At 24.9% G+C, this 62304-nt stretch overlaps 8 protein-coding genes across 8 annotated transcripts; 1 reads left to right on the top strand and 7 right to left on the bottom strand.

The window, feature by feature from the left end:
* Positions 1–11222: 11222 nt before the first annotated feature.
* On the bottom strand, positions 11223–13092 carry LOC128963245 (acetylcholinesterase-1-like). Its single transcript, XM_054309745.1, has 3 exons — positions 12755–13092; positions 11456–12696; positions 11223–11361 (listed from the first exon to the last, which is right to left on the bottom strand). The coding sequence occupies exons 1-3, from the start codon at positions 12992–12994 to the stop codon at positions 11223–11225; spliced, it is 1620 nt and encodes a 539-aa protein (XP_054165720.1). The 5' UTR covers positions 12995–13092.
* A 1222-nt stretch (positions 13093–14314) lies between these two features.
* LOC128963244 (acetylcholinesterase-like) lies at positions 14315–16291 on the bottom strand (the record flags this gene model as incomplete). Its single annotated transcript, XM_054309744.1, has 5 exons — positions 14315–14465; positions 14638–15139; positions 15246–15624; positions 15698–16051; positions 16115–16291. Coding segments are annotated over 5 exons (1563 nt in total), but the record flags the coding sequence as incomplete, so codon positions are not given.
* Positions 16292–16689: 398 nt separating this feature from the next.
* Positions 16690–24071, bottom strand: LOC128963243 (acetylcholinesterase-like; the record flags this gene model as incomplete). Its single annotated transcript, XM_054309743.1, has 10 exons — positions 16690–16840; positions 17019–17520; positions 17626–18001; positions 18075–18425; positions 19531–19731; positions 22464–22731; positions 22843–22933; positions 23022–23397; positions 23471–23815; positions 23907–24071. Coding segments are annotated over 10 exons (2826 nt in total), but the record flags the coding sequence as incomplete, so codon positions are not given.
* Positions 24072–25491: 1420 nt separating this feature from the next.
* On the bottom strand, positions 25492–35609 carry LOC128963241 (cholinesterase-like). Its single transcript, XM_054309742.1, has 6 exons — positions 35578–35609; positions 27168–27321; positions 26765–27106; positions 26258–26636; positions 25703–26207; positions 25492–25627 (listed from the first exon to the last, which is right to left on the bottom strand). Exons 1-6 carry the CDS (start codon positions 35607–35609, stop codon positions 25492–25494), a joined length of 1548 nt encoding a protein of 515 aa, XP_054165717.1.
* Positions 35610–37414: 1805 nt separating this feature from the next.
* LOC128963240 (cytochrome P450 3A2-like) lies at positions 37415–39389 on the top strand. The gene is made up of 4 exons (XM_054309741.1): positions 37415–37518; positions 37585–37734; positions 37813–39166; positions 39282–39389. The coding sequence occupies exons 1-4, from the start codon at positions 37415–37417 to the stop codon at positions 39387–39389; spliced, it is 1716 nt and encodes a 571-aa protein (XP_054165716.1).
* A 769-nt stretch (positions 39390–40158) lies between these two features.
* Positions 40159–40701, bottom strand: LOC128963239 (TATA box-binding protein-like 2). Its single transcript, XM_054309740.1, has one exon. The coding sequence runs from the start codon at positions 40699–40701 to the stop codon at positions 40159–40161; it is 543 nt and encodes a 180-aa protein (XP_054165715.1).
* A 2030-nt stretch (positions 40702–42731) lies between these two features.
* On the bottom strand, positions 42732–43766 carry LOC128963238 (uncharacterized protein F54H12.2-like). The gene has a single exon (XM_054309739.1). It carries the CDS (start codon positions 43764–43766, stop codon positions 42732–42734), a length of 1035 nt encoding a protein of 344 aa, XP_054165714.1.
* Positions 43767–45625: 1859 nt separating this feature from the next.
* On the bottom strand, positions 45626–47070 carry LOC128963237 (uncharacterized). The gene is made up of 4 exons (XM_054309738.1): positions 46989–47070; positions 46276–46572; positions 46051–46179; positions 45626–45963 (listed from the first exon to the last, which is right to left on the bottom strand). Exons 1-4 carry the CDS (start codon positions 47068–47070, stop codon positions 45626–45628), a joined length of 846 nt encoding a protein of 281 aa, XP_054165713.1.
* Positions 47071–62304: the final 15234 nt, after the last annotated feature.

The raw sequence follows: 62304 nt of genomic DNA, 5'->3' as shown, positions 1-62304 counted from the left end.
TTGATTTGCGGATCTGTTGGTCAATCAGTACTTAATTTGAATGCAGTTTTGGAGTCAATAGCCGCTACCGGTCTGTCCACTGATAATAGTGTTAGCAATGAATGGCATATATTTAGAAATTTAACGACTAATACATTGACAAACATTGGCTTTACTATCGCTGGTTTTGCAACACTTAATAAACACACACTCATTGCGGTATTATTTTATATAAAAAAATTAATTTTAACATATAATTAATTTGTTATAATTTATATTTTAACAGATATTTACATTTATATTAAACTACACCGTTATTATAATGCAAAGTCAATTTAATTATACACCATTTAATAATTCTACAAAATCTAATTAATTCAATCATATATTTATATATTGATACATACAGTATATCTCTATAATAATAATGAAGTATTATTTCACATTTCTTAAAACATTTTAATCTTATAATAATTACTAGTGTTATTCATACCTCATGTACTTTAAGATTATTAATAATAAATAGTTTCTAACAATAATTTCTAGCCTATTATTATTACTATCCTATTTTTACCACATTTTAAAATCCTGAAGTTATTATTATATTATAATTAACTTATTATATATCTATATATAAATACTGGATATATATGATCTCTTAATGTTTAATATTAATCGATTGCAAAAATTTTAATATAATCAAAATACTATTATATATTTTTTATTAATATTCTATAATACAGTATAATATATATTTAATATATAAGATTAATAAACATTTAATAATATACAGTATATATATTATTCTAAAATGTTTAATATTTGTATATAAAGAATATATTTATTAATTAATTGTTTACTAATTTTATATTTTGGTTTTACTATATTACTTGTATTAATATTATTATTTTATTTGTACTGTTTTTATAATTTTTTTGTTTGTTTGTTTGGTTACTGTAATTTTTATGATTTGTTTTTTATTTGCATTATTAGTTTATTTTATATTACATCTATATTATTTATTAAGAAAATATTAATACTATTTTTATCTAACATTTTTATTTATTAAATTTATTATAAAAACAAAGTGTAAATATTAGTTTTATATAAATATTATTTATATAATGTAAATTAATTAAATTTAACTATTTTCTATTACATCAAAATAAATTCACATAATATTTAATATTATATTAAAATATATCATCAAGATTGTATTATATTTAAATTATATTTATATGAGGAATATATTAATATATTTTTATGCACTAAATATGCACTAAATATTATGTATTGAACTTAAGTTTTTATTTATATCTATAAACAACATTTTCAAACTTAAATTTTTCTAGTTTTAAATAACAATTATACAAAATATTTATTAACTATTAATCAATGGATAAACAAAATTATTTTTATACGAAAACAATTTTGGATACATTGCCTACAAATGCAAAAACCAAACCAAACCATTGGCTCAATGCACTCATCCAACTGTTTCTATACTTTCATCGTCTAAGTGGTGCTACATTTGGTGGTCTAACCGTATCGTTGGTCTATCCAAACAAATTGATTGTATCGTCAAACAGATTTTGGCGATACTATGGCTATATGTGTACAATAATTGTTGTGGTGACTGGTATAACAATTTTGTATCTAACATTCAATGGCAATACTGAATTTAATACAATTTTATTTAGTAATTTTGGTTATATAGTATGTCTAATGCAATTCCTACAACAAATAGTAACATTAATAGTTATTTATGTTATTAATTTCAAATTGTACTCAATGTTTGAAATATTTGCCGATTTTTACAACAACAACAACAATAATAATAATAAAGTCAATAATAAATTTATTTATAATAAACAAAAAATTATTATTAGTATACTGGCAATGATAATTCACAAAATAATATTATTTACTATTATGATAACATTTTATATTAAAAATCGAGATTTCTTTATGAACTTTTTTATTATCTATTATTTAATTGGTTTTATATATAGTTGGACAATCCCTTTTATAAACTGGATCATATCTTGTCTGGTTTGTAATACTATTGATAGTATTGCTATAGAACTATGTGAAAATATAAAATATTATCAAGGTATTTAATTGCTAATTAAATTTAAAAATAAAAATTATAATATAATATTATTATGTTTATAGAAAAAAGAGTTTCCAAAAAAGAGTTTCCAGTTATTTGGCAATTAAATTGAAATTTTATATAAAATTATTTATGAATACTAAAATGACAATAACAAAAATTGCTAATTGTGTTAATTGTATTATTATGTTTAATACAATTTTAACAATTATTATGTCAATGTATGGCATTTATTTTATGTCAAAAGCAAATGAAGTTCAGTTCATTAAAGATAATATCAATACTATTGGCTTTACATGTATTAATAGTATCATAGAGTTTATCATTTCGTGTTTGATTTGCGGATCTGTTGGTCAATCAGTACTTAATTTGAATGCAGTTTTGGAGTCAATAGCCGCTACCGGTCTGTCCACTGATAATAGTGTTAGCAATGAATGGCATATATTTAGAAATTTAACGACTAATACATTGACAAACATTGGCTTTACTATCGCTGGTTTTGCAACACTTAATAAACACACACTCATTGCGGTATTATTTTATATAAAAAAATTAATTTTAACATATAATTAATTTGCCCCCCCCCCCCCCCCCCCCCCCCCCCCCCCCCCCCCCCCCCCCCCCCCCCCCCCCCCCCCCCCCCCCCCCCCCCCCCCCCCCCCCCCCCCCCCCCCCCCCCCCCCCCCCCCCTATAATTTATATTTTAACAGATATTTACATTTATATTAAACTACACCGTTATTATAATGCAAAGTCAATTTAATTATACACCATTTAATAATTCTACAAAATCTAATTAATTCAATCATATATTTATATATTGATACATACAGTATATCTCTATAATAATAATGAAGTATTATTTCACATTTCTTAAAACATTTTAATCTTATAATAATTACTAGTGTTATTCATACCTCATGTACTTTAAGATTATTAATAATAAATAGTTTCTAACAATAATTTCTAGCCTATTATTATTACTATCCTATTTTTACCACATTTTAAAATCCTGAAGTTATTATTATATTATAATTAACTTATTATATATCTATATATAAATACTGGATATATATGATCTCTTAATGTTTAATATTAATCGATTGCAAAAATTTTAATATAATCAAAATACTATTATATATTTTTTATTAATATTCTATAATACAGTATAATATATATTTAATATATAAGATTAATAAACATTTAATAATATACAGTATATATATTATTCTAAAATGTTTAATATTTGTATATAAAGAATATATTTATTAATTAATTGTTTACTAATTTTATATTTTGGTTTTACTATATTACTTGTATTAATATTATTATTTTATTTGTACTGTTTTTATAATTTTTTTGTTTGTTTGTTTGGTTACTGTAATTTTTATGATTTGTTTTTTATTTGCATTATTAGTTTATTTTATATTACATCTATATTATTTATTAAGAAAATATTAATACTATTTTTATCTAACATTTTTATTTATTAAATTTATTATAAAAACAAAGTGTAAATATTAGTTTTATATAAATATTATTTATATAATGTAAATTAATTAAATTTAACTATTTTCTATTACATCAAAATAAATTCACATAATATTTAATATTATATTAAAATATATCATCAAGATTGTATTATATTTAAATTATATTTATATGAGGAATATATTAATATATTTTTATGCACTAAATATGCACTAAATATTATGTATTGAACTTAAGTTTTTATTTATATCTATAAACAACATTTTCAAACTTAAATTTTTCTAGTTTTAAATAACAATTATACAAAATATTTATTAACTATTAATCAATGGATAAACAAAATTATTTTTATACGAAAACAATTTTGGATACATTGCCTACAAATGCAAAAACCAAACCAAACCATTGGCTCAATGCACTCATCCAACTGTTTCTATACTTTCATCGTCTAAGTGGTGCTACATTTGGTGGTCTAACCGTATCGTTGGTCTATCCAAACAAATTGATTGTATCGTCAAACAGATTTTGGCGATACTATGGCTATATTTGTTCAATGATTTTATTGATGGCTGGCATAACAATTTTGTATCTATCATTCATGGGTTATACGGAATTTAATGCAATTTTATTTAGTAATTTTGGTTATATAGTAGTTATAATTATATCCATTCATGAAATGATAACATTTGTAATTATTTATTTTATCAATTTTAAAGTGTACTTAATATTTGAAACGTTTGCGGATTTTTATAACAACAATAATAATAATTTTAAAGTCAATAATAAATCTATTTATAATAAACAAAAAATTATAATATGTATAATGGCATCGATAATACACAAAATAATATTATTTACTATTATGATAACATTTTATATTAATAATCGAGAATTTTATTTGAATTTTTTTATTATATATAATTTAATTAGTTTTGTATATAGTTGGACAATCCCATTTATTACCTGGATCATTTCTTGTCTTGTTTGTAATACTATTAATAGTATTGCTCTAGAATTATGTGAAAATATTAAATATTATCAAGGTAATAATTAAATTTAAAAATCAAAATTATAATATAATATTTCTTAATATTTTATAGAAAAAAGAGTTTCCAATTATTTGGCAATTAAACTAAAATTTTATATAAAATTATTTATGAATACTAAAATGACAATAACAAAAATAGATAATTGTGTTAATTGTATTATTATGTTTAATACAATTTTAACAATTATTATGTCAATGTATGGCATTTATTTTATGTCAAAAGCAAATGAAGTTCAGTTTATTAAAGACAATATCAATACTATTGGCTTTACATGTATTAATAGTATCATAGAGTTTATCATTTCGTGTTTGATTTGCGGATCTGTTGGTCAATCAGTACTTAATTTGAATGCAGTTTTGGAGTCAATAGCCGCTACCGGTCTGTCCACTGATAATAGTGTTATCAATGAATGGCATATATTTAGAAATTTAACGACTAATACATTGACAAACATTGGCTTTACTATCGCTGGTTTTGCAACACTTAATAAACACACACTCATTGCGGTATTATTTTATATAAAAAAATTAATTTTAACATATAATAAATTTGTTATAATTTATATTTTAACAGATATTTACATTTATATTAAACTACACCGTTATTATAATGCAAAGTCAATTTAATTATACACCATTTAATAATTCTACAAAATCTAATTAATTAATTCAATTATATATTTATATATAATAATGAAAAATCATTGAAACATATAATGTTAATATTTTTTTGTAATTATTTTTATATAGAATATTAGTTATTATTAGTTTTAATTATTAAGTAAATTATATTTTCAAAATTGTATATCTATTTTTAATAATTTTGTTATTAACATTATTAACTTTGTATTTTTATTGATTACAAATAATACAAAATTGTAATTTATCTAATATTCAATAAAAATATTACAGCTAATAATCATTATTATAATTAATATTTGATTTATCTATATATAGAATTCTATATAGTATCTAAATTTTAATATATAATATAACAAAATTATGTATACATTTGTTTATTATTTCTGCAACAATTTTTTCAAATGATTTATTTTTTACTAACAATTTAATTTGCAAATTTGACTCAAATAATGTAAATATTTTAATAATAATATAAAATAAAAAATGGCTTTTTAGTATATTTAATACAATATATTATTTCTTTAAATATGTGTTAAATATTGATTTATTTATTATGATTTTTTTTAGATATTACTACTAAAATGTTATTTTATTTTTTATTTATTTTAATAACAGACTGAACAGGTTAAAATATTTTTCTAATGGTTTGAATGAAAATATTAATAATAATAATTAATTAAAATATTTATAATATATTGATAATAATAGAGAATAATGTATATCATAAGATTATATTTTACACTATCATAATATTGTATAAATTTTGACTTACGTAATAATCTATATATATATATATATATATTACTATTTCTAGAATATATACACATTTATATATATTATATATATTAATATATTATATATAAGTAATAATAAATTGTAAGTATATTTTTATTTATTATTATTCACTAAATATTATTATTGTTTTTAAATATGTATAAAAATAAGCTATTTTCAATTATATATATATAATACTTGAAAACAAAATAGATAGCTATTTAATTTAAATTAATGAAGTATTTCAATATTAGAAAATCAATGTCAGATACAATGCATACAAATAGAAAATCAATAAACAGTTAGCATTTCCAACTAATTCAACTGTTTCTATACTTTCATCATTTATGTCGGTCAACATTAGGTGGTCTGACCGTTACAATAGTCAAACTAAACAAGTTGTTAATATGATTACACATTTTTAGCGTTACTGTCCACTGATAGTTAGCAATGAATGGCATATATTTAGAAATATAACGATTAATACATTGACAAACATTGGCTTTACTATCGCTGGCTTTGCGACACAATTAATAAATACACTCTCATTGCGGTATTATTTTATATTAAAAAATAATAATTTATAATTAATTAGTCACAGTTTTTATTTGAAAATATATTTGTGTTAAACTATACGGTTATTATAATGCAAAGTCAAGTCAAATAATTTAAACATTAATATATAATAACATTTGTACATTTATTATCAGATAAATTATATTATACAATATTAATAACAATTACAGCTAAATGTTAACAAATATTATACTGTAAGCTATTTATAATGTATAATAATACTGTATTATTGATGAATTATTTTGTGATCTCAATAAGTTCAACAAATATGACAAATCCCAACCAAAACAACTAAATAAATAAAAAAATATATTTAATATATTTATAATAAATTTGTAAATAAATTAAAACATTTTATAACTAGTGTCATACTTCATGTATTTTAAGACTATTAATAATAAATAGTTGCCAACAATAAAAAGCAATCCTATTTTTGCCACATTTTTCAATCATTGACATTAACTAAATATTTTACATAAAATATTAATATAATTTTAATAATAATTAACTTATTATATACTTATTATATTTGAATATTTGTATTATACAGACCTTAAGTTTATTTGAAATAAATACTTTGTGGTTAATAGTGACTGATATTAATGAGTTTAATATATAATATGTACGGTTGGTCTCATTGTAGACCAGTGTCGCCGATCGGGTGACCAAAAAGCTAATAAAACACGACGAACTGACCATTGATATAAAAAATGCTTTAATTACTGTCTGATTGCTATACATTGACTGATATAACTGTAAAACAATTACTGACGATACGACCGACCATATTATCAATAGATATTGAGACCAAAATTGTGTCAATTGTGTGAATCGTTTGTGTTTAGCATTAATTGTTTGCATAAATCGTGTAACAATTATATGAAACTTTATTTTAAACACTTGTTTGATATTTATAATATCGGGTTTATTGCAATACCATATAAATCTATTTAATTTTTCATTGAGTATCAAAATTTCATACATAAAATATCGACACATGTATATAAAATAGAGGAATTGGTAGTAATATATATTGGATTCATAGACACATTCAATAGTGAATAGCAATGAACCCATTGTTCCGTATAGTAGGGCATCGGCTAGCGGTACACTCATGAGGAACTGTAGAAAAGTAATCGACATAAAAGCTATTGGTGTTATACATGAAATATAAATACGTGTACTTTTCAATATATATCTAGATTTGCGATCCAATGTCTCTATACTAATATTTTCATCCGTATTGATAGTTTCATCATTAATTAAATAGTCGGTCGACTTTAGTGTAACGCTATAATAATAGTTAAGTAATTTGACAAACAATGCATTTGAAAAAAATATAATCGCCATAACATTGTACTCAACACGATATTGCCATTTGAAGGCAATGTTGCCCAACATTAGTGAATAGTTTTCATTGTTTAATATCAGTGACAATAGGTTTTGTATGAGTGATAGGATATTTGTCGCTAACATTAAATATGGATTTAAAAATAATGACTTTCTTTTTGATCCATACCTAACATGAATAATACCGAAACGATATAATAATTGATTCATATATAATAAGTTTGTTTTATAAATGTTTTGCTTAATTTGCAATGATTTTAGTAATAGTTTTGCCATAATTTATCGCAAAAATTTTAGAAAAGAAAACATAATATTTAGAATAGAAATGTAGAAATAGTGTAAAACTAAAACAATTGTTTTGAAATAATTTTATTTAAATTAATAAATAAAATTTTTAGTTGTATTTATAGCTTTTACAATGTTTATGACCTAAAATATAATTGTATATTGTATTTAATAATTAATGATTATTAATATAAATAAAATTTTTGTTACCAAAAATATAAGTAAGAATAATATTATTATTATTGTAAATCATAAATCATAAATTATTTTTAATTAGTATCGTACAAGTATTTTTTGTAAATATTGTGTTTTACTTGTATATATAATTTTTTAATTAATTTATATAAAAACAAAAAATATATTGTAATTATTTGTATTAAAACAAAAAAAAAACAATGTCAAAACAATGTAAAATTAACGATACTAAACCTTAATCAATTATATGAAAAAACATAAATATTTTTGAAAATATTACACAAAAAAAAATAATATAAATTACATTTTTATTTGGAACAATAGAAAGTTTAATTTATGATTTTATATTTACAAAATTAATTAACTTCAAGGTTAATAAACAAAAAAAACAAAATATTAAAAGACAAATTTTGATACCAAATTGTAACAAATATTTTTTTAATCAATTTAATTAAAATTAACATTAAATAGTTTAATTTAACAGTTAATAGTTAAACATTTTAATATTTTAAACATTATTACATTAGTTAAAATTAGATAAAACTTTACTATTAATATATGAACATATATATCAAAATTTATATTTTAATTTTACATGCATTACAATACAGTAAATATAGACATTTTTAATATACATATAAAATAAATTCTATAAAATATAATAATTTTTAAAAAATTATGAGACATAATAATAATAAAATTAAAGTAATACTATTGTTCAAAAAAATTAAATACTATATATAAAATAATACAGAATATTATATTTAATAAATAAATTATAATAATATATAACAGACGCCAGCACTTTGTTTAATACATTTATTTACTTCAATTGATTTCATCACTTAATGTCACAACTAATGTAAATATTAAATGTTTGAACAGTTTTATAATTTGTAACAAAATATTTCTATTAAAAACTGTAAACTAAATATCATGTATGAAAAAAATGAAATAATTTTAAGCATTTTTTTGTCGTAAGATTTTTTATTTTTTGATTAAGTTTTTCAAATAAAGTGATCAAAAAGTTTTCATCTGAGAGTTGGTTCAAAAAAAATGTTTCGACAATCGTTTGATCGTTTCGGCGATGATTTGGCCGAACTATTGCTGCGATATTTGCCTCTTGAAGACCGACTACTACTCGAATCGGTGAACAATCAGTGGCGTCGAGTCCTGTGTCGCGGACTCGTCGATCTGGTCATTGATTTTTTAATAGACGACAACAATATCTACGCCAATGATAAACCGTTCGCAGAGCTGATCGCCAAATGTCCGAACTTGACGTCCGTATACTTTCGGCACCCGTTTGTTGTGACCGACAAAATGATCGGCGCTTTAGTCGCAAATAGCCGTCATTTGAGACATTTTTCTATGACTTTCGGTGATCACAACAGACTCGACGTCAGCGACGAAATGTTTGACCGCTTTTTTCGTTTAATTGGTCCACAACTCTGGACACTATCGCTGACAGGCGTAGACTGTGTGGACATCGAACCAGTGATTACCAGAAATGTCAAGTGGTGTACAAATCTCCGGAAACTGGACATTGGTTTCCGATATAAACACAAATCAATGTTTTATCTGCTAATCGGCGGTAATAATAAAGAAGATATTTTAATGACACGTTTGAAATCTGTGTCGATTCGGGTGATCAACGATTCACGGCTAGATTTGGACACATTTGCTGCAAAATATGGCCACCAATTGATATCATTGGTAGTCAATGTTGACCGAGACTGTGACGATAAACGCGTTTTAGACTCGTTGGCCACTTGTTTATGTCAAATGCACAGATTGATGGACTTCGGGATAAAGATCAGTCCGCAATATATTGATAACGGTTACCTTCGGGATCTATTGACTCGAATGTCCACCAATTGTCGCGATTTGCGGAGACTATCAATAGACTATAGAGTTTATTTGGTGAATACAATAGATGTCGATGTTTTGAAGCAACTGTTGGCCACAATTGGTCACAACTATCGGCAATTGCGACGATTGTCTGTTGTGTGTCAGATACCGAAGTTTTCCAGTTTTTTACTGACCAGTGATTTATTCGGTTTGTTAAAACAGTTGAAGCATTTGTCAATATGTAACGGACGCGAAATGGGTTGCGGTTCGGTTCGGGTCAGCGATGAGTTTTTCAATCAAATTGACCGACATTTGCCACGACTCAGCTATCTGTTTGTGACCGCCGGTAATCTGACTGTCCAAGCGTTAAACAGTTTGGCAAACTTGACGCACATTCAACACGTTTGGGTTACTTTTTATCGGGTGGCCATCGATGACACCGATATCAATGAGTTTATCAATAAATGCCCTAAACTTAGAAAAATAAAGTTTTGTGCTATAAATAAATCAATTTGTTGTTAATGTTTTAAATAATTTTATAAATTTTTGTGTATTAATAATTAAAATAGTTTAGATTTTTAAAAAAATATATAATAAATTAATTAAATATTGTAGTATTGTATATATATGATATTTTAAACTATAATATTGATAGTTATCAGTTATCTCATAAAATAAATATATATTTATTGTTACATTTAATAATTTTTTGATATTAATTATTATTATTTTTTTGTTGTAAAAATTAAATCAAATATTATAATATTGTGATCATTAATTTAATTACTGTAATATATTGTTTTTATTATTTTTTATTTATTTACTTTTATAACTACATTATTTAAAAATAAAAATATAATTACATACAATTAATAATTATAATATATTTGTCTAAAATAAAAACAATTAAAAAAACAACTAATAATAGTTTTTCCAAAAAACATCACACGATTCATAGTATGGATTGTCTAAAATTTGTTGTAAATTATTTGGACTCAAGTTTTTTACTTTTGTTTTTGAATTACTTAAAAATTTTGGCCAATGATTGTCAGGTTTACTGATATAATAAATAAAAATAAAAGTTAATTACCTATAATATTGAGTAAATATGTTTTTTTAAAATTAAATATTAACAATATATATATATGTACCCATATTTTGCAAAATTTGTCCACAATTTCATTGTGTATTTTGTAAACTCAATATCGGTATCGGTATCACTATTATCTGGACTGACAATAGGTTTGCCCCAAACAAATGGCAACTCCATTGCATGACATATACCCATAGTTTGTTCATCGCATCCGAATTGTTGTGCAAATGATGACAATTGATACCTAAGCTCATAGAAGTAAACATTGCTGTTATCTACCGGTTTCCGAGTGGCCATATGTTTGGCAAACAAATAGGTCGGGCATTTGAGAGACACATCGCCGTAAAACTCATAGAAAGCCCACTTCAGTGACTGCGAGTTATTGATGTCCACACCTTTTAGATAGTAATCGGCGACTATCTGTTCATCTAAATTGTGAAACATTTTGTCCACTTTTTTGACAAAATGTTTAAATATGTCGACATCAATGTCCTCATCCAATGGCCAATACAAGTATTTTATTAGTGATCCCTCTTTGGCATTAACACCGGCCATGATGTCAATATCTGAGTTATATGTGTTATCCAAAAATGCCTTTTGAGCACTGGTAGGCAAAAACTCTGTGTCTAGTGTTGGATAAGTTAAATAACCAAATGTTACAAACGGAAGAAACTCATTGGCGTCGCCAACTTTGCGAAGACATTGAACCCAATTATTTGTAGTACAGTTCAACTTTCTTGCCATAAGTTTGTTGTCTACTAGTGCTTCTTCTCTAGTACTAACATCCCTGTCCTTGTTATACATATGGGCACCGCTTTGCATAATAGCTCTCTTGAATAGACCTTTAGATAGCGGCGACAGTATGTGTGCCGATATTGACCAACTGCCGGCTGATTCACCAAATAAAGTGATCTGATTGGGATCGCCGCCAAAATACTGTATGTTTTTGTGTACCCATTTGAGTGCCATGAGCTGGTCGTACAATCCTTGATTGCCCGGTGCCGACTTGTCATCGCTATACATAAAACCCAATTTTCCTAACCGGTAGTTAATTGTCACAACCACTACGTCCTCAGTGGCCAAAGCAGTTCCATTGTACATATCGGACGACCCGACACTGTGACCGCCGCCGTGTATCCAAAACATTACCGGATGTTTAGTGGCCGCACGCGTGTAGTCAACAGTTGGTGTAAATATATTCAAATATAGACAGTCTTCGCTCGTGTAGTTGAGCTCCGGGACAAACGGATGTCTTTCCTGTATACATGATGCCGGCAATTGTGTGCCATCTATAATATCCTGGTAATATTATCAATGTTATATTAATTATTTTATCTATTTAATTAACATTTTATACCCCGCGTGGTATCTTTATAGGCACTGGACGGGCAAACCTTAATTCGCCAATAGGTGGTTCCGCATAGGGTATACCCAAAAATTGATAGACAGTTTTATTGAGCACCCGTATTGTCTGTCCACGGATAGTGCCCGACGTTGACCGCACATATACACCAGAGTAATCGGTAAAAAATATATATTTTACTAAAGTATAAACTGTTAGACCTAATAAAATGTTGAAAAAAATTTTGTTAAACATATTTTATTTTTGTTAATATTAAATACAATAGTATGTGTTGACTATTTGTTTAAAAATAAAATAAAAATAACTTTATATAAATAATCTAAAACACTTAACGCCATACAAATGCACTTAAAACTAAACTTATAAAATGTATAAATATATTTGAAAAAGTTTATAACATTATAACATAAACAGTGTGTCTAAATAGCTAGTGTACTGTTAAACTAATTTTTGATAATAAATTCATTTGATTGCCAATAGACTAATGAGATAATAAATAATTTGTATTATACTATTATATTGTATTTTTTAATATCATTAATAAATTATTTATTAAAACTTGTTGTGTCGTCTAAATGATTTGACATTTATTTTTAATGACAAGGATTTTGACAACAATTTTGTTGAATTAATATTATTAAATACCGGTATAAAACTGTTTATTATATAATAACTATTTTTGTCTATTTTATAAACACAACATTGATAATAAAAAAAATATATGGGAAATTTTCTAATACATATGATTATCATCATTTTTAAAGTGTATTTTAAACATATAATTAAAAATAATCAAGGACAACAAGTTACACATAATAATAATAATAGTGTTATATTATTTTATTTTTAATCTATTACATTTTATAATGTTTATTTAAAAATATTTATATAACTTATTATATTTTAATACTTATAATCATTTTTTTATTTAAAAATATTTGTTTTTAAAAGACTAAAAAAATACTAAATCTATAGAATAAATTGCTGGTTATATTTAATAATATTAATAATATTTAAATAAATTAAAATAACTTATTATTTACATTAACTTATTTTAAGTCAAGATAAATAAACAAAATTAATGTTTAAAATTTATTATTTATTTAAAATATAGACAAATAGTATATTTAAATTAAATATTTAGAAAATACTCAAAAAGTTGAAAATACTGAATTCAATTAAGTTTATATTAAAATAAGTATTTAAAATAAATATTTAAAATAAATTTTTATATGAAATAATTTTTCCAAAATGTGTCACACGTTTCCCGAAACGGGTTTTCTAACAAAATTTCAACATTTTTCGGATTCAATTCGCGTACAAATACAACATTACTATCGGTTTTGTTTAACATTTTTGGCCACAAATTTTGAGGATTACTTAAATAAAATATAAACCTAAAATTATCTGATAAAATAACTTTTAATCTGTTAAATAAAAATGTAATAAATTAATGTTATATTTTCATCTTTATTTATTAGTATAATGTCATTATCTATACATTTATATTTAATTATTACAATTATGTAGAACTATAGTCAAAATATTATTGAATTAATTTAGAAAAAGATTTTTCCAAAAAGTATCACAAGTTTCATGAAATGGATTTTCAAAAATTTTAGTCATATTTTTAGGATTCATATCGCGAACAAAAACATTATTGAATTTCTGACTTTCAATTTGTGGCCAAATATTATCGGGTTTTCTATAAAAAAATATACAAAAAAACAATTTTTAATAAAATAGTATAACTTTTTTTTCGTTGTATTAAACTATATAGTATTATAAAATAATTGGTCATTAAATTATGAAAAAATACTTTATAGTATGTAAACCTAACCTACAGTACGAAAAAAATAATAACTTATTATAATTACCCAGTTTTAGCAAACTCTGTCCACATTTTTATAATTGTTTGGCTAAATGTTTTGTCAATTGGTTCAAACATTTCGGGTACAATAAACGGCAAACCAAACACATAGGGTATGTCTGCTCCGTGACAAATGCCTCTATCGTGAACATTACAATTTATTATTTTACCAAACTTTTCGCTCAGGTATGTCCACTCATAGAAATAGACATTTTTGTTGATCGGTTTAATTTTGTTCAATTGTTGGGCAAACAAATATGTGGGACACTTAAGGGCTACGTCACCGAAAAAATCTTGGAAAGCCTTTCTCAGGGAAGTTGAGTTAGTTTTATCAATAGATTTCATATAAAAATCTTCAATTTTTGTAGTATTCAAACCGTACATAAAAACGTTAGTTTTGTTTATTAAATCAGTAAACTTTGCAATAGTCATGTTATCCGTTGACACCGCTAGTAAGTTATCGCCTACTGATCCCTCATCGCGGGTGACGCCAGCAATCAAATCAATATCTATATTATTTTTTTTTATTGTAAAAACAATGTCATTTGTGTTATTATATAGTATAAACACATTACTATTGTATTTACAAACAAAATAATTAGTTTAATAACAAACCTGAATTAACTGTATGTTTTTGAAATGCTTTTTGTGCGCGCACTGGTAGAAACTCAGTGCCAATCAATGGCAATGTAAACGGTGTTTTCCAGACATTCAGAATAAGTTCTGGACTAACTTTCCTCAAACAGTCCAACCAATTGTCTGAACAATTCAATTTATGTGCCATTTGTTTGTTCATATCCAGTGCCTCGTCTGTAGTAACTGAATCCCTATCCTTGTTAAGCATTATTGAACAACTTTGCATTATGGCTCTCCTGTATAGTCCTTTAGTTAGGGGTGACATTATATGTGCCGATACTGACGCACTGCCACCTGATTCCCCGAAAATGGTCACCAGATTGGGATCACCACCAAATGCCGCGATGTTATTCTTGACCTATAATTATGTTATTAAAAGTTTACTTAATTAAATTAATACAAAAATTGATGTAAAAATTAAGTCTAATTACCCATTCGAGTGCCAACATTTGGTCAAACAATCCGACATTTCCCGGAGCCGACTTATCCGCACCGTATAGAAAGCCAAATACACCCAATCGATAATTAGTGGTCACCACTACTACATCGTTGGCGGATAAAACTGAGCCATTATAGTACCATAAAAATATTGATCCGCTAACAAATCCCCCGCCGTGTATCCAAAACATTACCGGTTTTAAAGCATTGGAAAGTGAATGGTTGACCCGATTGGGTGACCATATGTTTACAAACAGACAGTCCTCACTGAGTGCTAGATTGGCATCTATTGCGCTAACAGACGGCTGCAAACAACTGTTTTTAGGTGTAGTGGCGTTAATGATATTCTGAATAATGATGTATTTATTAATAATGAACTCAATATTTCACAAAATTATTTGATGACATACCGGAGCCGGTTTTAGAATGGGTTGTGGTTTTGCAAAGCGAAGTTTACCGACTGGTGGTTCGGCAAACGGTATACCTATAAACTCGTCTATTTGTTTATTAAGCACTTGTATGGTCTGTCCTCGAACTACACCGGATGTCGTTTTGATATCAATACAATTGGTTATATTAACCAAATATATAATAACCAAAATTATGACAATTTTCATTATTAATGTTTTATATTTTATATGTAATATAATATATTAATATGTATTAATATAAATATTATAACTTATATAAAAAGTTGTCATTATTTATTTGATTTATTTTCAATTTAATCAATATAAATTACCAATATTTTATTATATTATTCTATTAACACTTATAGTTTATATAATATTGTTTATTTCAATTTTTTATTTATTTATTTATAGATATCAATTTTAGTGCAAATCAAGCAAATTAGTACTTAACTGTACTAAATTACAAAAATACAATTATAACTAATGACTTATTGTATAAATACTAAATAATAATCATATATAAAGTAAATTTATTATTGTTACATAAAATTATCTGTATTAACATTTAATTTTTAATTTATGTAAAAATTTTTCCAAAATATATCACAAATCTCGTAAAATGGATTTTCAAAAATTTTTGTCATATTTTTGGGATTCAAATCACAAACCAAAACATTATTGGATTTTTCACTTTCAATTAGTGGCCATAGATTATCAGGTTTACTAAAAAAAAAAATTATATTAAAATAAAATCATAATTTTTAAAATTTTACAAAAAGATATAAATGTTATTATAAATTTCAAAAATAACATATAATATTTATTTATGTTAATATTTTATGCAAAAAATAATAACTAATAACTACTGTATTAATTTTAAACTTATTATTATTATATATACCCTGTTTTAGTAAATTCTGTCCACATTTGTATTATTGATTTGCTAAATGTTTGGTCAATTGGTTCAAACATGTCGGGCATAATAAACGGCAAACCAAACACATATGGTATGTCTGATCCGTGACAAATGTCTTTCTTATGAATATTGTTGGGTAAATATTTTGAAAACTTTTCGCTTATGTATGTAAACTCATAGAAGTAGACATTTTTGGTTTTGGTTTTAATTTTGTTCAATTGTCGGGCAAACAAATATGTGGGACACTTAAGGGCTACGTCACCGAAAAAATCCTGAAAAGCCCGTCTCAGAGCCGATGCGTTTGTTTTGTCAACTGATTTAAGATAAAAATCTTCAATTTTTGTTGCATTCAAATTATGAAATAATAAATCAGTTTTGTTTATATAATCAGTAAACTTGGCGACAGTCATGTTGTCCAATGACACAGAAAGTATGCCACCGGCAATTGATCCCTCATTGCGTGTGACGCCGGCAATCAAATCGATGTCTATTATTATTATTATTATTATTATTATTTCATTTTATAAAAATGTTAATTGAATTTTAATAATAAATGTTATAATTTTTGTTGTTATTTATAATAAATCCAAACCTGTATTAACTGAATGTTTTTGAAATTCTTCTATTGCCCGAACCGGTAGAAACTCTGTGCCTATTAATGGCAATATCAACTTTAGCTTAAAAACTAACTGTTCCGGTCTAACATTCCTCAAACACTGTAACCAATTGTGTCCAGTACAATTCAGTTTATGTCCAATTTGTTTATTCAATTCCAGTGCCTCCTGTGTACTGATCGGATCCCTGTCCTTATTGAACATTAGTGCCCCACTTTCCATTATAGCTCTCCTATATAATCCTTTAGATAGAGGAGACAGTATGTGTGCTGACACTGATATACTGCCCGCAGATTGACCAAAAATGGTCACCTGATTGGGGTCACCACCAAATGCCTCGATGTTATCTTTTACCTAAAATTATAACATTTTTAATAATTTATCAAAATTTTACTTCAATATATTATCTAATCAAGTGTCTAATTACCCATTTGAGTGCCAACAACTGGTCATATAATCCCGCATTTCCCGGAGCCGACTCATCCGCACCGTATAAAAAACCTAATACTCCTAATCGATAATTAGTGGTCACAATCACTACATCATTGGTGGCTAAAACTGAACCGTTATATAAGTTTAACAAAAATATTGAACCCGAAACAAAGGAACCGCCGTATATATAAAACATAACGGGTTTTTGACCGCTTTGTACGGACTCATTGACCACCCGATTAGGTGTCCATATATTGACAAACAGACAGTCCTCGCTATACGTTTGATTGTTTCGTGAAGGCAATTGCCAACAACTGTTTTTAGGTATTGTCGCGTCAATGATATCCTATAAAATAATTTAATGTATTTATTAATAATAGACAGTATTTCACACACAGAGTCTTAAATAGCGGCGACGACAGCGGCGATGCTATTAATTTCAATTATCTGATCAACAATATTTTTGATTTAAAAGTGACCAAGGGCATTGTTGTAGATAATTTAAAACTAAATAAGATTCTAATTAGGCATTTTTTAATTAATTACATGATTGGGCAGATAATTGCAGTCGACTATTATTTTTATCACTTTTTTAACAGTCGACTGTGTATTATATGGGCAATCATACAATTAATTAAAAAATCACCAAGTACAATCTTATTTAGTTTTAAATTATCTACAACACTGCCCTTGGTCACTTTTAAATCCAACGTATTGCTGAACAGATAATTGAAATTAATAGCATCGCCGCTGCTATTTAAGACTCTCTATCTCTCTCTCTCTCTCTCTCTCTCTCTCTCTCTCTCTCTCTCTCTCTCTATTTCACATCATTACTTCAATTGCAATAATACAGTATTATATGACTGAACATCACATACTTAATATCTATTATACATATACAGTACATACTGTATATCTATTAATATAGATACATATATCTACAGATGATATATAATGAGTTATACAGTATAATATACACTTTAACTCATTAATAAATTAATAACAAGATTATTATTTATTAAATATTAAATATATATTTAGATATTAAATATATATTTAGATATTAAATATATATTTAGATATTAAATATATATTTAGATATTAAATATATATTTAGATATTAAATATATATTTAGATATTAAATATATATTTAGATATTAAATATATATTTAGATATTAAATATATATTTAGATATTAAATATATATTTAGATATTAAATATATATTTAGATATTAAATATATTTATTATATAATATGTTATAAAATCATTTTTATATATGAATATATTTTATAAATTGAAAAAAATCAATGTAACATATTTTTATTTAATAATTATAATATTAAAAATGATAATAAAATAAATTAATTCATATAATATACTGAAAACAGTCAAAATTCTTGTCAATTATTTAATTGTCAGAAAATAAAAGATCAAATTAGATAACATACCGGAGCCGGCCTTATGATAGGCTTAGGTTTTGCAAAGCGAAGTTCACCGACTGGTGGTTCGGCAAACGGTATACCTATGAATTCGTCTATTTGTTTATTAAGCACTTGTATGGTCTGTCCTCGCACTACACCGGATGTCGTTTTGATGTCAATACAATTGGTTATATTAACCAAATATATAATAACTAAAATTATTTGAATCTTCATTATAAGGTGTTATTAATTGTTTATTTCTATTTTATTAATATCTTTTAGTATTAATAAAACTTTTACATTATTGTCATTTAATAAAAAAAAACCTCAATTCAAGTATTGCTTATTTATTTATATATTTATTTATATCACATTAGAATTAATATATAAGTATTTATTATTATTATTATTATTATAACTAATAATTATTTGAGGTTAAGTAACTTTTGAAGTTAAGTAACTTTTGAAGTGTCCTTTTGAAGTTAAGTAACTTTTGAAGTGTCCTTTTGAAGTTAAGTAACTTTTTTTGCCGATATTGGAAAATGAGATGATATTGAATATTATTATTTATCGTATAAAAATAAGCATTATTTTTTTTAAAAAATTGTTAACAATTTTATAATACTTAAAATTAATTTTTAGTTAAAATTTACGTAATTTAAACAAAAAACCTTTTTATTTTAAAGAATTTAATTTTCAAAAAAAATACTGAAAAATTAATAAATAATTTTAATAAAAAATGATATAAATGACAAAATAATGTAATTATATAATAGTAAATTATAAAACACTTAACATTTTCAAAATTGTCATTAAATAAATGTTGTTATATTATATTATTAGTCACTTTAGATTTCATTTTCACTAAAATGTTATTAGAAACACATTATAATAAATATTATTTTTAAAAAAATTATTTAATCAAATTTTTAATATTAAAAATAAACTTTTATAATCATTTTAAGCTACTTTTTCAATGTCTTTTAATAGACAGACTAATTATAAATATTAATAAATATATTTGTAATTAATGTGATTCTATAATAGGAAATTAGATTATATTTATATACAGTATAGTTGAATAACATTTGTAATTTCATTAACATTTGTAATATATTTTATACTGACAGTTATCAAAATGAAATATTATGAAAACAACAACAATATATATATAACTTATAATAAATGAATAATTAATAATAAGATTTTTTCCATAATGAGTTCATATAATATTTATAACAAGTAAATAAATCAACTAATTATGCTAATTATTATTATATATTGTAAATAACAAAAAAAATTGTTATTTATTACTTATTAATAGATAGGATTGGGGCAAATTCACTCCCTCGTTTTATTTTCCAAAAGTTTCCTATTTTTCCTGATCCGGATGAATAAGCTATTGAAGAAAAATAAAATATTTTCCCTATTTTCCGATAAAAATTTGGATGAATTTTATTGAGGAAATTTGCCCAAACAAACACTACTTTGTAATAAATAATTATATTTTGCAATATTATTGCTCTGTATAAATGAAATATATATAAATAGACGATGAGTTTTGTTATTTTATAATGAATAATCTTATTTACCTGTATAAATAACTTTAAATACAGGTAAATAATAATTTTATTGCTAAAACACTCAATAAATCAAATATTATAATAATTTATTAAAAAATAATAAATATTGATTAAGAGTAAAATTACAAAATACAAATATTTTAGTACTTATTAATCAACAATTTTATTACAAATAAATTATTTAAAATAGATTTTTCTGTAATACTGAAACTATATATATATATATATATTAACATTAGAAAGAGAGAGAGAGAGAGAGAGAGAGAGAGAGAGAGARAGAGAGAGAGAAAGAGAGAGAGAGAGAGAGAGAGAAAGAGAAAGAGAGAGAGAGTGAGAGAGTGAGTGATTCATTGTAAATGTTTTATTGTAACGTTTAGTAATAAATACTGTATTATAGCAATACATTGCAATCACATGTTTGTTGTGTATGTATTGTTATTAGAGAATCTTAAACAGCGTCGGTGGCGATGATAGCTGTGATGATATTAATTACAATTATCTGATCAACAATACGTTGAATTAAAAAGTGACCATGGGCTATGTTGTAGATAATTTTAAAGTAAGTAAAATTGCCCATGGTCACTTTTTAATTCAACGTATTGTTGATCAGATAATTGTAATTAATATCATCACAGCTATCATCGCCACCGACGCTGTTTAAGATTCTCTAATAACAATACATACACAACAAACATGTGATTGCAATGTATTGCTATAATACAGTATTTATTACTAAACGAAAAATTATTCAATTACTAAATTTAATTTTATTACTAAACTTATTTATTACTCTCTCTCTCGCTCTATCTCTCTCTCTCTCTCTCTCTCTTTCTTTCTTTCTTTCTTTCTTTCTTTCTAATGTAATATATAAAAATAACTGTTGTATAGTAATATTAATATATATATATATAACTCATGTTTTGTTTTTTAAAACAAAATATTTTTGAAATTAAATAATGTTTTCGTTTAAATAATAATTTTTCCAAAATGTATCACAAGTTTGATGAAAGGGGTTATGAAATATTTTTGACATATTATTGGGATTCATATCGCGAACCAAAACAATATTGGATTTTTGATTCTCAATTTGTGGCCAAAGATTATCCGGTTTTCTATATTAAAAAATTAATGATTAAATACAATAATATTGACAATTTTAATATTATTAAAATTAAATAAATTATAATTAATAAATTAATTTGATTAAAATAATATGATGTTACTAATTGTTAGAAAAAAATTTAGTAATTTTTATCAAGAATTTTGTCACAAATGTATTTATAGTATACTATTGGTGTAAACATACAGAAATATTTTTAAATTATATAAATTAATTTATTAATACCCTATTTTAGCAAACTGTGTCCACATTTTTACAATTGTGTCGCTAAATGGTTTGTCAATTTCATCAAACATATCGGGCATAATAAACGGCAAACCAAACACATATGGTATGTCCACTCCATGACAGATACCTTTCTTATGAATATCACATTCAATATATTTTGAAATTTTTTCACTCAGATATGTCCACTCATAAAAATAGACGTTTTTGTTTTTGGCCTTAATTTTGTTGAATAGTCGGGTAAATAGATATGTGGGACACTTGAGTGATAGGTCACCAATAAAATCATCAAAAGTCCAACTAAGTGCCGATGAATTAGTTTTATTTATTGATTTAAGATAAAAATCTTCAATTTGTATTGTATTCAGGTTATGAAATATTAAATCAGTTTTGTTAATATAATCGGTAAACTTGGCGACAGTCATGTTGTCCATTGACACCCTAAGTAACTGATCGGCTAACGATCCCTCATCACGGGTAACGCCGGCAATCAAATCGATGTCTATTTTATATTAAATTAATATTTAAATTTTAGTTTTAAAATAAATTGTATAAATCATAAATTACAGTATTATTGATAATCATAAGACCTGTATTGACTAAATGTTTTTCAAATTCTGTTTGTGTCCGAAACGGTAGAAATTCGGTGCCTTTTATTATTGGTAGTGTCAGTAGAAAAGGTGTAACTAACTGTTCCGGTTTGACATTTTTCAAACACTGTAACCAATTGTCAGTACAATTTAGTTTATATGCTATTTGTTTATTCAATTCCAGTGCCTCCTGTGTACTGATGGGATCCCTGTCCTTATTGAACATTAGTGCACCACTTTCCATTATAGCCCTACTATATAGTCCTTTAGATAGCGGTGACAGTATGTGTGCCGATACGGACCAACTGCCGGCCGATTCACCAAATATGGTGACCTGATTGGGGTCACCACCAAATGCCTCAATATTATCTCTTACCTATAAATACATTATTATAAATATAGTATATTATTGCACATTTCAATAATAAAGTTATGTGTCATTTAATTACCCATTTGAGTGCCAACAATTGGTCATACAGTCCTACATTTCCCGGAGCCGACTCATCTGCACCGTACAAAAATCCAAACACTCCTAACCGATAATTAGTGGTCACAACAACAACATCATTGGCAGCTAAAACTGATCCATTATACCACCATAAAAATATTGAACCAATAGTAAAGCCACCGCCATGTATCCAAAACATTACCGGTTTCTGGCCATTTGTCCCTGGCTGGTTGACCCGATTAGGTGACCATATGTTGACAAATAGACAGTCCTCACTAAATGTTTGATTGTCTCCCTGATTCAACTGCCAACAACTGTTTTTAGGTATTGTTGCGTTGATTATATCCTATGAATAAAGTAATATTTATAAATTAATGTATTATAAAATATTTTATATTATTTTTTGATTTTATAGATTGGTGTTATAGATGACATACCGGAGCCGGCTTTATGATGGGCTGTGGTTTTGCAAAGCGAAGTTTACCGACTGGTGGTTCGGCATACGGTATACCTATAAACTCGTCTATTTGTTTATTAAGCACTTGTATGGTCTGTCCTCGCACTACACCGGATGTCGTTTTGATGTCAATACAATTGGTTATATTAACCAAATATATAATAAATAAAATTATAACAATTTTCATTACTGATGTTTTTTATAAATTTATTTATGAATTTATAGGTTATGTTTATTTATTAATCCAATTACACTATACATTACAATCACTTATTAAAAAAACAAAATAAAACATTGAATATTTATATTACTCTTAAATTATTAAACAATTGTTTTTAGGGTATCTCTCAAATAATTGTGAATAGTTGATTTTATAAAAGTTATTTTTATCTATACTATCTCTGAATAACACTTAATTTTTTTTATATCTTCAAGGAAAAATAACAAAATAACTTTTAATTTCAAAAAAATAATACTTAATATTAATAGTGTGTACTAATGTTATACAGTATTTGAATTTTGAAGTATATAATTATTTTCATTGCTATAAATTCATGAAAAGTTATAAACATATTATATATACTGTATATACTATTTATCAAAATAAGTTAATTAATAGTTAGTAACCTAATTATTATTTTTTTTATTAGCTTAGTGTATTTAATATAAAAATGTATTAAATATATTTGAATAGTATAACGAATATACAATGTATATTATACATTGTACAGTATAATAGCTTAAAGTATATGTTAAAATGTTTTAGTATTAAGGATATAAAAAATAAGAGGAAATATGTTATTAAACATTGATATTTTAAAAACTAACATAAAATAAAATTCAATATAAACATCATAAATTTATTTTGGTTTTTTATACATAAATAGTAATTATTTTGTTATTGTACAGTATTTATATAAATATTTTTTTTATTCTGTATTGAAAATTGTGTTTAAATATACATTAGTAGACGTTGACATAATTTTTAACAATAAGTCACATATGGATAAATAATTGAATATAAGTTTTTGATAAATTGATATATTGATTAAATAAATTGAATCTTTTTAAATTGTATAGAAATAGTGAGCTATAAATAAAACTTAGTTAATATTTATTCATACATATTGTATAAATTACTATTTAAATTAAAAATTAAAATATTACAGTATTAATTTATTAATATTAGTATATATAGAGAAATATTAATATAGATATGATTTAGGTTTATTTAATCATGTAGTATACCTTATATAAACATATAGTACTAATTATTTAGTATAGTAATCAATAATATTAGATCAATAAGTAATACATTAACAGTATTAAAACTGTATAAACAAATACAATAAAATATATTACAATTCATGTACAAAAATAATATAATGCAATACTGTATTTGATATGATTTACTACTAATAAATTAGTCGTTACACAAATCATTTTGTATATTAATTTATAAATGATTTATTATATTAATAATTATTTTAATTAAAGTACTGTCTTACAATTTATTGACTATATATATACAGTATATATATATTTATATAATCATAATAACAAGTTTATATAAAATAATTTTTCCAAAATGTATCACATGTTTGTTGAAAAATATTTTCTAATATTTTATTTTTTGGATTTAGTTCGCGCACTAAAACTTTAGTAGTGTTCAACATCTGAGGCCATAGATTATCGGGATTTCTGTAATACCATAAAAATAAAAATGTTTTTGTAAAACATTTAAAACAAATACAGTAGAAGCTATTTATAATTTACCCAAATTTTACAAAATTAGTCCATTGCTTCATAACTGTAGCACTAAATGTTTGATCAATTGGTTCAAACAGTAGGGGTGAACTAAATGGTAGACCAAACACATAGGGTATGTCCGCCCCGTGACATATGCCTTTAACATGAGTATCACAACCGAGATATTTGCCAAACTTTTCCGCTAAATATGTTAACTCATAAAAGTAGACATTTTTGTTGGCCATAGACTTGATTTCGGCTAATTGTCGGGCAAACAGATATGTCGGACACTTGTTTAATAGATCACCGAAAAAGTCATTGAACGCCAAACGGATGGCCGTTGCGTTGGTTTTGTCCACTGATTTCAAATAATAGTCAGCAATTTTTTGGGCATTCATACCGTGAAATTGTTGATCAGATTTGTTGACATAATCAACAAACTTTGCGATAGTCATGTTGTCCATCGATACCAATAATATACTATCGGCTAGTGATCCCTCATCGTGGACAATGCCAGCAATTAAATCAATATCTGCAGTAAATGTTATTTAAGAATAGATAATTAAAATGATTAACAAATACCTGTATTGACTGCATGTGTTTGAAATGCTTTTTGTGTGGAAACCGGTAGAAAATCGGTGCCAATCAGTGGAAATGTTACAGTTTTCTCTAACTGGACTAACTGTTTGGGTTCAACGGTACGTAAACATTGTAACCAATGAGTTTCGGTACAATTCAACGATCGGGCCATTTGTTTGGCATTGTTGAGTGCGTCAGTTTTATTGATGGGATATCTGTCCTTATAAAACATGACAGAACCGCTTTGCATAATAGCTCTATGGAATAGTCCTCTAGATAGCGGTGACAGTATGTGTGCCGATACTGACCAACTACCAGCCGATTCACCAAATATGGTAACCTGATTGGGGTCACCACCAAATGCCTCAATGTTATCTCTTACCTAATAAATAAAATATAATATATTGAATATATTATTGCACTTTAATTTTTTTGGCTTTAGCTATAATTTATTTTAAATAAAGTATCAAAATTTTACTTCAATAATATCAATTCAAGTGTTTTAATTACCCATTTGAGTGCTAATAACTGGTCGTAAAATCCCACATTCCCGGGTGCAGACTCATCAGCACCGTATAGAAAACCAAAAGGTCCCAACCGATAGTTAGTGGTCACAACCACTACATCATTAGTGGCCAAAATTGAACCGTTATAAAAGCTCAGTAAAAATATTGAACCCGTTTGAAGGCCGCCGCCGTGTATGAAAAACATGACCGCTTTCGGTATATTCGGCATTGAATGGTTGACCCGATTGGGTGACCATATGTTGACATACAGACAGTCCTCACTGAGCTTCAAGTTTGCCAACGGTTGCCAACACGAACTCTTGGATTTTGTTGCATCTATGATGTCCTAAATAAATATTATTTTTTATACATTTATATATTGTAATCAATTTTGTTTCATATCATACCGGAGCCGATAATTGTATTGCTTTAGGTTTTGCAAAACGAAGCGAACCGATCGGTGGTTCGGCAAATGGTATTCCAAGAAATTGGTTTATTTGTCTATTGAGTACATGTATGGTCTGTCCGCGCACTACACCCGATGTAGTATTTATCTCAATACTATTGATTACATTCAAAATAATTAATAAAATAAAACTTAAATATATTATATTAATCATAATTTAATTTATTAAATAGTACACTATATATATTATTTTATTAAATAAATATATTACTAAATTATATAAGATATGAATAGCAATTAATTTTATTATTATTAGTAAAAAATACTTTTATATGTTAACGATTAGGTTTGCCTAACTGTTTTATATACTAGTAGTCACAAAATTAATCTATTTTTAATTAATCATTTTTTTTCTTATATATTAATAATTTAATATCAAATTCTATTATCACTCAACAAAATATTAAGTATTAATATATTTTATTGTTTACATTAATTTAGTGCAAATAAGTAATATTAGTGCAAAATAGTTATCTAAATAAATCAATTATTATATTTTATTGTTAATATTTTTATGTTTTTAAAAAATATAAAATTATTTTCTATTAATTATTACTCAATTTTCATGTACAATGTTTCTAAAAATACATTTAACTCAATAATATGTTTTACTTTTATTAAAATACTTTTTAAACAAATATTTCATACAACTATTATATAATTTAGTTGTATAACTAATACAAAATTTAAAGTTTGGTTTTCTAAATAATAATCTTATACTATAATAATAACATTATTTTTATGTTTAATTACATTTTCTGTTAATATCTATATTTCTAACTATAATAAAATAAATTATATAAAATTTTACAATCAATAATAAGTGTATAAAAGCAAATAATAATAAAATACTTGTATTTATAATAATACTTTTATTAATATAATTATACTTAATTAAGTAAGTTTATCTATAATATATCAATTGTTGTTTATATTTTAGAGTATTAAATGTTATTTATTGTATTTATTTGCAATTTTTCATATATTTTAAATAAATATAGATTATTTATAAATGTATTTTAATAATCAGGTTTATAATAAATATAAACCTGATTATTACAAATCACATTAATAAACAAAAATGTTGTAAAATACTAAATTAAACAAATATATTCATTCATTATTATAGTTAATTTAATTTTAAAAAGATATTATACATTAAATTTAATAGTTAGATAAATGGTATTACTAAAATTTAGTTTATTTGATTAGTGAACACATATAATATATATATTTTTTGCTAAATTATAAAGGATTGTTAATAAATTGTTTTGCATTATCATAAAAAATACAAATGTAATTTTTTATGAGTTTGATGTAATGTTAGTATTTTTGTATAATAAGTATAATAATTTTTATTTATTACACTCATAAAAAATATATATAATTTAGTAAAATTTAATCTAAATAATATATGACTATAATTTTGCTATTTTTAATTTGAACAAATAACTATCTAATGCTCTATTATATAATTATTGGAAAAATAAAATCGACATTTGAAGGCTACAATTTGCAAAATAATATTTATTTATAATCAAATTGACTATTATACTTATTTTACTAAATTTGCGATATTTTATTGTATAAATAAATAATACTGTTTATTCATTATAAATGTTTGCAAATATAAAAATTATTATATTTAATATATTCAAGTTTGAAAAATTATTGTATTATTGTATTATAACTAGTATTTATTATATTGTAGAAATTAGGTGATATAAACATAAATAAATAAATATTTATTTAATTTTTTTAAAACTTAAATAGAAATAAAATTTATAATCACAACCAATAACAAATAAATAATTTATTAATAATATTAACAATTATTATAATTAAGTAGCAAATAATATCAATAAAAATATATAAAAATTATTTTTTTTCTTAACTCTATAATATAAAGTAATATAAATTGTGTAAATTTTCTGCCAAAAATTTTAGTAAAGTTGGCAAATAATTTAATTTTTTTATTAACTATTTTGCTAAAAACTAATTTTATAAAACTAATTAAAATAAAGTTATAATAATTTCAAATGAATAATAATTTTAATTTATCTCTTTTGATTGTAGCATCTAATCAAGTAATTTTTATTAATTGAATAATTAATAATTATTTAATACTTATTTAATTAGTTTTATTTAATTAGTTATTGCCATTTACTCGATTTGTAAATCAATACAAATTAAATGGATTTGATGGCAAGCTATTGGAAACAATAAGTAGCAAGCTAAATTTTACATACAAATTAATTGATTGCAATAATGATTGGGGTGCAATGGGATCTGATAATACATGGAATGGTATCATTGGTAAAGTTATTTCAGGGGTACTCTAAAATTTTTAAAAATATATTATATTTTAATTATCATTTTATTTTAAAATTTTTTATTATTTAATATTAATTTTATTTTATTACAATTAATTAGCAAGCACATATTGGTTTTGGCGCTTTAAGTGTAACCGATGATCGCCAAAAATTTGTTAAGTTTACATTTCCCTATTATATATCTTCTATAATATTTGCAGTACCAGTGTTAAACAAACAAAACACAACATTTATATTTTATCAACCATTTGATAGCTATATATATGGCTTTTGCTATTAATAGCAATTAGTATATTATATTTATTTAATGTGATAACTAATAAATTACATATGACAAACTATAATTACAATTATCTAGCAATTATATTAAATCAATCAATTAACTTAACATATATTAATTGGGAATTTAAGTTACTATTAATATCGTTTTTCATATTATGTATAATATTAAAAATCATATATTCGACAATCATATTATCAATAATGACATTACCGTTATATACCCGTCCAATGGAAACAATAATTGAACTTGTTGATGCTTTATTAAATAAAAAATTTATATTGTTATTTGATCTAGGAACAAAAACTATAAAGCAATTTTTAGATAAAGTATACAACAATTTTTTTCAATTAATAAAATTATTATATTTTAACAATTGATACATTCTATATAATAAACTAGTATGGACAAAATTTAACCTACCAAATAAACTATGTTTTTAATGCAAGTTTGGCGTTTAATAAAATGCAAAATAGCCATGGTCAATATGTCTATATGACAATTCGAGATACTATTGAATTTTATATACATAGCACTGATATTAACTATATATTACCGCCCGATCATAAAGACTCAAAATTTTCAAATGATTTGATAAGTATTGCAATAAACAATAATTACAATTATTTGGTGAAATTTTTTAATAAAATGTAAGTTTTATAATTTTATTAATTATTAGCATAAATCATAAAAGTTATATTATAATTAAATATAATTTTGATATCATATTTAACTATATATATTAATATAGTATTTGTAAATTTTAGTTGCTCATAAAAATAATGTTAAAATTACAATTGAATAATTTTAATAATTTTATTTATCTTTAATTTTTAAATATTTATAAAATAGATTATCACAAATAACTTGTAGCGGATTATATGATTATTGGAAAACTGATTTCTATACAAAACAAATAAATATGAAAAATAGATTCAATTATAATCGTAATATTGATTTAATTGAAAACTCTAAACTAATGTCATTGAATATGTCTCAACTGGAATATACTTATTATATATTTCTATTAGGTTTATGTATATCTGTTGTTATATTATGTTTTGAATTTATGTCACTTTATTAATTAAAAAATAATAAAATATAACATTTTAGTATAATTTTTATATTTATTAGAGATTTTATACTCTCGATATTTCTTATTTTTTTTAACTATCAATTATAATTGCAAATAAAAAATAAATATTATAATTTATAAATTAATTCAAAAATTACATATTTAATTACATTAAACTAAAAATATTATAGTATGGTACAAAAACAATTGTATTTTACAGTTAAATTTTACATTGATCATAGTATTATTATAAATAAACTTTTTATTTGATTTTAATTTATTAAAGTGAAATTTATTTGTATTATACTGTAAATAAAAAAATATTTTATTATATAAAAAGTACATTATTTCTATATTATTTAGTCTTATCAAAATCAATAAAAAAAATCACTTAAGATTTAATGTTAAACATACAATTTTATATTAAAAAATTATATTTAAATAACCAATAATATTCATAAAAAACATTTATATGAACCTTTTGACAAATTATTTACAGTATTTATTTTGTGTTTTATAACTAAAAAATTATTTATCTATAAATTATATAATATAATACTAACAAAATTGATTGTTGTTTTCAAAAAAATATTACTTACAATATAAGTTTTGTTTGAAAAATATTTTTATAAGTTATTAAATATTGAAAATTTTTAGTAAATGAATAATTTAAATTTAACGCATTTAATTATAGCAACAAATCAGGTAATTAAATTAATAAGCATATATATTATTTTAAATTAAAATACTATTTAAAATATTATTAGAATCTCCCATTTATACAATATGAAAATCAATATACATTAAATGGTTTTGATGGCAAACTATTGCAAACATTATGTAGCAAGCTAAATTTTACATACAAATTAATTGATTGCAATAATCAATATGATTCAATAGTAACTAATAATACATGGAATGGCATTTTGGGTAAAGTTATTTCACAGGTAATTATATTTTATTATTAAAAAATATTTGCATTTATTAGCAAAAAAATGCTTATAATTATTATTTTAAAAATTTGATTGGATAAATTAACAATAAATATTTTTATTTTTTAAAATTATTATTAGCAAGCTCACAGTGGAATTGGTGAACTAAGTGTAACAAATGATCGTCAAAAATATGTTAGTTTTACATATCCTTATTATGTGTCTAGCTATACATTTATAGCACCGGTATTTAATTTAAGTAAAACGGTTTCTATGTTTTATCAACCATTTGATTGTTATATATGGTTAACAATATTATTATCTATTATAATAATTAATTTAATAAATATGATTATTAATAGACAACATATGACAAATTATAACTAAAATCTTTTAGCTATAATATTAAGTCAATCAATTAATGTTAATTTTATACATTGGCCATTAATACCATTATTGATAACATGGATCATATCATGTATAGTATTAAGAACTCAATATTCGACTATAATGTCGGCCATAATGACTGTCCCATTAGCTACCAGTCCTATGGAGACAATCAGTGATTTATTTAATGCATTGAAAAATAAACAAATTATATTATTATTTAAACAAAAAACAACATTACTGCAACGCGCTATTGCAACTATGGTAAATTACTATAGATATACTGTATATGTATATATATATATATATATAAAACATTTTATTGTTGAAAAAGATATTATTTTGTTATAATACTTTAAAAAATTAACTCTTAAAACAATATCTATGATATTATCAATTTTTTCTTTAATTATAGTTAGATGCAAATCTAAATGATAAACATTACTTTCAATATGTTTATAATAGAAGTATAGCTTTAAAAATATTGAAAAACTACCATGGTCATTATACAATTGTTGGAAATTTCGATAGACTAAACTATGATATACTTATTAATGGTCTAAACTATATATTACCCCCCAACCATAAAGACTCGACATTTTTCAATGATTTGTTTGGTATCGCTTTAAACAATAATTTTAAACAATATGTTCATATTTTTAATAAAGTGTAAGTTTTATAAAATAAATTATATACTAAAATGCAATTTTTGATATTATTTTCTTTTTTTTGTTGATATTTTTAGATTATATCTATTTTGTAGTTATTTTTTAAAAAAAAATGAAAGTGTCTATAGTTTTGTTTTTTTTTTCAATAGATTATCCCAAATAAATTGTGGTGGATTATATGATTACTGGAAAAATGATTTCTATATTAAACACAAAAAAATGACAAATATTTATTATTCTTACATTAAATCTATTAATGAAGAAAATAATTTTCAATCATTAAATTTGCGTCAATTAGAGTATTCATATTATTTATGTTTATTTGGTTTATGTATTGCAATAGTTATATATTTAATTGAATATATGTACAGTAGATTTGGGATTCGCTTATTTAACAAAACTATCCAAACCGCACAGCAATCAACACATATGAAACAGATTGAAACTAAAAGTATACAAAAAATTAGATCAAATCCGACCCAAATCCAGAATAAACTAATAAAATCTGAATCGACTAAAAAAAATGAAAACAAATTTATTATTATTAAACTTATTAATCAAACCAAAGTTGTACAACAAATTAAACCTCAATCGCTACCCAAACCGAAACTTAATCAAACCATTATAACAAACAATGACTAACTAACAAAATAAAATATTACTATAAAATTATTAAAAGTTAACTTTATAATAATTGATTACATAAAGTATAGTATTTTTATAGTATTTAAATTGTTTATATTATTATAACACATAAATTGAAACAGTTTAATTAATTATTTTTCTATATTATTTTATTTAGTTAAATTTCAATTTGTTTGTATTACTGTACATTACTTTATAATATATTTTATAAACATTTTTATAGCAAAATCAAGACAACAAACAATATTTTAAAAGTTTTATTTAGTCTTAGGTAAAAATACAGAAATCAATAAAATAAAATATTTAATATGTTATAACTAAATTGATGGCTAATTTCACGAATGAGATTCTAAGTTAATTAAATGTATTTATTATTATTTAAAATATATAAAATCAATAAATTTTGTTTTTGCATAATTAAATATATTTATAAGAAAGTAATAATTATATCTATTTAATTATATTTTATTGATTTATATTTTTTACGTCTTTTTAAAATTAATGTAAATAATTATATATTCAATATATAATTATTATTTTTTATATATAATAATTTCTTTATAATATATAATAATTTCGTTATAATATATAATAATTTCTTTATAATATATAATAATTTTTTATAATATATAATAATTTCTTTATAATATATAATAATTTCTTTAAAATATATAATTCTATTAATAAAAATAAAAAATAAATATCAATAATAAACAATTGTGTTTAACATAAACAACTTATAAGTAAAAAATATCATAAAAATCTACCTTAATAATATTATTTATTTTTATTGTTTATGTTAATATTTGAATAATGTAAATTATTTTATTATATCAAATATGTGTTGCTTATTAGCAGTTTATAATTTTTAAATAATTTATACACTTATAAAACAAATATATATATATATATAAATGAATATTTTAAATTTGACTAATTTAATAATTGCAACTAATCAAGTAATTTTATTAGTAATAAAATATAAATATTAAAACTATTGTTTATTTATAGTATCCTCCATTTAGTCAATTAGACAATGAATATACATTGAGTGGTTTTGATGGCAAACTATTGGAAACACTAAGTAGCAAGCTAAATTTTACATACAAACTAATTGACTGCAAATATCAATGGGGTTTTTTGGGACCCAATAATACATGGAATGGTATAATTGGAAAAATTATTTCACAGGTAATAATAATAATAAAATGTTTGCATTTAGTATCTAAATTTATTACTTATTAAAATTAATTTATTAATAATATTATTAATATATAGGAAGCCCACATTGGTTTGGGTGAACTGAGTATTAACTATGATCGTAATAATTATGTTAGTTTTACACATCCCTACTATGTTTCCGTATATACATTTGCAGCACCGGTATTTAATATAAGTAAAACAGTTTCTATGTTTTATCAACCTTTCGATAACTATATATGGTTTACAATATTAATATTTAGTATTATAATTTATTTAATTAATATGCTTATTAATAGACTACATATGACAAACTATAACTATAATTTCATAGCAATAGTATTAAGTCAATCAATTAGTATAACTTATATACATTGGGAATTAATGCCACTATTGATAACATGGATCATATCATGTATAGTATTGAGATTACAATATTCAACAATAATGTCGGCCATAATGACTGTCCCATTAGTGACCTGTCCTATGGAAACAGTGAATGACTTAATGAATGCATTGACAAATGGTTACATTAAATTGTTGTTTAAATCAGGGTCATCATTATTGAGACAGTTTATTGAAACCACAGTAAGATTCATAAATATGTTACTGTATTAATAATACTAACTATTAATAATTAATTATTTCATGCAATTAATAAATTTTAGTCAGCTTTTGACCAAAATGATAAACATAATCAAATACACTATATTTACAATAAAAGCATAGCATTTACTATGATGAAAAATGACCATGGTCAATATAGTTTAATTGAAAATTCTGATATTCTTGACTATGAAATACGTAAAACTGGTATAAACTATATATTACCTCCAATTCATAAGGACTCGACTTTCTTTCATGATTTTTTAGGCATCGCTTTAAACAATAATATAAAACAATATCTTCATGTGTTTAATAAATTGTAAGTTTAATATATATATAAAAAAAAACTAAATATAAAATAAAACTATTATTAAGTATTATAATTACAATATACTAAATGAAATAATTAATTAAATAGATTAAAATTTTTATTTTTTTAAATATTATAGAATATTAAAAATAAATGGTGCTGGATTATATGATTATTGGAAAAATGAATTTTACACTAAACAAACAAACTTAAAAAACAATTATAATTTTATAACTAAATCAATTGAAGAAAATAATTTTCAATCATTAAATTTGCTTCAATTAGAGTATTTATGTTTATTTGGTTTATGTATTTCAATAGTTATATATATTGTTGAATATAGTTATAGTAAGCTTCGAAAATGTTTATCAAATTCAATGAATCAAAGCGTAAGCAAATCATAAAATATATAGATATTACTGAAATTAAAATCGTAAAAATTAAATCAAATATTATCCAAACAAACATTATATATGAAATAATAAATTCAAAAATAACTTAAATTAATATTATATTTTCTTAATATAAACCAATACAAAATAAAAACAGTACATCATAATAATTATTATAATGTTTTTATATAAAAATTGATAATTTAAAATAATAACTATACATTTATTTAGTAATAATAATAATATTCAGCTCACTATAATTATGCTGTATATGTGTTATACTGTACATAAAGATTAAGCAAAGTTTTGTATTATAGATGAGGTAAAATACAAAATTATTGATAATTAATAAAAAATGAGTACAGTATTTTAAACAACAAGTTTTTAAGAAAATTACAATTTAACTAAAAGTCAAAAGAAAATTCTATTAAAATTCCCGAAAAGTATTAATACCAATAAAATAAATAAATATTGTAATAATTAAAAATAAATTTGAAAAAATAATATTTGAAACATTGACTTTTACATTTATATTTATGGAATTTAATAAATTATTTTTTTACTATAAATAAAAAATAATATACAAAGTAATATATTGAATATATTATTTTTATAATTATTTTTAATTGATATTTATTTTTTGATATGTAGTATATGATTTGATATGTATATAGTGAACTATTATTAGTGTTATGCATTATTATATAAATTATTTAAATATTTATTTAAAAAAAACTACTATTACAATTAAATGAATAATTGTTTTTTAATTAAATTATTATCTATATTTTTTCTAATCATCAAAATTAAAAGTATATTTATTTTATTAATTATTAAGCTACTTAATAATCAGAAAATGAATTATTTATATTGTATTTCTATTAATATATATTATAATTGTTATAAAGTTTATTAATTAAAAAAAAATTATATAATTAATATTATAAAAATAGATGTTAAATCGCCAATTCATTTATCGTATACTTACAATATTGTAATTTATAAATAGAGAAATAATCAATTAAATAATTTAGTTATAAAGTTTTAATAAATAAAATAATAAGTTTTTAATCTACACTAAATAATATTATTATACATATTATAATACAATAATAAAGTTCAGTAAGACCTTTGTGTACCTAAGTAACCTTGATAAATAAATAAATATTATTAATGCTTATCATACATATACTGTAGATTGCAATCACATTTCAAATACATTAAAAGTTTCAATTACAAAATATATTGCAATAATATTATCTTTGTAATAACTATATAAGCAGACTGTTTGAAAATTAGTTTGAATAAAAAATATTTAATTAATAAATTTCAAAAATTATAAATAATTAAAACAACAACAATGTCTATATTGATGACATCAATAATTACCGATTATTTAAGTCCAATTCAATGGATAGTTCTAACATTAATTACAATTGTTTCAGTGCTAACATACTATCATTTGTAAGTAAATAAAAAGTTATTTATTGGTATTTTAATAAAAAAGATAATATCATTACTACTAAATAGCAAATGGAAACGTCTATTAAGCTATTGGAGTGCACGCAATATTGACGGTCCAAAACCGTTATCCATTTTTGGCAATCTATTGGACAAATATTCAACAGCCAAACCCTTACTAGAGTTACAATGGTATCGACAGTTTGGTCGTCTTTACGGGTATGTAGAGTCTCTCTCACTCATTCACTCACCCACTTTCTCATTGATCAATCTAACCTCACTCCTCAAAATATACAGCACATACACGGGTCCACTGCACGATCTAACCATCGCTGACCCGGAGCTCATCAAACAAATACTGGTCAAAGATTTTCATCGCTTTCGCAATCGACGTGATGTGAGAATATCGGAGCAATCGTCTCGGGAACCGATGATGAATCACATGTTCTCTGCACGTGACGACACGTGGAAACGTTTGCGTGCAATAGCGTCGCCAACATTTACATCGGGACGACTCAGAAAACTGTTTGGACTGATAGGCGAGTGTTGCGATGATTTTGTCGACCATTTGGATGGGTTGGCCGAACGCCGGGAGCCGATTGATGCTAAAAAAGTTATGGGCCACTTGACTATGGATGTAATAGGCCGGTGCGCATTTGCTACCAAACCCAATACGTATACTGATCCCGACGACCAGTTTACACGATCGGCAAACAGTTTATTCTATATACCGTTGTGGCGAATAGTACTGTTGATTGTATTGCCCGCAAAGCTCATGAGTCAACCGTTTTTCTGGCGACGACTACTTAGGTTGGGTGGTGTCGACTTTTTTATCAACCTATCCCGCAAACTCATGGCACACCGGCGCCAAACAAATACCAAATACAATGACTTTTTACAGCTTCTAATGGATGCCGAACACAATAATAATGACAGTGTCGAGCACAGGGAGGCCAGCGATGCGAACGAAGCACATCACGTCAATGAAGGCGACGACGAACTGCGGGCAAATAGAGAAGCCCTGAGCAACGTTTCGGCCAAACGGTTGACTGAGGACGAGATACTCGGCCAGTGTTTCCTGTTTTTTATTGCCGGCTACGAAACAAGTGCGACAACACTGTCCTACTGTATGTATGAGTTGGCATTGAATCCCGAATTTCAGGAACGTCTATTTGAAGAGATTAACTGTGCGGTTGGTAAAAACGGGAAAATTGACTACGAATTACTGTCTAGTCTACCGTTTCTCGATTCCCTGATATCCGAAACACTGCGAAAATATCCACCTGCGCTGCGACTGGAACGGGAGGCCCAGGAGAACATAGATCTGGGAGATACCGGTATACAACTGGAAAAGGGTGCCCTATGCGAGATTCCTATCTATGCTATACATCACGATCCAGAGTATTATCCCGAACCCGACCGATTCAATCCCGATAGGTTTATGCCAGAAAATCGTCATCTACTCCGGCCATACACATACCTGCCATTTGGTGTCGGTCCCCGTAATTGTATTGGTATGCGATTTGCACTGTTGGAGGGAAAACTGGCGTTGGCTAAACTATCGCAACGGTTTCGGTTTAAACGAGTCCCGGAAACTGATGTACCCGTTGTCTTCAATATAGGAGAGGACGGAATCCGGGCCCGACGTCTAGTGATTGGCATTGAGAGACGGGACTCTAATATTTAATTAATTAATAGTTTATTTTACTTATATTATTATAACGTATTTACTAATTAAAAATACTAATATTAATGCTTATGAGTAGTTGGTACCTAAGGGTTCACATGAGGGAAAGCACAGTGCTTTCCCCCATATAGCTGTGTCACGGAGAGGGGGTTCACGTGATCACGTGACTCCACCTAACCTAACCTAAGTGAAGTACACCAATGACGTCACTACTACCTCTACCCAATCTGACCACCTACCCGAACTGACCACCTACCCGATCTGACCACCTACCCGAACCGACAACCTACCCGAACTGACCATCTTACCCGAACTGACCATCTTACCCGAACTGACCAACTACCCATAGTAACCACCTACCCGAACTGACCACCTACCCGAACTGACCACATACCCAAACTGACCACATACGCGAACTGAGCAACTACCCGAACTGACCAACTACCCGAACTGACCAACTACCCGAACTGACCAACTACCCGAACTGACCAACTACCCGAACTGACCAACTACCCGAACTGACCAACTAACCGAACTGACCAACTACCCGAACCTAACCCAACCTAACCTAACAGACCACCTACCTAAACTGACCAACTTACCGAACTGGTCAACCTTCCGATGTATTAGCGGAGAGGGGATAGCGGAAATCATGTGACCTAACATGAGTGTAGATGTAAACAAAATAAATATAAATACATTTATTTTTAAAATAATATTTATAATTTATTTACATTTTATTTATTTACAAAAGCGTTCATTAAATATTTTCTCTCTAAAATTTTTATCTAATACATATGATATATTTTCTTCAATTAGTTTACACTTATATTCATGAATACGTCTGTTAAAAACTATCCAATGCCAGTTAGATATACGAGCCTGTCTTGAAGCATATGACCAAACATACATAGTCTTTATCTGTATTTTGTCATCAAATCTAACTTTCTTCATATTTATTTGTTTATTAAGTAATCAAAGTATTTAAACATAAACTCTTCATATAATTCATTCAATGCTTTTCTAGTATAAACACCAGTCAATATCATTTTCCCTTTTCTAGTGAGAGTTATATGTCTTTTATTACCACAATTGATCCTCAAATGTGGAAATATTTCCAACTCATAATTACTGCTCCAATTAAATTGATTCATCAGTTTCTCTACATTCAAGTCGTTTTTCAGGTTATGTGACGCAGCAATGTTAGTCACACGTAAGTTATGTAATTTGATATCATATCCGAGTTTTTGTATTATGCGAGCAGTCTTTCGTAATGCTATTCGACCATCATTTTTTGATTTTGCACCCACACATACTAGTTTACCAGAGTCGTATATCATAACCGTGGCATTAGGGTTACGATACCGTTTAATTACTCTCACAAATGGGTAATTGTGATATACACAATTACAACAGTTGTTACACAATTTTCTTAAATCAATAAAACCAATCATATCAAAGAGATCAGCAGTCATCGAAACATTAGTTATCACAGGCATATTGATAATGCAAATTGTATTACTATAATAAATGTTGATGTAGTTATAAACTCATAAACTATTGCATCAACTATTACAAAAACAGTTGAAACAAGTTGTTTAACAACTATTGCTTCAATTATTGCAACATCTGTTGCAATAAGTAGTTTAACTACTATTGCAACAACAAATAGTGTATTACACTATCGTAAATCCTGTTTACTCTATAAAATATTAACTTATAAAAGCAAAGTGTATACACTATTATTGTATTAGTGTTTATTAGTTTTGTTATAACTGATTATTATTGTAAATTAAATTTTTCATCATCAAAATGGTTGGCAAAACATTGTTTCAAAAATCCATTTTCACCAAATCTGATGGTGAAAACAAATTTGACAAATTTGTTCGTGTATTGGAACACGAAAACGGTGAAAAATTTGTGGACATCCGACTGACTGTTTGCAATGATGGAGAAGATGTCTTCTACACCAAACATGGCGTTTATTTATATGGTAATGAATTCAAAGAATTGTTGAAAAAGATGGAAACCCAAGACTTTGGTTCTTTTGGAGATCTTCGAGTTATCTCATTCATGCATTTGAAAAAACAATTGTATTGTTTTAGTATCATTAGTAATGGTAACATTAAAAAATTAAATGTCATATTCCCTGAAATTGACATTATATTGTCATTGAAAGATGAAATCATTAAATATCTTAATTAAAGTAATTATTGTATATTATAAAACTAATATTGTAATAAATAAACAAAACAAATTAATTGAATAAAATAAATTTTATTAATAAATAAAAAATGTATAATTATTTACATTTTAATATGAAAACAAATAGTAATTTTTAATCCATTTCCACAATAGCTCACACTTGTGTTGAGCGCATCTCATATCAGATTTATCTGGTATGATACGTTCATGAAAATGACATGAACGGCCTCCATACATTCTCTTTAATGTTTTAAGACTAGGACATCTATACTGATTCAATTCAACGTAAGGTATAGCGCACATGTCCAATATATCCGCCAATTGAGAGCACTTAATTCCAATGTATGGCTTTTCTTTGCTTTTGATTTTCTCATACATCTCAATAATAATCTGTTTGGCATCCATTGTTGAGTTTTGTGTTATCTCAATGTTTACTGTACGTAACGATAGTCCCAATAAGTTGTTGGCCAAATAAAGGTTAGTAATCCGATCTTTCAATTCCATGTCTCTATAAGTTAGGTTTGTCTCACACAACTCAGACATTTTACAAGTGTGAGATATTATTGCAATTTCACGAGGTACAAAGATATTGTTATAAACAAAACCTTGTGCGTCCATTACACCACAGATTTGATTAATTTTGCTCATTTTAGAGATTAAGTTTGTTTACTATAAAAAGTAAGTCGTGTTCGTTGTTTAGAGGAAACCCTTCTTCTATAAAATAGCGCTCAATGCGATGTCTATATGTTGACGCAATATTTGCTAACGTACCATTAATTACGTTTACATCAGTCATAACAATAGGAAACTTTTCATTATAAATATCTTTTATTTTAATATATATTCTATAATAATCACTAAAATTTTTATACACATCTGATAAATGACATTTACCAGTTACATAATAATTTGGCAACACAATCATTAATGTGAGGATTAAAACCAAACACAGTTTGGATTTGTTCAAATGATCCGCCATTAAAATAATTAGTTAAAAAATAAATACAATATAATCCACAAGTATTAGAATATACACTTTGAAAATTAATACAGTTGTAATACCAACCGTTTACAGTATTGTCTTTTATAAAATTTAAGATATCATTATGTAGTGGTTGTAAACCAAATGAATCAAAATATATAATGATATCATTATTTGTTTTGTATACACTAACCCAGTGTTCCCCAGGAGAACTAGCTTTATCTGTATTAATAATAACACCACTATCTTTTGGTATAATATTTGGTAACATATCTCTCGGATATGTACCATAATATTTATTACAATTTTTAAAATAGTTATTTATTTGTAATGTATTCATATTTATTGAAAATTTTTATTAGCAAATCTTGAGCTCTCTATTTCTACACAACTATCATATTCGCAGAATATGATTGCAGTTACAGTCTCTTGTATAGGGTAGGCAAACTTTAGTTCAACTCGTAAGTTACCTCTAACCACAGTTGATACATAACCACTTTTTGCTACTCCATCAGATAAATCCGGTGTAAAATTGAATCCAAATAGTGTATAACCTTCAGCATACTCTTCCCGTGTTATGTCAATATCTGTTGAATGTTTGATTTGATTTGCTGTTTCAAATAATCCAAAGTATTCACGCATATATTTTTTATTTGTAAAGTCTGGTGTGTATGGTCTGTGTGGATATTGAGTCCCATCAACATAGCAAGCAATGTGTCGGATATTGTAATTTTTAAAATAAAATGGGTTCATATTATATGAACCATTATATGCTTCGTTACTAACAAAACCAATATATATTTTTCTAGGAATCACTCCATTGATGACATTATTTAAATAACAATCTAATGTGTCTTTAGCTATAATTGATGTCTTTACTTCCTTTCGTGTAATAAAATAGCGGGCATTAGCACTTTCAAGTGCTCTATTGTGTGCCACAACTACTTGTGGGTTAACAATAGATTTATGCATAAACAATCTTACGTCCATTATTTCAACTGTTGGTATCAATGTTTTATCATAAATTAAATAAAACTTGGGATCTTGTGGGTAAATTTTAATATTCAGTGTGACCCCTCCAAGTAAAGACTTTACTTGCGATGCTAAATCAATGTGCAAATTGCCATACATTTCGACTTCACACCCGTCAGATAATGAGTTACCTGACGGTCGTATACGACTACTTCTTATCTCATTTACCGAATCCATAGGTGTCTCATCTTTATGCCAAAATGCAGTCTCTAAATGTGTATTTCTAGCATCACTATTACTGTTAAGAAGAGTGTCAATATATGACACATATGAATAATTCACTGATGATGTTGTAACAGTTGTTTGACCAATATTTACATCAATTTGTTTAATAAATGAATGCATTAAATAATTGATTGGAGATATTAGTTTCCAGTCTTCTGCTTTAACTTCAGGTGTTGTTGATACAGTAGACTTTTGTAATTTAAATTTTAAACATAAATAAAGTTCACTTTTGCTTAAGTTAATATATTCATTTAAGCCTGTATGTATTTCAAATTCAATAGTATTTGTTGAATTAGATAATGTACTTATTGGACGGTGTTCAGTTTGAACATCACGTTCAATCATTAGTTGTGTTGGTGGTACTCCAAACACATCCATTTCTGGAAGTGTCATTAGAGATGATAATTCGTGTATTGTAGACATTTTTAGTATTTTCTTTGTTTTTCTTAACTGTTTTACGTCTTTTATAAGATTTTAGTTTAGTTTTAACTTTACGTTTACGTCCTAAACCTTTTTGTTGTCTAACATTAGAAACTTTATTTTTAACATCTGTTAAAATAGTATCAGCTGATCTTATCAACTGATTTGTGCCGGCTTCTTTGAATGATTTACCAGATAGTATATCATTACCAATACCGTTAAATGCATCCCATCCTTTATTTGCTACATATTTTAATGCAGGTTTAATGTGTTTAAATATTTTACCAAATATACCATTACCGGACTGGTATCTATGCCCAGCATAAGATACAATACCGTTACCGGCTTGGATTTTATAGTAATCAATATATGGATTATTCATACTTTAATAAAATGCAATGTTATAGTTACTCTACCAAATTTAAATGGTATAGATAAACCACTATCATCTTTTATAGATATTTCAAGTGTTTCAAATTCATTGAGTCTTACAGGTCTATATTGAGGTCTTTCATAATTTAAATGTACTGTATCTCCAAATTTATATTTACGCGGTATTTCAACTACTCTCAGTAGAGGTGCAAATGTATCACCAACTAGTGATGGGTATACAATATCACTATATAAATATAGTGAATGAAAACCACCACTAATCTCTACGGGATGAAAGCCTTTAATAGTATTTTTATTTTCAATTCCATTGAATACTATATTAACTAAGCTATTGCTACCATAATAATAATTATGTGTAGCTTTTCTATCTTTTAATCCTAAAATGTTTTCAATTTCGTCACCCAAGTCAGGAAATATTTTAACTACACTTTCAACTATACCAACATTAATTGTAATAAAATTATTAATCTCATTATAAACTAATTTTGGTGGTTTAATATCAGTAAATAAAGTCAAAATATTGTTAATTTCATTAACTAATTTCTGTGGTGTTTCATAATAACCAGCTTTAAGTGTAAACTTATCATCATATTGATTAGACTTATCACCATATATACGGCCCATTTCATCAAATAATGTAATTTTATGATCATTTAATATATTATACCATGATTTGGTATAAGTTATTTCAGATATACCAACACACCAACTATCATCAAGTTTAACTGTTTTGCCTAATTTTGTTCTAAAATCAGACATTGTATTGTCAAATGTTTTGACATTATTAACTAAAGTAATATATTTACTCATTATTCACAAAGTTTTATTTGTGTATTGTTATCAAAATAACAATTCCAAATAATTTTTTCTTTATCTCTTAAAAATAATAATACAACAACAAATATAATAAATAAAATAAAACACAATATGTTAATTAGTAAACAATTCATTTTTATTTTTAAAATACAGTATCAGAGCCTTTTATAACATTTTTACATAGTTTAAGTTTAGGGTTAGGCATTATATAACCAATACAACTAGTTAAAATAATTGCCCATAAATTTTTGTTGCCAATTTCAAAAGTTAAGTTAATTAAGCTTACAAATATTACAATTGTCATTAATGACATTTGAATAGTAAACAAAATTAATTCAGTTTTACACAATTTATTTAGTATAGACATCTTGAATGCTATCAATCCAACTGTTGTATTCTTCCGGATAGTTCAACCACTTAACAAAATACTGTCTACGACCACGTCTAACACGACTTCTAATAACTCTTTCAATACGGTATAGATTTTCTTTGATCTTTTGGATCTCTTGTGGATAAAATCGCTGTTCAATAATATTTCCTTGTCCATCACTTAGTCTAAACACATATTGATTATCACCTTTTATAGTCTTTACTACAGTAAAGACTTGATCAGTCCAGTTAGGGTAATAACCTTTATCAAATTTAGACATTTCGTACACTTTACGTACTTTATCTCCTGTAGCGACATCTGGTGTTTTAAACTTTTTAGATTTAACATATAAGTTATTGTATACTTGTTTTGTATTTTCTGTAGTCACCTCAATAGGTGACATACCTATAGATCTGTGATATGATGTATTGTATGCTTTAACAAGTTTTTGTAGTACATCTACATATCTTCGCGAACCATTAGCAGTAAAGTATTTAAACATACGTGACTTTAATGTACGATTAAAGCGTTCAACTATAGCACATTTTATTTTATAATCATTTGAGTGAAAGTAGTTGACTCTATTTAATTTTAGATATTTTTGAAATATTTCATTTAAAAACTCTTTACCTTTATCTGTACGTAAAGATAATGGTTTTCTGTTTTTAAATAATGTTTTAAAAGCATTTGTAATGCTTTTACCAGTTTTTACTTTCAATGGAACAGTAAATGCAAATTTAGAAAAGCAGTCAATTACTGTTAAAATATAATTATATTTATCATTTTTATTAGCAAATTCTCTCATATCAGCTAAATCTGCTTCCCATTGTTCATCAATATATGTCACAACAATTGGATTTCGTATAAATTTTCTGTGTACTTGTTTATGTAGAGTATAAGTTAACTCTCCTTTTAACCAATCTTTTACTAATTTTAATGTTATATTTGGATTTAATTGTTTAGCAGTTTTATACAAATTATTTACACCACTAAATGATCCACTATTTTGTGGATCATAATATATTATATTCAACAACTCATTTATATTTTGATCCATTGTATAGATTTTTTAGATTTAGATTTTTTAACAGTCTTTTTATTTACTACTTTTTTAACAACTTTTTTGTTAGGTTTATGAACTTTTGTAGTAACTTTGCTTTGTTTTTTAGTTGTACTGATTAAATTATTTTTAATTAATACTTTAAAAACCATATCTTCTATTATACTTAGAAATGAATTATTAATATTCGGCAAATTATTTTTAATATTGTTATCATTTGTAACATTGTCAACAATGTTTTTAGTTACTAATGTATTTTGTTTAATTTTTTCAAATGGTTTACTATCCACACTCATTGAAGATATATCCATATCGATGTCATCATCACTATCATTAGTAACCAATTCAACTTTTCTGAATGACATTATTTTGTTATTAATTCGTATACAGTTGTTAGTAACGGTATTAACCACATCCAAGCGTTTCCTTTTTGTACAACACTTTTACAAGTTTTTAAACTTTGTTTCCTTTCAAACTTTTTAAGTAAAAGTTTTTTACTTTTATTCAATTTTTTAGTTTTTATATTTCCTTTTATAACATTTAATCCAATTTCTTTTATAGCTAAATATACTTTTGGGTCTTTAGCTAAATAATTCAATAATGTTTTTTGTGTTTTCTTACATTTTATTTTAGAAACAAACTGCAAGTCTCTAAAATATTTTTTCAAATTATCAGACATTACTTAGGTATATAGCAAATAATTTTCAATTTATTATTAATTGGTATAATATTTGTTTGTACTCTATATTTTTCAGGTGTATCCTGTTTTAGGTCTACTTTAATATAACCATATTGAACAGATGTGGCGTCAGTATACACTTCTATAAAGTATTTTGAGTTTTCCGGATATATCTGTGAGGCTAAGCTAATTATCTGTCTTTTATCTCTTGGGTTTTTAAGCAATATCAAATAGTGACAATTTAAACTAATTGTCCTCATTTGGGACCCTTGATGAAATATATTTTGTGATATAAATATCACACTTATATTCATATGATGACTACCTTTAGTAAATAAATTTGCTAATTTAACATTATTTCCCAACTCAGTCATCAAATCATCAATAACTATGAGATGAGGTTTAATCTCTTTTACTTCTTCTTCATTGGGTAGGCCTTCAATATATTGTATATCACAGTCAGCAATAGATTTAGTGTACAATTCTTGCCATTGTCCGTATGCCCACACAATTTTTAACTTATTTGGTATATCAGTAAAATATAAAGTTTGTTTATAATTCTCCAATATATTTCTAAGTAGTACAGTTTTACCACTACTTGTAGGTCCAGCGACCATACAAGTGAATGGGTGTTTAAATGAAATGTGTTTTCGATCCACTTTAATGCAATTCATTTTAAATAAAACATAGGTTTAATAATAAAAAAAATTTATTCATCTTTTATAAAATTTTATACATTTGATTTTGTATCAAATTTCCATTCACAGGTAGCCAATTCAGACAAGTATTTTACTAATTTGTTAGTATCTTCTGTTATACCATTTTTATGTCCAATTGCAGTCAGTCTATCGACGATGATTTTCATTCCCGGCTCTGACAACATATAAAATTTCATGTTTTTTAGCCGAATCAATTCAGTTTGAATGCACTGGTCTTGTTTTGGTCTCTTTAACGGTGGCTCTGAAATAATATAAAAATTTTAATATATAATTAATAAAATATATTAATATAAAATACAATACCTTCCAATAGTTTTCTTAAATAACTGTCTTTAAAGTGTCGTTTAGCCATACTTGTTAATGAATATAAAATAATTTTATTAAAAACATTACTTTATATAGTCAATTATGACCTCAATATGTATTCTTAGTTTTATATTTAGATATTTATTTATAGTTGATGTAAATAAATTAAACATAAAAATAGTTTTTAATCACATTTTATTTAAAATAATTTCAAATAATTAGTACAATAATATAAATATAAATAGTATTAAATAGTTTTAACATATTATTCATAAAATCCATAGGGGACAGTTTGATAAATAGGGTGTCCCCTAACAATTCTACGTTTTTCAGATACTGCCTGATATATCTTATTTACTTTATTTGTTGTCACGTTGTGCAGTTTATCTGAACGGAAACATAATTGTGGAGCCAGTGTTGTGATTGGTGTATTGTTAAAGTAGTGTTGAGCAGTCTCTTTAACTCTTTCAAAGTTTATTTTATGCTTTACTTCCTCAGTGATTGAAATGCCTTTTACTTTTACTTTTTGAATCACACGGCCATCACCAGTAACGACCTGATAACCATAGTTTTTGGGTCCACATGAAGTAAACGAATTGATATACGACCCTTCTTTGTAATCTTTTTCTATTTCATCGGTCATATCACCCAAGAAATCACCGATCGGAGGGTCGTACCACCCTTTGGTAGGGTCGTGTCGATAGATTACAGAGTCTGTATCGAAATACAAGACCCGTCCCTTTGCTGAGCTTTCAATATTGTGTAATTCACGATATAAATGAATACGAGCATTACCGGTGACCATCGAGGCCAATGCTATGTTTGTATTGCCAGCAGATGAATAGTTGTCGTCAATGTATTGGTAATTGACTAAAATAGTCTCATCATTGGGCATAATTTCTCCTAAAGTATAGTATAATAAATAAATATTTTATATTAATTTATTATGTTTTTATAATGTATTTTAACAAACCTTTTATTTGTATTTTAGCATCAGATATAATACTACGGTATGCGTCATATGTTTTGCAAAGTTTAGTTTGTTTTTGATTGGGTCTTTGGGCTAGTTTTCCCCACAAACTATTCAACATTAACTTTGCAATGAAGCGGAGACCAGGATTTGGTGACATCTTATTAAACTCTAAATCCACACCTTCACGACTCTGATACTCACTGATGTAGTTTCGCTTTAACTCATCAGTAGTACAATTGTCAGGCCATCCGCTTGCCTCGGTCTTAAGTTTAAGCCATTGTTGTATGTATGGCTTAAATATTTCATTTGTTTTGCGTTCGTAATGCAACACTTCATATATTTTGAGAATTTTATATCCCATTTCTATTGCTAATTTAAGCTCTTCAGAGTACCAAGTACTGCTGATAGCTCTCTCTTTATCGCTATGACTACATTTGTTAGGGCTCATATCTTTTGCACATTGATTGCATAATGCAAACACTAACTTTTTGGTCTCTGATTTTAATGGTAATACAGGAATGTATAGATCTTTAGGTGGTAATACTTTACATTTAATGAATCCAAAGTAATTATAAATTGAGGTGTCGATAAATTTACTGATTATAGATGGATGACCAATAGGGTATTCGCATTTTGAAAGTACAGTCGGATACAGACTGCACACATCTTTATATTTAATCAACTCTGTACCGGTACTGTCGGCGTTGAAGTACAAATTGTTTGTACGACCACCATAAAACGACTCACGTATGTTTGCGTGACCTATTTTGTCAATTGTTTTATAGTATGCCATACGTTTTTTGTGGAATGCTTTGAACTCAACATCAGTTGTCAACAGTTTATCGAAGTCGTGCTCCCAAATAGATGTCACTTTGAAACCTCTAGACTTGTAATATGTTTCCTAAAAATATATAAATGTAAGTAAAATTGTATAAATACAATTATTTATATAAATACCTTTTCAATTGTTCGTTGATAATCTTTAATAGGATCTACTTGCTCATTGCCATCATAGGTGTTTCTAAGGCTAAACAGATGGGTACATTTTTGACATCCATGCCAATAGCAACCATTGAACTCAAATATCTCTCCGAGTACACCATCTCGAATACACCCATCAGCATAGTTCTGACCAATTCTCATCTCTCTGCAGATTTTTACACCTCTCTTCTCCTCCATCCAATCAAGCCATACATTACCTTTGTTTGACTTATGTCGTCCATCGATATAACCGTTGATAGGTGTGACACCAATCATATTGTCTTTTAGAATTTTAGCTCTAAAATACTCCAGTCCAACACCGGCTAATGTGAATCTACGAGTTATGGGGTCCAAACCAGTGAAGTTTTTGAACAGTTTGCGGAACTCCATCACCGCAATTGTGAGTACTATTACATCATTTAAGCAATACTTTTTGATTTGTTGTTCAAAGTTCCATATGTAATTGTTTGCTTTGAAGTCATTATACCACTCCACACACTCTTTTGAAGACCTCATTTCATCAATGCCAAAGTGTTTGATATCTGGTATTTCACCAGAGTAGTCGTAATTCTCTTTTCTGTTGAAGTGATGGGGAAAAAATCCTTTGCTGACAATGTTTTGAAAGCCAAACGATTTTGGCAGTGAAGCCAGTGGTTGTTGGAAATAACTCAACGAGTCTATGAATGATGTGTTGTTGTTTGTAATTTTAAGTATTTTCATACCATTCATAATTATATCACTCGGATCACCAAACTGTCTTCCAAACATTTCCTGAAATATGAAGTGACCATCATATCCTCGGAAATTGTGTGCAATTACGTATAGCTGTGCTTTAATTTTTGAAGCTCTTACAGCGACATCTTTGAATAAATAGTCTGAAAACTGTTCGACTACATTTTCTTTATAGAATGTACGGATACCATATCCGCACACTTTACATCCGTCATTTGGTTCATCAATTGAGACATCGCATCTTTTCGCCATTTGTTGGTAATCCCAACACTTGTCGCAAACACATACTGTGTAAAATATTTGTAATTAGTTGTAATTTCTTAAAATGATTATATAATAACTTACATGAAATGAGTAGATTAGGTTTGTGATCATAAAAACCATTATTTTGAGCTATCTGTTCACTTTCAATATCAAAACAAACTATTAGTTTGTTTTCTTTGTCTTCTTTTTCCAGTTTTTCTATATCCAAAGGTTTTATATAACAAAAATGCGGTGTTTCTTTGTAATACACACTACATTTTGTACATTTTAGTTGATAGCAAACATGTTTTGCTCTTCTATGAGTTGAGTATTCAACATTACAAGTACTACATATTTTTGATTTTACTTTGCAGATATTGTTAGCTTTGTGATTATGATAACATTTATCATTTGCGTAACTACGATTGCATAAATCGCAGTCTACTTTATCACTGTTAACGTCACACTTTGGATATGTTGAGCAGTAGTTGCACACATATTTACATGAATGATTTATTTTCTGATGTTTTGTTAAGCAATACTTACACAGATCAGATATTTGTGTGTAAGCATTGATGTCTTTAATAAAATTATAATGTCCAGTGTTTTTACCGTAGTCGATGTGCTCCATAAATAATTTGTTGGGAAAATCTATAGAGCCTTGAAATAGATAATTGTCGACATTTGATGAGTCGACAATTATCAACTGTAATCCACTTGAACCATCAGTTAATTTAATAGTGCTGAGATACTCCTGCATTTGATTCCAATGTTTTTCTCCAAAAGGTTTGTTGAAATCAAGACCGGCCAAATTACACAGCTTTTCCGATTCTTCTTTTTGATATTTGTCGGAATTATTGTTAGCAGTAATTTTTCTCCACCTACTGTTTCCTCGAAGTGTTTGATTAGTAAAACTTTCGACAAACCACATAACACCAACCCAAACAGCTCTATAACCGCAACCGACATCTGAAATTATATGAATAAATATATTTGTAAATATTATAAAAATAAATATATAATCTTTTAAATACCATTTTTGTTATCAATCCTAACAATGCATTTTATACGTTTACTCCTTTCATCTGAAGTTTCTGGTGGTAAATGTCTTTTGTTTTTCATATTAGGTCCTGATCCCTGTGGTGCTTCAGTTACATAGATTTTCATTTTAAATACAGAAAGTAAAAACTCTGTATTAGATTGTATTAGTCCAAAGATTTTGTTGGCAAACTCATGTTTATCAAATTGTGAGATTGCTTTTCCACCCATATATAATGGTTTATTCAAGCCCTGTGCTTCAATTATCACACTATAATAATCGCCAACATTGTGGTTACGGAATGCCGGTCGCACCAATGACTCATACATCTCATCAATTTGATCATTTAATTGAAGTAAATTATCAATTGAACCCAAATTGTGTTGAAAGCGGATGTCTTTACGGTGTTCTTGCCGTTTAAATTTAATGTATGAATGAGATGACTCATTCAATACATGAAACTTGACCAATTGTTTAACTAAACAAAAATTTTAATTATAATAATTGCATAATAAGTTATTTAATTTTTAATACATACCTGTATTGTCATTGTTGTCATTGTTGTCATTGTTGTCATTGTTGTCATTGTTGTCATTGTCGTCATTGTCGTCATTGTCATTGTTGTCATTGTCGTTGTTGTCGTTGTTGTCGTTGTTGTCGTTGTTGTCGTTGTTGTCGTTGTTGTCGTTGTTGTCGTTGTTGTCGTTGTTGTCGTTGTTGTCGTTGTTGTCGTTGTTGTCGTTGTTGTCGTTGTTGTCGTTGTTGTCGTTGTTGTCGTTGTTGTCGTTGTTGTCGTTGTTGTCGTTGTTGTAGTTGTTGTCATTGTTGTCATTGTCATTGTCGTTGTTGTCATTGACAGGTATGTAGTCGGGAGGTGTGTCCATAAGTGAGTCCTGACTTTCCATATACGACTCATCAGCACCAGCACCATCTTGTACTGGTAAACCATAATTATTGTTTACCAACAAATCAAGGTTTACATAGAAGTCGTCACTGAAATCATCGTTAAATATGTCGTCATTTACATCAAGTATTTCGTCATCCATTGATTCTCTAGGGTCTGGAATTGCGTCATCCATAGATACCACCATTGACTCGACCATAGGGACCGCCAATGACTCGACTATAGGAACCTCCGACTCGACCATAGATACCGGCATTGTCTCGACCATAGGGACTTCCGTCTCGACCATTGGCTCCGGGATAGCTTTGTTGTTGTCCATTGCGTTGAATTGATCGATAAAAATAATAGTTGAAATACTGAAAAGTATACTTTTATAAAATTTGTTAAAATATTAGATTTTATAAAATAATATATTATTTTATAATTAATTAATAAAAATAATTTTTTATTTTTATTAATTAATTATTATTTATTAAATTTTCTGAATATTTTTCTATTTATTTTTTCTATTTATTTATTTTAAAAGAAAAATATTTTTCTAAATATTTTTTGAAGTTTTTTTTTGAAGTTTTTTTTTGAAAAGTTTTTTTTAAACAGTTTTTTTTTGAAGTTTTTTTTGAAAAGTTTTTTTTTTGTAGTTTTTTTTGAAAAGTTTTTTTTTTTGTAGTTTTTTTTTTAAAAGTTTTTTTTTGAAAATATTTTTTTTTTGAAAAGTTTTTTTTTTTAGAAAAGTTTTTTTTAAAAGTTTTTTTGAAAATATTTTTTTTTGAAAATATTTTTTTTGAAAATATTTTTTTTGTAAAGTTTTTTTTTTGAAGTTTTTTTTTGAAAAGTTTTTAAAAAAAAAAATTTTTTTGTGCTTACTTTATTTTTTTATATAAATAATCACAAATTATAAATTCAAGACTCAGTTATACACTGATATCTTCCACTGGCGAGTTAATTTGATGTATGTTTGAATACAATGCTAGCCTCAATCCAATGTATTCCGTACTACAGTCTATAAGACACTAATTTGTTAATTTGACCGCTTATTTGTTAATTTTTCATAATTATTTTTTTTATTAGCTTAAACTACACATTTTTAAGCATCTTTTAAGAATAAAAAATTTTAATTTTAATTACAATTAAAAAAGTTATTAACAATTTAAGTTAATTAATATATACAGTATATGTATTACTATTGCTATACAGTGTGTACATACTATTTCAATACAGTGATGTCATTATATTACATGTATTGTATGCAATAGTTAATGTTAGTTCGGGTAGTTGGTCAGAACGGGTAGTTGGTCAGTTCGGGTAGTTGGTCAGTTCGGGTAGTTGGTCAGTTCGGGTAGTTGGTCAGTTCGGGTAGTTGGTCAGTTCGGGTAGTTGGTCAGTTCGGGTAGTTGCTCAGTTCGCGTATGTGGTCAGTTTGGGTATGTGGTCAGTTCGGGTAGGTGGTCAGTTCGGGTAGGTGGTTACTATGGGTAGTTGGTCAGTTCGGGTAAGATGGTCAGTTCGGGTAAGATGGTCAGTTCGGTTAGGTTGTCGGTTCGGGTAGGTGGTCAGATCGGGTAGGTGGTCAGTTCGGGTAGGTGGTCAGATTGGGTAGAGGTAGTAGTGACGTCATTGGTGTACTTCACTTAGGTTAGGTTAGGTGGAGTCACGTGATCACGTGAACCCCCTCTCCGTGACACAGCTATATGGGGGAAAGCACTGTGCTTTCCCTCATGTGAACCCTTAGGTACCAACTACTCTTATGTAAATCAATAATATTGTTTATTAATACATTTTATTAGTGAAACAAAATTAATTATCTGTTATTTGTGTTTTTTACTAATTAATGTTATAAATTAAATATGACAAATTATAGTCACAATTTAATAGCAATCATATTGAGTCAACCAATTAATATTTTACATATTAATGATAAAAATTAAATTTAGTAAAAGAAATGATTAATAAATAAATAAATAGTAAACTTAGGTTTAAAAATTTAAGTCTAATATTATCAGATTAACTGCTTAATAAAATAGACACTAAATATTTATAATAAGTTAAATTTTTTATGTTATCTTGTCTTTAAGTAGTTTAGATTATATAAGCAATTAAAAAAATATTTATTTTCTGCTTGTATTATATCATATATAATTTATATGTTTTAAAAATTTTATTACTATTAAAAAAATATTGTTTCCTAAGATATTTTATAAATGTTTTTTTAAAAGTACTAAATTTTTAAAAATATATAATGGAAGCATAAAAATATTTTTTTAAATATTTTATATAATCAAAACTACTTAAAGGCAAAACATTTATAAAATATCTTATGAAATAATAATATTTGTTTACTATATTAAATTTATAATTAAATAAATATTATTGATAATAAAATCAATAATTTATATTAAATATTTATATGTATATTTTGCTAAAATAATTTGTAAACTGACAAATTCAATTGTTAAATAAATACTTAATAATTAAATCAATATATATTTTAAACAAAATAATATAAAATAAACATAATTTATTTTAACTAATAAGTTATACAAAGTAATGATTTTTAATAGTACTTTAAATTACATTAAATATAATGTTTTAAATGATCTGGTATATATTTGTATTGTTTTATTTTTTAAACATATATTCAGTAAATACTGTAATATAATATATTTAATAATTAATATAAATTATATTTTATAATAGTTAACAAAATTTTACATTTCATTATGTGTAACATTAGTATAGTTAACTAATAAATTAATAATTAAGAAATATAAATAATGAATATTATAAATTTAACACATTTAATTGTTGCAACTAATCAAGTAATTGTATATATAAAATATATTATTTTTTAAAAATTAAAATTATATTTTTATAATATTAGCATCTTCCTTTTTTAATATATAAAAATCAAAATACATTAAATGGTTTTGAGGGCAAACTATTAGAAACATTAAGTAGCAAGTTAAATTTAAAATACAAATTAATTTATTGCAATCATCAATGGGGTTCATTGGGACCCAATAATACATGGAATGGTATTATTGGTAAAGTTATATCAGAGGTAATAATATTTTTTATTAATAGAAAATATCTGCATATTATTATTGAATATTATTTATTATAGTTATTATCTTTAAAAAACTGTTTAAATAAAAATAATAAATATTTATTTGTTAATATTATTATTAGCAAGCTCATATTGGTATTGGCGAACTAAGTGTAACCTATGATCGTCAAAAATATGTTAGTTTTACATATCCTTATTATGTATCTCCCCATACGTTTGCTGCACCGGTATTTAATTTAAGCAAAACAGTTTCAATGTTTTATCATCCATTTGATTGCTATATATGGTTTACAATATTACTATCTATTATTACAATATATTTTATTAATATGCTTATTAATAGACTATATGAGACAAATTATAATTACAATTTTTTAGCAACAATATTAAGTCAATCAATTAATGTTAATATTATTCACTGGGAGTTAATACCATTATTCATAATATGGATAATATCGTGTATAGTATTAAGAACACAATATTCGACAATTATGTCGGCCATAATGACTGTCCCATTAACTACCAGTCCTATGGAGACAGTCAACGATCTATTAGATGCAGTGAAAAATAGAAAAATTAAATTGTTATTTAAACAAAAAACAACATTTCTACACCACTCTATATTAACTATGGTAATTTAAAAAAAAATTATTAAAATTTTAATATATGATATTATTCTATTAAAAATTATTTTGTTGACATTTTTTTAATTTAATTATAGTTAGATGCCAACCATAATAATAATAATAATAAACTTTACGTTCAATATATTTATAATAGAAGTACGGCATTTAAAATGTTGAAAAACAACCATGGTCATTATACTATTGTTGGAAATCTCGATGTACTCGACTATGATATACGTACTAATGGTCTAAACTATATATTACCCCCCAATCATAAAGACTCGACATTTTTCAATAATTTGTTAGGCATTGCTTTAAGCAATAATATCAAACAATATGTTCATCTGTTTAATAAACTGTATGTTTTAAGAAAATTAAATACATATTGAAATGCAATTATTATTATTGTTTTATTATTAAATTTATCTATTTTATTAGCTATTAAAATTGTTTATTGTTTTTTAATTTCAATAGATTATCCCAAATAAATTGTGGTGGATTAATTGATTATTGGAAAAATGATTTCTACATTAAACACACAAAAATTACAGACAATTATTATTCTCATATTAAATCTCTTAATGAAGAAAATGATTTTCAATCATTAAATTTGCTTCAATTAGAGTATTCATACTATTTATGTTTATTTGGTTTATGTTTTGCAGTATTTATATATTTAATTGAATATATTTATATTAGACTAGAGATTCACTTATTTAACAAAATTATCCAAAAAACAACACCGAAATCAATACATACAAAACGGACTTAAGCTAGAAGTGTACAACAAAATAAACCGTAACCGACACCCAAACTGAAACTGAATTAAACCACAAACACTAACTTTATTAAATAAAATTAAACATTAATATAGATTACTGTATTAAATGTTAATATAATAATAATTTCTTACATAAAATATTATATATTTATAGTCTATTGATTGTCCACTACTGGACATAGTTTCTACCGATGGTTTCAATAATTGTTTATATATTAATAATTATTATTACAACACATTATTATCGAATTAATTCATGTAATATTGTCGGCCATTAGTTATGTAACACTTGTATGAATTCATAAAATATAAGTATTATATTATTAACTATTATATATATATTAATAATATATGTAAATTAAGCATGCTAATTTAACAATTAAATTTAATAATAATAATTATTATTATAACAATAAATGATTTAAAAACTCTGAATTTATACCATAGACTTTGTGTTAATTGGATTAAACTTTTTATATTTGTTTAATACCATTATGTGTTTTGTTGTTATTTATTTTATAGACTTTATTTAAATTTCATTTATTATATTTTATGTAAATCTGTTATATTGTATGTTTTAGTAATAATATTAATAATTATAAAAATTAATTACTAATGATTTATAAATTAAATTATTGTGTTTTTTGTTGTTGTTATCATAATAAAAGTTAGCATTTATTTATATTACTTGTATATATTTTATTATTGTATAGTTACAAAAAAATGTAAATAAATAAGTTATTTTTAAAATTATTAATATAATTCAATATTACTATTATATTATAAATTCATATAAAAATTATTATTATTATATATTATTACTTATATTATTATACCGGTATGTATTTTATAATACAATACATTACAATAAAATATTAACTCTAAAATTTAATTAAATATTGTAAAATTTCTGTATAATACTGTAATTAAATTTTTTTAGTTATTTTTCTTTAATAAAATAAAATATATAACAAAATTAATAAAATATTTGTTTACTTATATAATTATTTTAAATATTTATTTTGAATAAAAATGTATTTTTACTTAAGTATTAGTTATTTAGTATAAATAAACAGCTAAACGTATATTATTTTAATTAAATTTTTATATATTCAATAGTATTATACATAATATTAAATAAATATTGTTAACTGTAATACATCTTATATTAAGTATTTTTATAATAATTTTGTTTAGTTATTTTGCTTTAGTAATATATGAAATTATAATAAATGTTATTAAAGTATTTTTTATAATTGTTTTTATATAGATATAATTATTTTTAAAATTAGAGACTAATTATAATTTCAAATACAACTCAATTGAAAAATGAATTTTAATTTATCACATTTACTCGTAGCAACTAATTATGTAATTAGAAAATAAAATAAATTATTAATATTTTTTTATAATTTTTAAATATTTTGTACCAGGATCCTCCATTTAGTAATTTTATAAATAAAACTTATTTAACCGGTTTTGATGGCTATTTGTTACATACATTGAGTAGCAAGTTAAATTTTACATACAAACTAATTGATTGCAATAATACATGGGGTTCATTAAGTGATAATAATACATGGGATGGATTAATTGGAAAAATTATTTCGCAGGTATTTTGTAATAATTATTACGTAAATATGTTTTAATTTTTTATATTTTAATTTTAATTATATCATATATTACATAACTAGCAATCAGATATTGGTCTTGGTGATTTAAGTATAACCTATGACCGTCAAAAAGCTGTATATTTTACATATCCTTATTATTTAACTCCTATGACATTTGTGTCACCGGTATTTAATATACAAAAAACAGTTTCAACATTTTATCAACCATTTGATAGTTATATATGGCTACTAATATTATTATCTATTATTACATTATACATGTTTAATTATATAATTAATAAATTTCATAATACAAATTATAAGTACATTTTTATAAAATCAATATTAAATCAACCATTAACATATACATATATACATTGGGAATTAAAGCCATTAGTTATAACTTGGATCATATCATGTATAATATTGAGAATAATATATTCAACAATAATGTCATCCACGATGACTGTCCCATTAGATACCAGTTCAATAGATACTGTCAGTGATTTATTTAATGCACTTAAAAATGGTAATACTAACTTACTTATTATATATGGAAAGGGATTTCTACATGATTTTATTAATACCATTGTAATATAATTTTCTATACATAATTAGTATAATTTAATTATTTATAGTAATTAATTAATTTTGTTTTTTTGCATTAGTTTGAAAAAAATCAATATAATAAATACCAAATAAATTATATTTATAATATAAGTGAAGCTTTTGACAAATTATTAACTAACCATGGTCAATATGCTTTTGTTACAAATCGCGATAATTTTGATTATAAATTACGTAATACTGGTATAAACTATAACATACCGCCCGTTCATAAGGACTCTACTCTTTATAATGATTTATTAGGGATAGCTATAAATAATAATTTATACAAACAATATAATAATACTTTTAATAAAATGTAAGTAATTATTTTAGTTAAATAGAAAATAATATTTACTTTATTATGATTTATTACAATAATGATAATAAAATAAAAATATATTTAAATTAAATGTTTTTTAATAATAATAATAAAATTATTATTATTATAGAATATCACAAATAACTAGTGCGGGATTATATAATTATTGGAAATTTAAATTTTACCTTGAACAAAAAAGCAGATATAATTATAATTATAATAAGAATAATATTAATAATATTAATAATAAAATTGATTTATTTGAAATTTTTAAATTTATGTCCTTAAATATGCATCAATTGAAATATACTTATTATATTTTTATAATAGGTTTATGTCTATCTATTGCTTTATATCTTTTAGAGTATTATTTATCACTTATTATATTTATTAGAAATTTGTTAAAATATTTTAACTAAATATAATACTATTTATAAATGTATAATAATTATAATTTTATTTTAGAAATAAAAACTTTATAAACAATGCAAATACCATAAGGTATTTATTATATAAATGACAATATTTTTTATTTAAACAAAAATGTAGATAATTTTTTTATTACTTTTCAATTAAAATAAGTAATTTAGTAATATTTAATTAATTAAAAAATACATTGTATTCAAACACCTAAAATTCAAAACATCACAACAGATACACATTAACTAATTAAATAAAATTAAATATTAATTGATTACAATAGGGTTTCATATTGAAATGTCATGGTTTAAATAATATACAATTAATTTATTGATTTATAATAGTTGTTAAACTGAGAAAAAAATATAACTAAAACATAACATACCGTATTATTACAACAAATAAAATTATTTAACACAAAAAACACAAAGTACTGAAACTGCTAATAATAATAATATCAATAATAATTATTTTTACAGTTATGCGTATAGAGATAATGTACTTAGAATTGCATAATTTATAAAAATAATTAATAATAAATTAGCGTAAACTAAATAATTATATTATTTAAAGACTTTGTAAATTTAATTACTTTTTCAATAAAATGAATGCTATTAAATGATTACATTATTGCAACAATTATTGCAATATAATTTAAATATAAAAATACTATTTAAATATGTAAATCAATTATTTAAAGTGGTATTAATTTTAACATTAAAAAATAAAATATTCAAAATTATTATTTTAATAAACTACAAATTTTAGTAATTAAATTGTTAGATATTACAAATTTTATTTTAATTAAATGAATAATATAAATTTGAAAGAATCTGAAATAATTGTAGCAACAAATCAGGTAATTATATTATTTTTAAAAATTATTTTAAAAATTATTACTATTTTTATACTATTAGCATCTCCCATTTATACAATATGAAAATAATTATACATTAAATGGTTTTGATGGAAAACTATTACAAACAATAAGTAGCAAGTTAAATTTTACTTACAAATTAATTGATTGCAATTATCAATGGGGTTCATTGGTATCTAATAATACATGGAATGGTATTATAGGTAAAGTTATTTCACAGGTAATTATATTCTATCATTAAAAAACATTTACATTTATTAGTAAAAAATGCTTATAATTATTATTTTTAAAAGTTTATTGAATAAATTTATAATAAATATTTTTATTTCTTATAATTATTATTAGCAAGCTCACATTGGTATTGGCGAACTAAGTGTAACCTATGATCGTCAAAAATATGTTAGTTTTACATATCCTTATTATGTGTCTGGCCATACATTTGCTTCACCGGTAGTTAATTTAAGTAAAACAGTTTCTATGTTTTATCAACCATTTGATTGTTATATATGGTTAACAATATTTTTATCTATTATTATAATTAATTTAATAAATATGATTATTAATAGACAACATGCGACAAATTATAAATACAATTTTTTAGCAATAATATTAAGTCAATCGATTAATGTTAATATTATTCACTGGGAGTTAATACCGTTATTGATAACATGGATCATATCGTGTATAGTATTGAGAACACAATATTCGACAATA

The sequence above is a fragment of the Oppia nitens genome, unplaced genomic scaffold, assembly GCF_028296485.1.
Source record: "Oppia nitens isolate AA-2021 unplaced genomic scaffold, nextdenovo-longstitch-racon4-pilon3 scaffold7_pilon_pilon_pilon, whole genome shotgun sequence".
Lineage (NCBI taxonomy): Eukaryota > Metazoa > Arthropoda > Arachnida > Sarcoptiformes > Oppiidae > Oppia > Oppia nitens.
Note: the sequence above shows the minus strand (reverse complement) of the source record. Positions and strands in the feature narration are given on the sequence as shown.

Coding starts and splice junctions, on each gene's coding strand:
- LOC128963245 (XM_054309745.1), bottom strand. CDS start 12,994: ATGTTTAACAAAATTTTTTTCAACATTTTATTAGGTCTAACAGTTTAT. Junction 12,697..12,754: donor CTATAAAGATACCACGCGGG/GTATAAAATGTT, acceptor TAATATTACCAG/GATATTATAGATGGCACACA. Junction 11,362..11,455: donor ACAAATTTTGCAAAATATGG/GTACATATATAT, acceptor TTATTATATCAG/TAAACCTGACAATCATTGGC.
- LOC128963241 (XM_054309742.1), bottom strand. CDS start 35,609: ATGAAAGAAAGTCGAGTCCTTATGAATTGGAG. Junction 27,322..35,577: donor CGAGTCCTTATGAATTGGAG/GTAATATATAGT, acceptor TGTAATCAATAG/TATTGAGATAAATACTACAT. Junction 25,628..25,702: donor ACTAATTTTGTAAAATTTGG/GTAAATTATAAA, acceptor ATGGTATTACAG/AAATCCCGATAATCTATGGC.
- LOC128963240 (XM_054309741.1), top strand. CDS start 37,415: ATGTCTATATTGATGACATCAATAATTACCGATTATTTAAGTCCAATT. Junction 37,735..37,812: donor CAGTTTGGTCGTCTTTACGG/GTATGTAGAGTC, acceptor CAAAATATACAG/CACATACACGGGTCCACTGC. Junction 39,167..39,281: donor GAATCCGGGCCCGACGTCTA/GTGATTGGCATT, acceptor GCTTATGAGTAG/TTGGTACCTAAGGGTTCACA.
- LOC128963239 (XM_054309740.1), bottom strand. CDS start 40,701: ATGCCTGTGATAACTAATGTTTCGATGACTGCTGATCTCTTTGATATG.
- LOC128963238 (XM_054309739.1), bottom strand. CDS start 43,766: ATGCATTCATTTATTAAACAAATTGATGTAAATATTGGTCAAACAACT.
- LOC128963237 (XM_054309738.1), bottom strand. CDS start 47,070: ATGTCATTCAGAAAAGTTGAATTGGTTACTAATGATAGTGATGATGAC. Junction 46,573..46,988: donor ATCTTCAATGAGTGTGGATA/GTAAACCATTTG, acceptor CATTAAAATTAG/TAAAAGATTGGTTAAAAGGA. Junction 46,180..46,275: donor ATCTTTACGTACAGATAAAG/GTAAAGAGTTTT, acceptor AATGTGCTATAG/TTGAACGCTTTAATCGTACA.